The sequence below is a fragment of the Oncorhynchus clarkii genome, chromosome 19, assembly GCF_045791955.1.
Source record: "Oncorhynchus clarkii lewisi isolate Uvic-CL-2024 chromosome 19, UVic_Ocla_1.0, whole genome shotgun sequence".
Lineage (NCBI taxonomy): Eukaryota > Metazoa > Chordata > Actinopteri > Salmoniformes > Salmonidae > Oncorhynchus > Oncorhynchus clarkii.
Window position 1 is genome coordinate 18,879,685 of NC_092165.1, and position 70,949 is coordinate 18,950,633.

Genomic DNA, 70,949 nt, shown 5'->3' on the forward strand with positions numbered 1-70,949 from the left:
TCAAAGCACTTCATGATGACAGACGTGAGTGCTAAGGGGCGATAGTAATTTAGTTCAATTACCTTTGATGGACATCTTGAAGAAAGTGGGGACAGCAGACTGGGATAGAGAAAGATTGAATATGTCTGTTAACACTCCAGCCAGCTGGTCTGTGCATGCTCTGAGGACACGGCTAGAGACGCCGTCTGGGCCAGCAGCCTTGGGAGGGTTAACATGCTTAAATATCTTACTCATGTCAGCCACTGAGAACGAAAGCCCACAGTCCTTGGTAGTGGGCCGCATCGGTGGCACTGTATTATTTTCAAAGCGGGCAAAGAAGGTGTTTAGCTTGTCCGGGAGCAAGATGTCGGTGTCCACGGTGATTGAATTTTTCACCAGAGCGAGTACTACAGTCAATGTGTTGATAGAACTTTGGCAGTGTTTTCCTCAAATTTGCTTTGTTAAAATCCCCAGCTACAATAAATGCAGCCTCAGGATATGTGTTTTCCAGTTTGCATAAATTCCAGCGTAGTTCCTTGAGGGCAGTCTTGGCATCGGCTTGAGGGAGAATATACACGGCTGTGACCATAACCGAAGAGAATTCTCTAGGGAGGTAATACGGTCGGCATTTGATTGTGAGGCATTCTAGGTTGTGTGAACAAAAGGACTTGAGTGTCTGTATGTATCACAGTCACATCATGAGTAGGTAATCATGAAACATACATCCCACCCTTCTTCTTCCCGCAGAGTTCTTTATTTCTGTCTGTACGATGAACTGAGAACCCAGCTGGCTGTATGGATGGGGACAGTATATCCCGAGAGAGTATGTTATAGTCCCTGATGTCTCTCTGGAAGGAGATCCTCGCCCTGACCTCATCTACTTTATTATCCAGAGACTGAACATTAGCAAGTAATATACTCAGAAGCAGTGGATGGTGTGCACGCCTCCTGAGTCAGACTAGAAGTCCACTCCGAATACCTCTTCTCTGCCGGCGGCGTCTTGGAGCAGCCTCTGGGATAAGTTCAATTGCACCGGGGGGTGCAAACAAAGGATCTAATTTGGGAAAGTTGTAATCCTGGTCATAATGCTGGTGAGTGGCTTAATACCCTACAAATACGACTTGACTTACTGCGCTAATAGTAAAAACAAAGGTTATGTGGTTTGGTAAGAAGAATGCCCCTCTTCTCACCGGTGTGATTACTGAGGGTTTAGAGGTTGAGGTAGTCACCTCATACAAGTACTTGGGAGTATGGCTAGACGGTACACTGTCCTCTCACAGCACATATCAAAGCTGCAGGCTGAAGTTAAATCTTGACTTGGTTTCCTCTATCGTAATCGCTTCTCTTTCACCCCAGCTGCCAAATTAACCCTGATTCAGATGACCATCCTACCCATACTAGATTACGGAGACATAATTTATAGATCAGCAGGTAAGGGTGCTCTCGAGCGGCTAGATGTTCTTCACCATTTGGCCATCAGATTTGCCAACAATCATCATTATGGTACACATACATCACTGCACTCTATACTTTTCTGTAAACTGGTCATCTCTGTATACCCATCGCAAGACCCACTGGTTGTTGGTTATTTATAAAACCCTCTTAGGCGTCACTCCCCCCTATCTGAGATATCTACTGCAGCCCTCATCCTCCACATACAACACCCGTTCTGCCAGTCACATTCTGGTAAAGGTCCCCAAAGCACACACATCCCTGAGTCGCTCCTCTTTTCAGTTTGCTGCAGCTGGCGACTGGAACGATCTGCAACAAACACTCAAACTGGACAGTTTTATCTCAATCTCTTCATTCAAAGACTCAATCATGGACACTCTTACTGACAGTTGTGGCAGTTTTGCATGATGTATTACTGTCTCTACCTTCTTGCCCTTTGTGCTGTTGTCTGTGCCCAACAATGTTTGGACCCTTTTTTGTGCTGCTACCATGTTGTACTGCTGCCATGTTGTGTTGCTACCATGTTGTTGTCATGTGTTTCTGCCATGTTGTGTTGCTACCATGTTGTTGTCATGTTGCTACCATGCTGTGTTAGCATGGAAGCAACACATGGCATGTTGTCGTCATAGGTTTCTCTTTATGTAGTGTTGTCTCTCTTGTCGTGATGTGTGTGTTGTCCTATATTTTTATTTAATACATTTTTAATCCCAGCCCACAAAAGGCCTTTGGTAGGCCGTCATTGTAAATAAAATTGTGTTCTTCATTGACTTGCCTAGTTAAATAAAGGATACGTTTAAAAAAAATAGCTTCAAACAAAACCCTCCTCGAACAGCGCTTTCCGGGTTTCTCTGGGATATGTTGTCCGTATTTGTTGCATCTAGCGTTGCAATGCAGAAAAAATTTTAACATATAAAACTAACTAACATATAAAAATAACCACTTCGTAGCACATGTGCTAGGAAGTAAAAACACGACTGCTGTTATGTTCTGTGTCGTCTATCGAGTATTTGCGCTGCGGAAGTTATCAAAGTCTGAGAGAAGCGCCAATAATATGACTTTTATAGCTTATAATATTTTATAAATGTACGAGAGATGAGAGAGAAAAAACACGACATAGAAACTAACTACAATCAAATGCAGAACTGTGTATCAGCATATCAGAAATGTAGACTAATTTTGAGTAAGTTGTTGTATGCTTTACATCATTAGCCTTATTATTCATTTTCACAGTTTAATGGAAATAAAACAGTTTGCAATATTTCATATAATTGAACATAATAAGTAAGTCGTAATTACATGTAACAATACTAAGTAGCCTGCATGTGAGTGCGTGGGTGGGTTTGTGTGTCTATCTGCTAAAGCTGGGTCAATGTGTTTGCATTGCGTGTCTTTCGAAGCTAGCACAGAGGCTGGATATACCTATTAGTCAAAGGGTGTATTCAGTGAGGAGAAATGTTCAGAATATTACAGGAAAGAAATGTTGTTTTGTCCTATTCTACATGAAAGACAATCATGCCGGTTCTACACATTTCCATCTGAAACTTCTGCAGCCTAACTTTACATCCTCCCGATCCGACCCATAGAATTACAAGGTTGCACTGAACTCCCTTTCCCCAGATGAGGGCACGCATAGGTGGCACACAGTCAGACAGACAAACAAACGTTTTACATACTTGAACATCTTCAGATTCGTGGTAACCATGACTACCTGAAAAAGAAAAGGAGAGCCTCAAACTCTAGGAGCTCAGATGCAACCAATGTTTCCACAGAGAAGCTGTCTTCATCAGGTTATAACGACAAACACTGCAGGTTACTAATTTATATAATTTGGAAAGACACACAGGTGTCTGTAATCATGGCTGGGTGTGGCTTGATGTCACTGGTTGATTTAGATATAAATAGAACATATAAAAAGCATGAATGGATAACATAAGTACAATTTGGCTAGATAGGCCTACAAACATTTATAATGAATAGCAAAATCACAATAATCATAAGAATGGCTTCAGATCCAAGTCCACGCTGAGACCATAGGGAGCAAGGGTGTTTAAATTAAAGTTCCAGGCAGCCTATCCTTTTAACAATAAATTGTTAAGGTCTCCCCCTCTCCCAGGGCGGGTGATGTGTTTGATGCCGTTATAGCTAAGGGACGAAATAAAGTGGTTCGCTTCCAAAAAGTGGGCCGCAACTGGGTACGTCAGGTTTTTGCACCTTATGGTGCTACGATGCTCCAAGATTTTAATTTTAATTTTCCGCATCATTTTCACCACATATAAGATATGTGGAGCATGTGAATTTTGAGAGAGCATACTTGAATTCACACAGGACACCGGATAAAACAGGAGAAATACTCCAGATATAACAGACTGACCCTAGCCCCCCGACACATAAACTACTGCAACTACTGGAGGCTGAGACAGGAGGAGTCAGGAGACACTGTGGCCCCATCCGATGATACCCCCGGACAGGGCCAAACAGGCAGGATATAACCCCACCCACTTTGCCAAAGCACAGCCCCCACACCACTAGAGGGATATCTTCACCCACCAACTTACCATCCTGAGACAAGGCAGAGTATAGCCCACAAAGATCTCCGCCACGGCACAACCCAAGGGGGGCGCCAACCCAGACAGGACAATCACGTCAGTGACTCAACCCACTCAAGTGACGCACCCCTCCTAGGGACGGCATGGAAGAGCACCAGTAAGCCAGTGACTCAGCCCCTGTAATAGGGTTTGAGGCAGAGAATCCCAGTGGAGAGAGGGGAACCGGCCAGGCAGAGACAACAAGCGTGGTTCGTTGCTGCAGCGCTTTTCCGTTCACCTTCACACCCCTGGGCCAGACTACACTCAATCATAGGACCTACTGAAGAGATGAGTGTTCAATAAAGACTTAAAGGTTGAGACCAAGTCTGCGTCTCTCACATGGATAGGCAGACCATTCCATAAAAATGGAGCTCTATAGGAGAAAGCCCTGCCTCCAGCTGCTTGCTTAGAAATTCTAGAGACAATTAGGAGGTCTGCGTCTTGTGACCATAGCGTAAGTGTAGGTATGTACGGCAGGACCAAATTGGAAAGATAGGTAGGAGCAAGCCCATGTAATGCTTTGTAGGTTAGCAGTAAAACCTTGAAATCAGCCTTTGCCTTAACAGCAAGCCTGTGTAGGGAGGCTAGCACTGGAGTAATATGATAAAAAAATATGATAAAAAAGTTTATTTTGTGCTTTATCCGGGTAGCCGGAAAGTAGAGCATTGCAGTAGTCTAACCTAGAAGTAACAAAAGCATGGAATAATTTTTCTGCATCATTTTTGGACAGAAAATTTCAGATTTTTGCGAAAGAACAGTCCTTGAAACAGTCTTGATATGTTCGTCAAAAGAGAGATCAGGGTCCAGAGTAACGCCGAGGTCCTTCACGCTTTTATTTGAGACGGCTGTACAACCATCAAGATTAATTGTCAGATTCAACAGAAGATCTCTTTGTTTCTTGGGACCTAGAAAAAGCATCTCTGTTTTGTCTGAGTTTAATAGTAGAACGTTTGCAGCCAACCACTTCTTCATGTCTGAAACACAGGCTTCCAGCGAGGGAAATTTTGGGGCTTCAACATGTTTCATTGAAATGTACAGCTCTGTGTCATCCGCATAGCAGTGAAAGTTGACATTATGTTTTTGAATGACACCCCCAAGAGGTAAAATATATAGTGAAAACAATAGTGGTCCTAAAACAGAACCTTGAGGAACACCAAACTTTACAGCTGATTTGTCAGAGGACAAACCATTCACAGAGACAAACTGATATCTTTCTGACAGATAAGATCTAAACCAGGCCAGAACTTGTCCGCGTAGACCAATTTGGGTTTCCAATCTCTCCAAAAGAATGTGGTGATCGATGGTATCAAAAGCAGCACTAAGGTCTAGGAGCACGAGGACAGATGCAGAGCCTCGGTCTGACGCCATTAAAAGGTCCTTTACAACCTTCACAAGTGCAGTCTCAGTGTTATGATGGGGTCTAAACCCAGACTGAAGCATTTTGTAAACATTGTTTGTCTTCAGGAAGGCAGTGAGTTGCTGCGCAACAGCTTTTTCCAAAAACGTTGATAGGAATGGGAGATTCGATATAAGCCGATAGTTTTTTAAATATTTTCTGGGTCAAGGTTTGGCTTTTTCAAGAGAGGCTTTATTACTGCCACTTTTAGTGAGTTTGGTACACATCCTGTAGATAGAGAGCTGTCTATTATGTTCAACATAGGAGGGCCAAGCACAGGAAGCAGCTCTTTCAGTAGTTTAGTTGGAATAGGGTCCAGTATGCAGCTTGAAGGTTTAGAGGCATGATTATTTTCATCATTGTGTCAAGAGATATAGTACTAAAACACTTTAATTGCTGTATTAGTCTGACCATTTTTGTAGACCCTCTCCTTGAATTTTATTTGCATCTCAAACATATTTCTGTCAAAATCTGATTGTTTTTTGCTAACTATTTTAATTAGACAGAATTGGCTGTATGACAAACTGTTTTTTAAGGCAAGCGGGTGACAGCTATCAGCCCTCAACAAACTGTTATGATCAGTAGGTTTCATGTAAAGATCCGTGTGTAGAACATTATCCTCACACAAAATCCAAAGTTCAATAAAGCTGGTTTGATGGGATGGCAAATCTCAAGTGCTCAGAACAGGAGTTAAGAAAAGCATGGAACGCCCGGAGCTGTTTTGCATCACCCCTCCATAAAACAAAAATATAATCAGCGTACGTTTCCACATAATAATGTTAGGCAAAAAAAATACTACCCCTTAGGGTTAAAGCACAGTAGCCATGACTACCTAAGATTGCAAGTGAAGTTGGACAGGTGTTATAATTTGAAGGTAGCCTACACAATGAGACAATTTTGAAGACATGCATTGTTTGTCTACATTCTTGTTAACATGGCATCCCAAAGTGTCAATGTAGGCTATGATTTGAATCCTGTTTTAAAAACAATGAAGCAATAAAACCATTTTTTTTTTTGCGTTATGATAGAGAAAGACAGTTGTGCTAAGTTCACAAGGTATTTAGAAGTTATCATCTTTAAAAATCTAAGGGTAAACGTAAAGAAATGACCATTGAACACATTCCCAGACTGTGCCTTTAAGGCAGATAAATTCAATTTGAAATGAAATCCAAACATAATACCCTTGTACAAGATCTAGGCCCATTATATCATATTAAGAAATCAATTAAAATCCAGTTGCTCTGACTATATCAGAGCAGGTCAGTCTGATCCAAACCTTAGCCACAACATTTTTTAACTTAGCATGGATTTTGCACAGAGGGTTCACTTCCTCACTCAAATTAGCTGTTTTTCAGAACATTTGCAAACTAGTCGGCTGTGGTTGATATCCTCAATAAATCAATTCTGGACAAATTATTTTGTCCACAGTTGAGGCAACAGGGCTCCCTTTCATGCCTCCTATACTTCAGATGAAGAAATCCCTGAATCTCACACATTGGAGAAAAGGATCACCCCCTTTTCCTTAAACCGCTGATCATTTGGGGGCTGCCCCAAAGTGTACGCCTATGTGTACTGCAGTTTATCTTTAAAACCGTTACTCATTGAACCACTCGGAACCAGTTCCACTAGTGATAGCTCCTAGCGATAGTAGTCTTGAGGAAGTAGAGGGGGCAGATGTGTCAATTGGACAAGCTGGAAGAGAGTATAGGTGACTGCGGTTTCATAAGGGGCCAGCCTTAGTCAAATCACAGCAATACAATAAAAACAAAAGATGAAGTGAACCAAATAATTCAAATAACAGAGTGCAAGAATGGTGATGCTAGAAGGTAAGGCTGTCAGGCTGGCATTCTTCAGATGAGGCCTGACTCTGTCATTAGCCATCAGCCATTCTTAGGCACTTCTTACAAGACTAGGGCTGTCCTGGCTCAACCTCGCCCCCTTATACAACCATTCCCACCTATAATCACCTCCAGCTAGCTTCCAATTAACGGACCAGACCCCTCTACTTCACCTAGACACGAGGAGCTGCCACCATAGTGCATGTGTATAATTTGTCTAATTTTTTCTCTTATAGGGGAGAGTGGGGTGAGTTGATCCACCCTTGTTTCTTGGAAACCACACACAAAATGATTAATTTGACCAAATTATTTAGGAAGAGGTCATCATTTCATGGAGTCTTTGAAGGAAAAAAACGCGTGGACAACGTGGTAAGCAAGTTAGGTCCAAAAAAAACGGATTTTCACCAAGTCAAATGAATTGATTGTGTCCGAGGTTTCATGACGCTTGTATCTAAACCTAAGTAGAACATGTTAATATTGTTCTATACGTCAGCTGGGGGTCTCTATAAGCTTCTCTATAAGAGTCCCAAGATGCTTGTGGGCGTCCTAGAGCAAATCGGAGAACAAACAGCGCTCTGGCTCTGTCACCTTTCACTGCAGATGTTGAAGTGCGACAACGACGGGTGCGGTGGATTGAGCTTACATTGACAGATTTCTCTCGCAGGCTTTAAACCTGTGTATAAAAAGATGCGTAAAATGACTAATAGACAAAAAAAGCGATTGTAATTGTGTTGAATTGTGTTTGGGAAATAAAGATAGACATGGCTTTAAAAAGGTAGTGGCAACATTTCATTCATTACAGAAACGTGTAGGCGGCTTCATGGGCAGATTGGCCACCTGGCAATTCTTGGGTGGGCTGGTAAAGAAAATATATATATATAAATAATGGACACTGCCAGCGACCCTTGGGCCTCTTTTTTTAATGACTTTTGTGCTATTTTACTTTGTCCTAATCATCTATATTTAGCATTTACCATACCAGTGGGCAACGGCCGGGCCCTCTCCCAAGATGGACCAGTTCTGACTCTGTCAGTCCCGGAAAGGTGACGGCAAAAAAGTTTTTTTTAGCGACTTAATGGCTAAAAGTTTTGGTTCTGCTGGTCCGAGTGCTGTATGCATGTCTGTAAGAAATGACAAATCAGCTGCTGTGCAGTCAAGGTAGGAAGAAAACAGAAAAAGACACATTCACGCACACTGACGCAGCTCATGTGGCCTACTACTATGCTGCCAGTTAGGCCTAATATTTTGGCTGTATATTGTATGAAATGACAGCCGCAAATCCAACTTCCTGTCGCTCAGGACCTGAAGCAAGGATGTGCATATTCTTGATACCATTTGAAAGGAAACACTTTGAAGTTTGTGGAGGAAGGGGAGGAGGAGAAAGTTGTTGAGTGTCATCCTCATAGCAATCATAGGAGAGACCATGTGAGGATATGATAGAGCTGAGTGACTTGGTGTATAGCGAGAAGAGGTGAGGGCCTAGAACCAAGTAGTGAGAGTACGTGGTGCAGGCACAGATCCTCTCCATGTCACCTGGTAGGAGCGGCCTGGCAGGTAGGATGCAATCCAAGAGTGTGCGGAGCCTGAGACACCCAGCCCTGAGAGGGGTGGAGAGGAGGATCTGATGGTTCACAGTGTCGAAGGCAGTGGATAGATCTAGGAAGAGGAGAACAGAGGAGAGAGAGTCAGCTTTGGCAGTGAGGAGAGCCTCCATGAGCAGTCTCGGGTTGAGTGACCCATCTTGAAGCCTGATTGGTTAGGGTGAAGAAGATCATGCTGAGAGCGATAACTGGAGAGTTGGTCAGAGACGGCTCGCTCAAGTGTTTTGGAAAGAAAAGAAAGAAAGGATACAGGTCTATCGTTTGTGACGACAGTTGAGTCGAGTGTATTACAATACAGGTACATTCGGGGACTGTCTGTGTATTTTAATTGTTTTATCAATGTTTATTGGCTTCTGAATATCAGTCTCTTTAGCCCAGCGAGTGGGTTTATGAGCTTTAGTGACAAGTGACTCGGATGACATTACATAGCCACAGCACTGAAGGCTGGAAAGTCCCACCTATCTCACTCTTATTTAATTTGCTGAAATGCGCCCCATTGTCAAATGAAGCACAGTTCTGGAAATCTATCCGGATCTACATAAACTAGTCCTGGCACCGTTCTTTGGCAAACACACAAGGTTGTGTTTGAGAGCAAGAGAGTGAGAGAGAGTGCCAGTTCCTTAAATGTAACCCAAACATTAAGGAACTGTCAGTCTCTCGCTCTACTTCTCTCTCACTGTTTTCTTCTATTGAATTATATATAGCCTAATATTTAACCACTTAGCTACGTGGACAGGGGGAACACTTGACATTAATTAATTTGAAATATGTAGTTGGGCTGTTATAGATGACCATTGACTTATATAATACATTATAAGGCATGTATTCAGTCATTCTCTTATTTGTTTAATATATATGGTGTTCATTCATTCACAACTAGGATGAGTAACACTTTATTTTAAGGATCCTTAAAAAAAGATTTTATAAGACATTTATAAATGATTAATCATTACTCCCACTTGTGTTTGCAGTCACCAGTGTACTTTCTCACAAAAAGATGGGCATGCCATTCGTAGGGCATGCCATTGGTAGGGCATGCCATTGGTAGGGCATGCCATTGGTAGACAAAAGGCTGGTGTGATTGATATGCCAGGGCTGAATTGTTGTCCCAGTCCGCCCGGAGTAACTTACACTGTACTGCTGCGGCTCAATTTACCCCAAGAGACCACTTTTTTTTGAACAAGCTATGTTTTCAAAGCTGCAATGTTTACATGAATTCTGATTATTTCCAGGGATACACAACATCCCGAAATATATGTAGATATATATTTTTTGAAAGAATACTATATTTCCCTTGGAGTGATGCTGAATGTAAAAAAAAAATGGCATAACTCTCCCTTACAATTCTTAACCTGGCCAAGAGGCCAAAAGACTGCAATAGCACAAATGAAAAATAACATAGGAAGTACAGGAATCACTGGTTGATTTTGGGCCCATATCATGTCCATATGTGCCTCAGACCTGGGTGAAAGTCGTTTTTGCTTTCTTCTAAATACATTTTGTCGACTTTATCTTAGATCGCCTGGTGTAATGCAACAAACTGAGTAGTCCAAAAAATAGCAAAGCCCGCCCACCCAGCACGTCGGGCCAGCCAAAACAAGCACAACAAATGTGTTGAAAGAAAACAAATCATATTCGACCCACAACTGAAGTGCACCTCCTCCCTTGTGTCTGGTACACATTCCTGCAGTACCTGGTAAAATGCCTGTGTGGCTTAAATTCCAGGGCTGCATTTTTGTCTGAGTCCGCCCGGGGCGGTTTAATTTACCCTGTGGTTACAATGTCTATCTCTGATCCTCTAATTAAGTATCTCTGGCTGAAATGACATTCCTCAGAGCAGGAGAAAATTACAAGTGAAGCAGTTCACCTCAGTCCCCTCGGTAAACGCACACTTTTACACACACTGGTCCGTTAACTTTTACACACACACACACACACACACACACACACACACACACACACACACACACACACACACACACACACACACACACACACACACACACACACACACTCTCTCTCTCTCTCTCTCTCTCTCTCTCTCTCTCTCTCTCTCTCTTAGCGCACATGCAAACGAACGAACGCACGCACGAACACACTTATTATGACTGCTGTCGGTCGTATAATTTACAAAATTAGGTTAACATTTATTATAGGTCTAATTGAGTCTTTGCTTTTCTGAGCGTGATTTTGATACCGTCGTGTGTCACACCTTCGCATAGCCTACCTTTTCCATGTGTTCAGTACTTGGAAGGCGTTTTAATAAATCCTCCGCTTTTCCCCACATTATGTGACATTTTCCACGGTGTTTACCCTTTAGGTGATTAATGTTCAATGTGCGCGTCCCAAATGGCACTTCAACAGGGGAGCCGACAGGGGGCCTTCAAAAGCGGAGTTAATTGGGTTTCCATCGTATTTACAACTCTACTAATGCTTTTCTCACAAAAAATGTTGTTATTCAGCAAGTGTGCCCACTCCGGTATTGGCACTTGCGCTCTAGCCAACAGCGTGCAGATAGAGTGCCATTGGCTAGAGCGCATAAATGCCACTGCATTTTTCATCGTTCCCTTCAAATTAGGGACCGATTTAGACGAGGGACACCAGGTGTGTGCAATTAATTATCAGGTAGAACAGAAAACAAGCAAACTCCGGAACTAGTGTAAGAGTTGAGTAGTCCTACCCCTGGTCTACATGATGAGATTATTATGGACTAAAGAGCGAGATTATTTTTATTTGTCAAATGGCAGCCAAGCATCGATGATCATGTGACCCTCAATATTTATTAGAAAGGAGCTTCAAGCTCATCACCTTGCATTTTCAACGCCCTGTGAAGTTCATCATAATGTATTTAATCTGAAGCCTAATAAACTGCATGCTTTCCTGACAAGTTATAGTGTGAGGACCACACAACATGTCATCACATGACTCCAAATGTACTTCGATATGATGGTTATTATATCAATATTTGCAAATGAAAGTGTTTCCAACGACATTTCACAACACAAAAAGATCCCACCTTGTCTAGCATATTTCGTTTTGTTGACATTTGAAAAGTTTACCGACAAATGTTCTGTTTCCATCAGGCCTGTCATGACAGTTTTTATCCGACATGTACTTAACTTGCCTAAAAAGGTTGGATGGAAACCTGGTTGATGAAATAGATTATGCAACAATTGAAGTGGAAATACATTTACAGTATCACGTATACATAATAACTACCATGTCGAAGTAGGCTAAACCTGAAGTCACCCGATAATATTTTAAGTTTTTCTACCACCAAGACTTGAAAAAGCATGCAGAGTTTACGGGCAGATAAATAAGTTATGATTAACTTTTTTTGGGACATAAAAGACTGTAAAAACACCAGAAAATCAGACTGACTGGGTGAATCCAGGTGAAAGCTATGATCCCTTATTGAAGTCACTTGTTGAATCCACTTCAATCAGTGTAGATGAAGGGTAGGAGACACGTTAAATAAGGATTGTTTAACTGGAATGGCACACTGTGGTATTTCACCCAATAGAATCCGTCTCCCTGGCAGACGGTATTTAACACTTTACATGTGTGTGGGTGGGCTGTCTCAACAATAATAAATGGGTGGCCAATTAATCTTGCAGATTTAATTGTGATTAGCTATCAAGTCCTCTGCCAAGGGGTGGAGACTATCTTTGAATTTTTATGAAATTGCATTTGAATAATTCAGAATCTTTCTAAGGAGCAAGAGAGAAAAACTGAGCTGGACTTCCAACCTCCTGGCATATTAAGACATATTTCCCTCATTACACAGACCCACAAAGAATTCGAAAAAACAAATCAAATGTTGATCAACTCTCATATATATTGGGTGAAATACCACAGTGTGCCATCGCAGCAGCAATATTTGTGACCCGTTGCCTCAAGAAAAGGCCAACCATTGAAGAACAAACACCATTGTAAATACAAGCCATATTTATGTTTATTTATTTTTCCTTTTTTTTGCATTGATTGCCTTTCAGTCCACCACACTACCGCAACTGTGGTGCAATGTGACAGAGCTTGAACTTGTTCTGTTTTCTCACAAAATCGCCTGTAGCCTCAGAACTATTCTGACCTACCAAGCAAAAAGGCAGTAACTACTCATAGCGTGGAACTGAGAAGAATGGCTACAACTTTTTTTAATTGTCCAGCCAAATGAATTCAAGGGAAATTGTTGGAGATGTAGTGATCTGTTGTCTTACTATGAGTTAATGTTTTATTCATGTTGACCCTGACCTCTGATATGACCTTTGACCCTTAAACGGCTGTTACTGCCTTCTTTCTTGGCATGATATGTTACAAATTGCAGGGTAATACCAAAGAAAGAGCAGAATCTGACATTATCATTTGGTAGTTTATTATACTTCTCACTTATGCTATTAATAGAAGAGCAGAGTAATTACTGACAGTGTAACAGAGTTGAAACTGCATCCTTTGTGTGTCTTCCACTAAGATACCAGTTGCATTTTCATAGAGATGTAGGTTCTACGTCATTCACATTACATACTGTGTTTTACAAGTAGACCATGTCTTGTTATAAGAATAGATGTAAAAAGCAGCACTGCTATTGTTTGAATGACATTAAATGATTACATATCTTGAAGTATGACGTAGGGTAAAACAAATTATAAAATGCAAATTAAATGATTTGTATATATTTTTTATGACACTTACATAGACAATTTTGAATAAATAACAGCTTTTAGAATACATTTTAAACATATTTACATTTTGATATTCATAAGAGGACACAAATGACATTTAGCTACAATTGATAAATGCTGAAAAGTATCATATTCATTTCATTTTTAAGTAAAACTTCAGTGCTCTTCCATATCAATCCACATTCCTCAGCAATGCTGTTCACAGCCAAGGCATTCCGGAACTGCCTTCGATTTGCAGGCATCAGAGGACACAGCTTGAGGACAAAGGGAAGCACAGCCGAGAGCTGCCCAGTGACACGAGCCTACCAGACGCGCTAAACTACTTCTATGTTCGCTTCGAGGCAAATGACACTGAAACATGCATGAGAGCACCAGCTGTTCTGGATGACTGTGTGATCACGCTCTCCGCAGCCGATGTGAGTAAGACCTTTAGGACAACAAGGACAACAACCTCTCCCTCAACGGGATCAAGACAAAGGAGATTATAGGTGGACTACAGGAAAAGGAGGACCGAGCACGTCCCCATTCTCATCGACGGGGCTGTAGTGGAACAGATTGAGCGCTTCAAGTTTCTTGGTATCCACATCACCAACATACTAATATGGTCCAAGCACGCCAAGACAGTCATGAAGAGGGCACGACAAAATCTATTCCCCCTTAGGAGACTTAAAAGATTTGGCATGGGTCCTCAGATCCTCAAAAGTTTCTACAGCATCCTGACGGGTTGCATCACTGCCTGGTATGGCAACTACAGTACTGGGGTCAAGCTTCCTGCCATCCAGGACCTCTATACCAGGCGGTGCCAGAGGAAGGCCCTAAAAATTGTCAAAGACTCCAGCCACCTTAGTCATAGACTTTTCCCCTGGAGTGCCAAGTCTAGGTCCGAAAGACCTCTAAACAGCTTCTACTCCCAAGCCATGAGACTTCTGAACATCTAATCAAATGGCTACCCAGACTATTTGCATTGACCCCCCCACCCCCCACCCCCCACCCCAGCCACCCACCCATCCACTCCTTTAAGCCACTGCTACTCTCTGTTAATATCTATGCATAGCATAATAACTCTACCAACATCGACATATTACCTCAATTACCTCGACTAACCGGTGCTCCTGCATATTGACTCTGTACCGGTACCCCCTGTGTATAGTCTCGCTTTTCTTATTTTACTGCTGCTCTTTCATTACTCGTTCCTTTTATTTCTTATTCTTATTCATTATTTTTTTAACTGCATGGTTGGTTAGGGGCTCAAAAGCATTTCACTGTAAGGTGAAAGGTTGTAAGGTTGTTGTAACCGGCACATGTGACTATTAATTTATTTGATGTTCAGCTTCTTGGACTCTTATAGCCCTATTGCTTATTTAGATTGCATGGGTGGACATTGACAGGAATAAAACATAGTATTGACGTGGTTGTACAGTCCTAATGCACCCTCACTTGGCAACTTTGATCTCCAAAAATACTATAATTATCTACGACACATGGATTGGTGGAAGTCATTTTGGCAAAACATATTCTTCCCACATTCATGTAATGATGGAACCAAAGATGACACATTGAGCACACATTTGGCATGCCAAAGCTTGTTGTGCTAATTACATACGCCACCAACAAAGGTTATGGATACAATTTGGGATTTTAACTTTCCTGACCGGGACAGTCACTCAATACTGGAATATAAAAGAAAACAAGATGCCCTGGACATGTGAGTAGATATATTATAAATGAGGTAGCAATGCTGTGTGTGCTCAACCCGGAAAACGAGGGTGTGGGGCCTTTGGCAATTCAGTATGGGGTGCACGATGTAGATTTATCTCAGTTCAATCATGTCAACAGTGGAAATGAGCAGAATGGTACATATAATTTCCCACCAGCATCACTAGTCTTTCAGATAGCTTGTTGAAGCATATTATTAATATCCTTCACACACTCTTGCGTTGCAGGAAGCAAACGACACGTTGTTCCACACACTGCTTGTGATGCTCCAAAACAGTTTTTGATGAGAGTCTGAGTGAACAAAGGAAAAGATAAGGACAACAGAGGACGAGAGGAAGCGAAGGATGATGAAAGAAGACAAGTGTATGACTCACCAGTAGAACCTGTTCAAATGATCGTGAACCAACTGCCATTTTTGGCCAAAGTCCAAGGAGGCGTACAACTGCGAAGAAGAACATAAAAAAAGAGAAAGGATAATGGATAATACTAGGGAAGAGCGTACCCGGGGCAATGAAGCATGACACTCTAGATAGGCTGACATAGCTTTAAACCGACATCATCATTATAGCTCAGACCATTCAGTATAGGCTCCTAAATTACATATAGGCCCTATCCTGTTTCCGGTAACACTTTACTTGACATCCATGGTCATAACCATGTCATGACATATTAATAATGGCGCCGGAGGGAATGGCTACCGTTTTGCTTGCTCCTGTCCAACTTTGCTATTTAGTTTGTTTTTGCACATTTTTTATAACTAATTCTGTGCACAATGTTGCTGCTACCGTCTCTTATGACCGAAAATAACTTCTGGATATCAGGACTGTGATTACTCACCTCGAACTAGATTAATATTTTTTACTTTAATGAGTCTGACACAAAGGATATACTTCTTCCCAGAGATCAGGCCCTCATCCCTATCATTCGCGTGAAGAAAAGCCGGAAATACATGGGGCGGAGGTCTGGATGCCTTGTGAGAATTTGTCGGCGAGAGAGTAAACCACCACTACCCTCTGTATTATTGGCCAATGTGCAATCATTGGAAAACAAATTGGACAATTTACGATTAAGAATATCTTACCATTAAAAACTGTAATATATTATGTTTCACCGAGACTGAATGAGACTGAATGACGACACAAATTATATAGAGCTGGCAGGACAGAGCAGCTACATCTGGTAAGACGAGGCGCGAGGGTGTTTGTCCTTTTGTCAATAACTGCTGAGGCGCAATGTCTAATATTAAAGAAGTCTCAAGGTATTGCTCGCCTGAGATAGAATACCTCATGATAAGCTGTAGACCACACTATCTACCAAGAGAGTTCACATCTATATTATTCATAGCCGTCTATTTACCACCATAAACCGATGCTGGCACTAAGACCGCACTCAATGTGCTGTAAAAGGCCATAAGCAAACAAGAAAATGCTCATCCAGAAGCGACTCTCTTATTGGCTAGCAATGGTGTAAAGTACTTAAGTAAAAATACTTGAAAGTACTACTTAAGTCATTTTTGGGGGTATCTGTCCTTTACTTTACTATTTTTGCCAACTTTTTCTTCACAACATTCTGAAAGAAAATAATATACTTTTTAGTCCATACGTTTTCCCTGACACCCAAAAGTACTCATTACATTTTGACAGGAAAATGGTCCAATTCACACACTTATAAAGAGAACATCCCTACTGCCTCTGATCTGGCGGACTCACGAAACACAAATGCTTATTTTGTAAATTATGTCTGAGTGTTTGAGTGTGCCCTGGGTATCTGTCAGAAAATGGTGGCGTCTGGTTTGCTTAATATAAGGAATTTGTAATGGTTTATATGTTTACTTTTAATACTTAAGTACATTGTAGCAATTGTGTTTACTTTTGATAGGTAAGTATATTTAAAACCAAATACTTTTAGACTTTTACTCAAGTAGTATTTTAATGGTTGACTTTCACTTTTACTTGAGTCATTTTCTATTAAGGTATCTTTACTTTTACTCAAGTATGACAATTAAGTACTTTTTCCACCATGGGTACCGGGGACTTTAATGCAGGCAAACTTAAATCTGTTTTACCTAATTTCTACCAGCATTTCACATGTGCAACCAGAGGTAAAAAAAAAATCTAGACCACCTTTACTCCACACACAGACACGCATACAAAGCTGTCCCTTGCCCTCTATTTGGCAAATCTGACCATAATTATATCCTCTTGATTCCTGCTTACAAGCAAAAACTAAATCAGGAAGTACCAGTGACTCACTCAGTACAAAAGTGGTCAGATGACGTGGATGCTACACTTCAGACTGTTTTGCTAGCACAGACTGGAATATGTTCCGGGATTCATCCAATGGCATTGAGGAGTATACGACCTCAGTCACCGGCTTCCTCAATAAGTGTATCGACGATGTTGTCCCCACAGTGACCGTACGTACATTTCCCAACCAGAAGCCATGGATTACAGGCAACATCCACACCGAGGTAAAGGCTAGAGCTTCTGCATTCAAGGAGTGGGACACTAATCTGGATGTTTATAACAAATCCCACTATGCCCTCAGATGAACCATCAAAAAGGCAAAGTGCAATACAGAACTAAGATTGAATCCTACTACACCGGCTCTGATGCTCGTCGAAAGTGGCCGGGTTTGAAAACTATTACGAACAACAAAGGGAAACTCAGCTGCGAGCTTCCCAGTGACGCGAGCCTATCAGACTAACTAAATGCCTTTTATGCTCGCTTTGAGGCAAGAAACACTGAAGCATGCATGAGAGCACAAGCTGACCTGGATGACTGTGTGATCACACTCTCCATAGCTGATATGAGCAAGACCTTGAAACAGGTCAACATTCACAAAGCCACGGGACCAGACGGATTACCAGGACGGGTACTAAGAGCATGCACAGACCAACTGACAAGTGTCTTCACTGACATTTTCAAACTCTCCTTGGCCGAGTCTGTAATACCTACATGTTTCAAACAGACCACCATCGTGCCTGTGCCAAAGATAGCGAAGGTAACCTGCCTAAATGATTACTGCCCCGTAGCACTCATGTCGGTAGCCATGAACTGATTTGAAAGGCTGGTCATGGCTCACATCACACCATCATGCCAGAAACCCAACAAAGACCCAACAAATCCACAGATGACACAATCTCAATCACAGTCCACACTGCCCTTTCCCCACCTGGACAAAGGAACACCTATGTGAGAATGCTGTTCATTGATTACAGCTTTCAACACCATAGTGCCCATGAAGCTACCCCCATCACTATGCTAAGGACCCTGGGACTAAACACCTCCCTCTGGAACTGGATCCTGTACTTCCTGATGGGCCGCCCCCAGGTGGTAATGGTAGGCAACAACACATCTGCCACACTGATCTTCAACACTGGTGCCCCTCAGGGTTGCGTGCTTAGTCCCCTCCTGTACTCCATGTTCAACTAAGACTGCCTGGCCAAGCACGACTCCAACTTGTGGAGGTCTACAATTTTTTTTCTGATGTCTTGGTTGATTTCTTTTGATTTCCCAATGATGTCAAGGTAAGAGGCACTGAGTTTGAAGGTAGGCCTTAAAATACATCCACAGGTACACCTCCAATTGACTCAAATTATGTCAATTAGCCTTTCAGAAGCTTCTAAAGTCATGACATAATTTTCTGGAATTTTCCAAGCTCTTTACAGGCACAGTCAACTTAGTGTATGTACACTTCTGACCCATTGGAATTGTGATACAGTGAATTATAAGTGAAATAATCTGTCTGTAAACAATTGTTTGAAAAACTTGTGTCATGCACACAGTAGATGTCCTAACCTGTATTTACAGTTGAAGTCGGATGTTTACATACACTTAGGTTGGAGTCATTAAAACTTGTTTTTCAACCACTCCACAAATATCTTGTTAACAAACTCTAGTTTTGGCAAGTCGGTTAGGATATCTACTTTGTGCATGACACAAGTAATTTTTCAAACAATTGTTTATGAATGTAGGCTATATCATAGGCTATATCATTTTGGCAATTTACTTCAAAGGACTTTCCTGAAAGCTACCCCTATCCTTATGGACACTGCCCCTATGCATTTTAATGTGGCATAAACACAACTAGTCACAATGTTTTCATCTGATTGTCAATTACTTACAAAGGCGCGCACATTCGTCCACTCACAAAAAAGAATTGCACTGTGAACACGCAATTTGATGAATGGAAAGAGACATCTATTACAAAACACCAATGTGTATTGTAATGGCATTCTGAAATTGTCATTAGGCTAAAATTGTAGCCGGTGTTGTGCCGTAAAGCTCCCCCCTACCAGATCCCCCTCCCACCCTTCGCGTGAACGCGCACTCAATTCTTCATTGTTGCGACTTGCTTGCTAGTTGGGATTTCTGATCACGTTAGGCAGCGTTTCATTTTATTTCTCATGTAGGTTTGATCGTGGGGGAGGCACTAGTAATGTCTGCAATTTTCGGTTTGGCTATTTGTTTCAAGTGTATTACACCTCTTTGCCAAAATACGTCATCTCTCCCACGTCTTATTCGACAAGTACTCCCTCCTCAGCCTCAGTTTTAGCTTGCCGAACCCCCCCCCCCCTTCTAACTTCCTTAATTTTGTCACTAGAGTCAAACACTTTCTGTGGCACACATCAGAGTCAAATACTTTCTATAGAACAAACTTCACGTCAGCATAGGCAACAAAATGAATAATGAATGTATGTGTGTTATATTAAAACAGAGGAGGGAGTAAAATGTAGGCAAGCAATAAACATTTCAGAACAACTACTAGTCGAATAAGACGTGGGAGAGATTACGTATTTTGGCAAAGAGATGTATATGTAGACTAATACACTTGAAACAAATAGCCAAACCGAAAACTGCAGACATTACAAGGTCCTCCCCCACGATCAAATACTTGCCTGCTGAAATTCTCCCCTCCTTCTATCTTGGGACTGCAAGGCCTGACACACTTCAGAATCATTTTTGGTTACCTATCATGCCCTCTGATGTGTGCCACAGGAATTATTAGACTCTAGTCACAAAAGGAAGTGGTTATTTCAGCAATAATAGTTTTCAGAGCCCTCTACTGTTCTCTCTACCCATCCCTCAATCCCCCATCCCATCATGCTTTTCCCTCATTTTTTTACACTTTTTCTGTTTTAGTTTTTAAGAATGTAGGTACAGTAGTAATAATAAAATAATAATAACAGTAATAAAACTAAAATGTGTACTCTGGGCGAAAAAATAAGAAAGTTCAAATATATAGGTCAACATGAGTTCATATCCATAATCACAGTAAACTGTTAAAATAATATAATATTTTTTTAATAATAATATAATAAACACAACTATGACTGAATGTGTCTCCATGAAGAGTCCCCTCCCCAATAGGCCCCTTCTCCCTCAATAGGACACCCCCAGCACCTCCACCATCCCCATCAACCTCCCCCCCCACCCCTTAACCACAAAACACAATAATGATAATAGAAATGTCAAAAATATATATATACCAATATATATATATATACATACATACACATGTTCACATATTCACAGGACACTCAGCGTATCTCTTATCCTACATCAGATATGCAGGTGACATTGCCACCTGGATAACGGCACATAATCAGCAAGATGGAGATGCTCTTCATCCAAAGGGAATGCCTGCCCAGTCTCAGATGTTAGATAATACGAGATGATCACATGTCATTTACATTCCAACCCTTGTCAACTCCAGATTTGACTACTTGCTGGAATCCCTGCATTCTCAGATTCCCCTCTGTTATTTATCTCTAAATTGTAATTAATAAAGTGTTTCAAAATGCTGTACTTATATTACCATATATGTTAAGATCATCTCTGAGAGAGAAGGCGTGTAATATCTCCAGATGGACGTGTGGTACCCTTCCTCATCCATGCCAACAAGATGTTTCTTCTTGAGGGGTCTTTGCCTTGAAAGTAAGTATAAGAGTATAAGTAATGTACAATTGACCTACTGAAAGTGTACTGACTAAAAGGCAAAACAGAACTGTACAATTATATTATAGCCGTGACGTTGTATACTTGCAAATTGGAATCTTAAGTGTAACATAATTTGGTTGGGGAAAACTGAAATACTGGTATATTCAATTTCTAATTTCATAAATTGTAGATAAAAAAAAACATTTATATGGATCTTTCAAGGTTATCTTTGATCCAACTTCTGACTAGATGGCTACTAAAACACATGTATTTAAATAATTATGTTATAAGAAACCTATACTATTCCCTTGTTCCCTGTTTGCGCAGAAAAATACGTGTAAAGATGTATAGACTACTTAAAATGATGTTTTGCTAGATGACCTGAGCCAACTGTGTCACTTCTGTGGGGACGTGGACAATAATGAGGAAGACACTAATTGGGTAATTAATTGCTTGTTCCCTTCTAAAGGCACATTTTTAGGAGTACGAATTTGTATAAGCAGTAGTATTTCTAGAGGTAGCATCATCCGCTTTGTCTGATAATGAAAAAAAAATGTAATTCAATAAAATGGATTTAATGTTTTAAATATATGACAATTTTTCATCATACATTTCAGATTGGTTGTGACTGCTGCCCACGATGGTTCCACCAGTCCTGTATGAAAGCCATCTCATCATTGGAGGATTATGTCTGCGCTGCCTGTCAGGACGAGGTTAGGCTTGAGGTCCAGGCGACCGTATCACCTGGAAAACCTTCCATAAAAAGTGGACTAAATGTTCAGTCGAGCTGTTGCAGCTTTCCAATATTTCGGATTTCGTCAGGCAAGAAAATAGCCTTGCCCGAAATACTTTCTATAGAACAAACTTCACGTCAGCATAGGCAACCGAAATGAATAATGAATGTATGTGTGTTATATTAAACATAGAGGAGGGAGTCAAATGTAAGCAAGCAATAAACATTTCAGAACAACTGCTAGGTGAATGGGAGAGATGACGAATTTTGGCAGATTTATTTATAGACTAATACACTTGAAACAAATAGCCAAACCGAAAACTGCAGACATTATCAGCGCCTCCCCGCTATCAAACAGACTTAAATAATATCATGAAACGCAGCCGAACATGATCAGAAATCTCAACTAGCAAGTAAGTCGCAACAATGAAGAATTTAGTGCGTGCGCGTTCACGCGAAAAGGAGGGGGGAGATTCTGGCATGGGGCAGCTTTTCGGCACAACACCTATTCCAGTTGTGTGGGAAAGAGAGATTTAGAGCGAGACAGTACACCTGGTCCATGCAATGTGTGTGTATGCGTCTCATGTGGTACACGTTCACGCACTTCTCAAGCTGCTTCAGCGTGTGCATGCATGTGTTGGTGTGATGTAAGTGTTAATGGCTCAGTGACAGACTAAGGTTTGAGTCAAATGGCTGGCCTTTTCATGAGCAGATAGTTGTATCAGACAATTCCCTTAATGTACCAGTTCAGTTCGCTACCTCAGTTCATCTCAGTTCAGTTATAAATCACATATTTCAGTTAGTTATTTCAGACACCAGTTATATCAGATATCAGTTTGATGTATCAGATATTTAAGTTAGTTATTTCAGACACCAGTTATATCAGATACCACAGTTCTTTATATCAGATACCAGTTTGATATATCAGATATTTAGTTATATCTGATTCCCCGTTAGTTGTACCATATATCTCAGTTCTAACAAATACTTCCGTTTGTTATATCAGATACCTCAGTTAGTTATTTCAGACATCTAAGTAAGCTATATCACATATCTCAATGATATAACAGCCTTGGACCAGATACCTTTTATTCAATACATCAAAGTGAAACTATAAGCAAATGTAATTCGATCTCAGGCTAAAACATAGACAAATCAAAGTGTCAAAAATATTCACAATCAAAACAGAAGATTCCACTCAGTGCAATATCCTATCATGCTTGAATCTGTGTCACACTTCCAAGGACAAGTTTTGACCGGGAAAACGTAAAGAGCTGGTCGAAACATTGCTATAAAGAAAACACACACACACGCATGGGAAATATCTGGCAGTGTGCCTCATGTTCTATTTTGATTGTGTGTGCGTGTGCGTGTGCGTGTGTGTGTGTGTGTGTGTGTGTGTGTGTGTGTGCTCTCATAAATATGAATAAAACTTGATGGAATACACTTTTACTTGCAAGTTTGGGAATTAAAGAACAAACTGTCCCTGAATTTCCATAATCAGATCCAACATTTGATGGTGCAAGAGGGATCCCCTCTTGCCTTGCCGTTTCAAAATACGTGTGCAAACAAACATCGTATAATGAATGAGCTGATTATCTCAGTCTTAAATGCATGGGTATCTCTCTTTCTCTCTCAAAGTCAGTCTTTCTCCCTGTTATTTATATTAGATACCAGTTTCATGTCTGTCTGTCTTACTCTCGTCATCCTTTTCATGTGTGCCATTGAGATTTAATTAACGAAAGATGCAAAGGGTCCCTGCACCAAGGGGTAGCGCCATAAATTACCGTGCTACAAATAAGATACAGTAACCCTCAAATCAACAGCTATATACAACAATGACTTTCACATAACACTGCTGTACCTCATTGATCATTGAAAAATTAAACATTTAAGCATTCATACTTCGATTTCTCTCTCTCCCTTCTGCCCCCCCCCCCCCCCCCCCCCCCCACACACACACACACACACTGCGCGCGCATACACGCATGGGTTTAAAAGTGCTGCCAACACACCGTGCGCATCACATCTTCTCAAGTATCTGCGCAGAGAAAACAATGTCCCCCTCTCCTCACGCCGCCACTGATACGCGAGAGGGAGACTGATGATTGGACGTCCGGTGCTTATCTTTATAACCCTCCCCAGCAGACATGCGAGTTGCGTGTCTGTGGCTGTCCCTCACCTATTTGGCCACCAGCCTCGACGGGTTGGGGGCACGGGAATACAACAACTCAACCATTTTCGGCGGGGGTCTATTTGTGGATGCAGAAGGGCTGCTGAACCTGTCAGCTCCGTATACGCCCAACCGGACAAATGTCTTCTCGCTTGACCTGGACGACGGCACGCTCGCAGACTGGCGCTCCATGGCAGTTAAGAATTGCTATGGTGGAGAGTCCCATAACCGGACCGTGAAATCCCTACTGGTCCTGGCTTACTCGTTCATCATTGTCATCTCGCTGTTCGGAAACACGCTGGTGTGCCATGTGGTGATCAAGAACAAGCGGATGCACTCCGCCACGAGTCTGTTCATCATTAACCTCGCAGTGGCAGACATTCTTATAACGCTGCTCAACATGCCCTTTACTTTGGTGCGAATCGGACCGGGGACATGACAACCTCGCTACTGTCTATGGGCACAGGCACAACAAATATCACTGTACCCAAATGACTACACACACACACACACACACACACACACACACACACACACACACACACACACACACACACACACACACACACACACACACACACACACACACACACACACACACACACACACAAGAGCGTCTTTGAAATCTTGCGGTATAAAAATGATATCCATTATTTTTCATCATGGTAGATCAGTGATTATCTCCGGAAAGTGGAAGAACGCGTGGGTTTTTAAATACATTTGAACCAATTTTCCACAGGTGGTTTGGATGATGAGAGTGCTTGCAGTGAGGGGGATATGTTCGTGTTAAATCGTTATATTTAGCACGTATGGATAGGAAGGCTCCAGCTTTTCATCACTCAATCATGCCAGTATAAAACAGCCTTGTCAACATACCTGTGTGGTCTCCCTCAGGTCCGTTTTGTGAATAGCAGCTGGTGGTTCGGGAAGGGAATGTGCCACATCAGCCGGTTCGTCCAGTATTGCTCCCTGCACGTATCCACACTCACGCTCACGGCAATCGCGCTGGACAGACGCCAGGTAGGCTAACTGTCATGCATACAATCGGTGAATATCGTGAATGTCGTGTGTGTACTTCATCTAATTAAAGGATTGCAGTTTGCTTAACCTAGTAAAATAAAAGCTGTAAAGGAAAGCTGTACGGAAAGCGTCAGCACTCGAAAAAGCTTTGGGGAGCTGTCCACGCGGTAGTGCTGAAAGTGCCTTAGCTCAAGAGGTTTCTCAAATTGACTCGCTAATTGTCAGCTTGTAACCAGTGGATCACCAATCACCAGGCCTGACAGTTTGATACAGGCAACAAAAGCCAACTATTCTTCTGTTTTGTCCTCTTAGAAATATATATTTTGGGGGTATAGGTCTTTTTCAATGGAGCGTGACATTAAATTATTGGTTTATTGCCACAGTTTGTGGGACAAGGCAGCTTCCAAGCTATAGGGACAAGTATGTTATTTTCTGCCATCTGCTGTAGTCTATTTTTTCAATTGAAAGAATATTTGACGGTATTCATATTCAGTTGTTTTTCATAGAGTTGTCTTGGATATGAGTGGATATGAGTCTCCTATGTATTTATGAGCTACAGAGCTCAAGCTGAGGTTGAGTCCAATTTTTATCTCAAACTAAAAGTGTGGTTTGTAAGGGAGGAGTGTGGAACAGAGAACAGCAGCAGGTGTGTGTAATGGAGTGTGTGGCATGGAGAATGTGTGCGGCCTGGTGTGTATAATGCGGCCTGATAAAAACACTGTGTGTGTGTGCGCGTGCACAGGTCATTCTCCACCCTCTGAGGCCCCGCATGTCCCCGGCTCGCGGTGTTGTGTGTGTGATTCTTATCTGGGTCATGGCCAGCTGCTTCTCCTTGCCTCATGCCATCTACCAGGAGCTCCTAACCTTCGTGTACAGGTACACACACACACACACACACACACACACACACACACACACACACACACACACACACACACACACACACACACACACACACACACAGACACACAGACACACACACACACACACACACACCTTCGTGTACAGATAACCACACACACTAAATTGATAGAACAAACACTTCACCTTTGTGTACACAATAACCACCAGGTATTCTTTTCTCACAGTTCTCTCTTCCCTCCAGCCTCTCTCACTCTCCCTACATTTATCATTCAATGTTTTGTTTAGGGGTTTCCAATGTTGTTGCTGTTTCTCTTGTTGACTTTTCATGACTGTATTCTTCTCTGTGCTATACTCATAGCTGGTTATGTGCTCTCTCTCTCTCTATCGTCCTCCAATCTCCTTCTCACTCTCCCCTATCTTCCCCTTCTTCTCACTCTCCCCTATCTTCCCCTCCTTCTCACTCTCCCCTATCTTCCCCTCCTTCTCACTCCCCCCTATATTCCCCTCCTTCTCACTCTCCCCTATCTTCCCCTCCTTCTCACTCTCCCCTATCTTCCCCTCCTTCTCACTCTCCCCTATCTTCCCCTCCTTCTCACTCTCCCCTATCTTCCCCTCCTTCTCACTCTCCCCTATCTTCACCTCCATCTCACTCTCCCCTATCTTCCCCTCCTTCTCACTCCCCCCTATCTTCCCCTCCTTCTCACTCCCCCCTATCTTCCCCTCCTTCTCACTCTCCCCTATCTTCCCCTCCTTCTCACTCTCCCCTATCTTCCCCTCCTTCTCACTCCCTCTCCAATTTTCTCTCAGTAAGGAGAAGGTGCGCAGCCTTTGTGTCCCCGACTTCCCCGAGCCCTCTGACGTCTATTGGCAGTGCATTGACCTCCTCACCTTCATCCTCCTCTACGTCCTACCCCTCCTCATCATCACGGCCGCCTACTCAACCGTGGCTCGCCGCCTGTGGCGCCGTAATGCTATCGGGGACACCACCACTGCACAGTTCGCTGTGCAGCGGCGGAAGCGGCGGCGCACCCTGGCTATGTTGTTGGTGGTTGTTGGGGTGTTCGCGGTATGCTGGTTCCCTCTGAACTGCTACGTGGTGCTTCTCTCCAGCCAGGCCATTCAGTCATCCAATGCCTTGTATTTCTGTTTTCATTGGCTGGCGATGAGCTCGACATGTTACAATCCCTTCATCTACTGTTGTCTGAACCCCGCCTTCCGCCAGGAGCTAAGGCTGCTATTGGGCATGTGCCGGAGGAGGGGGCGTGGAGGGGTGGGGCCGGTGCTGGTGGCTCCACCCTCCTGCGCACTCTGCCACAGAGCCGCCTGGCCGGAGAGCCGCACCTGTTCTCGGCCGAGTCACGCCTCTTCACACCCGAGCCGCGCCTCCTCTCGGCCAAGCCACTCCTCGTCCTCTCACCAGCTTCCTAAAGACAGGCATGTCCTTTTCTCTGCTAGACATGCCAATAAAACAGACATCCTATCAGTGGAGCCTATAGTAGCTGTCAGTTAACTACAACTACCAGAATGCACTTGGGTTGGGATTGCATGAGTGATTGAGTTTATTTGACAATTAAATACATGTAAAGTTGCTGCATTTGGTGGTGAGTCCTGTTGAAGGACTACGTTATTAGCTAAAGACAGTTGGGGCTCTAGAACAGGAAATGTATTATCTTTTAACTTTCATGACAGCTCCACCTTCGGGAAGAAAGGTTTCACATTGATGGGAACAGGGTGTGGTGAGGTCTGGCAACAAATGCAACACCCAAATGAACAACTACTCTGTTAGCACATATAGTGTACACTGAGTGTACAAAACATTAAGGACACTTTCCTAATATTGAGTTGCACCCCCCCCCCCCCCTTTTGCCCTCAGAACAGCCTCAATTTGTCAGGGCATGGACTCTACAAGGTGTTGAAAGCATTCCACAGGGATACTGGCCCCTGTTGACTCCAATGCTTCCCACAGTTGTGTCAAGTTGGCTGTCAAGTTGGCTGTATATCCTTTCGGTGGTGGAACATTCTTGATACAGGTGGGAACTGTTGAGCATGAAAACCCCAGCATCATTGCAGTTCTTGATTCAAACCTGAGCGCCTGCCACCTGCCACCTATTACCGTACCCCGTTCAAAGGCACTTGTCTTTTGTCTTGCCCATATACCCTCTGAATGGCACACATACACAATCTATGTCTCAATTGTTCCTCTTTCACCAAGACCTGATGGTGATTTGAACATGTCTGTGTTAATGTTTTGTTCTTAATTCATTTGAATGGTGAGCAGACCAGGTGAAGAGTGTGAGCGTCTGTGACAGGATGCTCACGTGTACAGACGACAATGATGGTGGTTTAAACCTGACATTTGAACATGCTTGTGTTGATGTTTGGTTTCATTAAAGTTGTTCTTGTTTTGCATGTTGATGCCAGGGTATGATGTTAGATGGTAGTAACAGCAGGCATGAGCATCTGTAATATTATGGTTTTGTGATGTAAATGTGATGTGGGATCTTAATTGTGAATTCTCCCTCTCTCTATCTGTGCTTTCTGAGATCCATTGCCTTAACTCATAGTGCACATAAACTCAGCAAAAAAAGAAACGTACTCTCACTGTCAACTGCGTTTATTTTCAGCAAACTTAACATGTGTAAATATGTGTATGAACATAACAAGATTCAACAACTGAGACATAAACTGAACAAGTTCCACAGACATGTGACTAACAGAAATTGAATAATGCATCCCTGAACAAAGGGGGGGGGGGGGGGGGGTCAGTATCTGGTGTGGCCACCAGCTGCATTAAGTACTGCAGGGCATCTCCGGACATTTCTGGGGGGAATGGCCCTAGCCCTCACCCTCTGATCCAAAAGGTCACAAACGTGCTCAATGGGATTGAAAGCCAGGCTCTTCGCTGGCCATGGCAGAACACTGACATTCCTGTCTTGCAGGAAATTACGCACAGAACGAGCAGTATGGCTGGTGGCGTTGTCATGCTGGAGGGTCATGTCAGGATGAGCCTGCAGGGAGGGTACCACATGAGGGAGGAGGATGTCTTCCCTATAATGTACAGCATTGAGATTGCCTGCAATGACAACAAGCTTAGTCCGACGATGCTGTGACACACCGCCCCAGACCATGACGGACCCTCCACCTCCAAATCGATCCCGCTCCAGATTACAAGCCTCGGTGTTACGCTCATTCCTTTGACATTAAACGCGAATCCGACCATCACCCATGGAGAGACAAAACCGCGACTCGTCAGTGAAGAGCACTTTTTGCCAGTCCTGTCTGGTCCAGCAACAGTGGGTTTGTGCCCATTGTCAATGTTGATGCTGGTGATGTCTGGTGAGGACCTTCCTTACAACAGGCCTATAAGCCCTCAGTCCAGGTTCTCTCAGCCTATTGCGGATAGTCAGCACTGATGGAGGGATTGTGCGTCCCTGATGTAACTCGGGCAGTTGTTGCCATCCTGTACCTGTCCTGCAGGTGTGATGTCCGGATGTACCGATCGTGTGCAGGTGTTGTTACACATGGTCTGCCACTGCGAGGACGATCAACTGTCCATCCTGTCTCCCTGTAGCGCTGTCTTAAGCGTCTCACTGCACGGACATTGCAATTTATTGCCCTGGCCAAATCTGCAGTCCTCATGCCTCCTTACAGCATGCCTAAGGCACGTTCACGCAAATGAATAGGGACCCTGGGCATCTTTCTTTTGGTGTTTTTCAGAGTCAGTAGAAAGGCCTCTTTAGTGTCCTAAGTTTTCATAACTGTGATCTTAATTGCCTACCGTCTTTAAGCTGTTAGTGTCTTAACGACCGTTCCACAGGTGCATGTTCATTAATTGTTTATGGTTCAATGGGAAAGCATGGTAAACCGTGTTTAAACCCTTTACAATGAAGATCTGGGATTTTTACAAATTAGCTTAGAAAGACAGGGTCCTGAGAAAGAGACGTTTCTTTTTGTTGTGTACATGCCTTTCTCATAACACTAAACTTTCCTTTTGAGATATTGATCAATTTGTTAACGAATTATGATTATCCACCAATGATTGTGTTATAGATGTGTCTGTGTTTGTAATATTACATCTAAGTGACTCAGAGTGTATAATGTATATTTTTTGCTTTACATGGTCAGCCCTGCACCAGCCAGATTGTGTGTGTGTGTGTGTGTGTGTGTGTGTGTGTGTGTGTGTGTGTGTGTGTGTGTGTGTGTGTGTGTGTGTGCTGATGCTTGCATGTGTGGGTCGGTATTGCCAAAGGGCTTGAATAAAGTTTCTGTTCTGGTCTAGCTCTTTAGTAGTGGATTATGAGGCCGAGCAATTGGTCAATATGTTCATTATCCAACCCCCTTGTTGGTTTGAACTTTTTCTCTTTACAAAAGCCATTAAAGTATGCCATGTGACAACGATGGGTTGGTGTGATTCATAGATAACGGTATGGTTTTGTGCACTATCATTTCTGAACTCCCTTTCTTCTTCCAGTAGGTAGGTGTGTGTGTGTGTGTGTGTGTGTGTGTGTGTGTGTGTGTGTGTGTGTGTGTGTGTGTGTGTGTGTGTGTGTGTGTGTGTGTGTGTGTGCGTGCGTGCGTAGGCAATCTTTCTGATCTCCCACTCTGCTACTATTCATAAGAGTGGGAGTCATTCTGTCGAGGGAACGTGAGGTCCAAGGTCAGTTACATAAATGAGTGCAGGACATTTCATGTACGGCACATGAAACCCCTGAAAGATGGAGAAGTGGCGTCAAAGAAGCACAAATCTGTCTGATGACCTCAAAAGCAAGTCACAAAGTACTGTTGATTAACCTTCTCTGCTCCTTTGTAATCAAAGTACACTTTTAAGATACAGAGGTATTTACGAAAAATTCAATTTCAGTCCTGCCACGACGAACAGGTGTGTTGACATTTACAATGCCTGCTAGGCTGCTATGCACATTCTATTCCAATTTTGGATTCACACATTGTGGTTGTGGGAGTCAATTTCAGTTTCTGTTTCATGTGTATTCTGAACAAGTCCTCATAAAAATGCAATTACAGTGCTCCTCAGTGGAGCAGCGGTCTAAGGCACTACATCTCAGTGCTCGAGGCATCACTACAGACCCTGGTTTGATTCCAGGCTGTATCACAACCGGCTGTGATCGGGAGTCCCATAGGGTGACGCACAATTGTCCCAGCGTCTTCCGGGTTAGGGTTTGACTGGAGTAGGCAGTCATTGTAAATAAGAATTTGATCTTAACTGACTTGCCTGGATTTAAAAAAAAATCAAACAGTGCCTACCCAGTGAACGCACAACGTTCTGAGAACTATATGTTTCTTAGACCTTGGTAAGAGTGTGGTTGTCCAATGGTTATTTTGGATACAACCTTCCCATAACCTTTCCTACAGTTAAGAAACAATGTTCTTCTCAGGGAATTTCGGTACTTCTGCATAATATTTTTTTTCCAGTTTCCCCATGGTTCTATTTAAAGTCATGTTCTCATAACGTTAAGAAAACGTTCCATTAAAACCACAAGAAAACATTAGTAACGTTCAAAGAACATTCTAAGAATATTATTTAAAAACATGTATATTCCGTTCTTGGCATCAACAGAACTCTCTCTGGCCTCTTATCTTGTTAAGTGTGTTGAGGTGTGATGGCCATGCCCACTAACTGCCCACATTAATTTAATTAAAAAAAATATATACAGTGGGGAGAACAAGTATTTGATACACTGCCAATTTTGCAGGTTTTCTCTACTTACAAAGCATGTAGAGGTCTGTCATTTTTATCATAGGTACACTTCAACTGTGAGAGACGGAATCTTTTTAAGTAATTTTATAAATTACTGTTACAAACAAAACAGTTGATTGCAATGAAACAAACCTGTTGATTGCAATGAAACCAAACATGACTGGAAAAGTCACATTTTGTGTGGGTATTTACCCTCGAATGTGTTGTCGAAAAAGGAATGAGACGGAATTCACGACACAAGCGGTTCACAAAATGTTCCGTGTTAGGCTATAAAAACGGATTTTTTCAAACATAAGATCATTCATTGTGTAACAGTGAGCATTGGGATTGCAAACAGACGAAGATCGTCAAAGGTAAACGATTTATTTTAATGCAGTTTGTGATTTTGTTAGCCTGTGCTGGTTGAAATAGTTTTTTTTATGGGGCTCTATCCTGAGATAATCACATCTATTATTTCACTGTAAATCCTTTTTTAAATCTGACAACACAGTTGGATTAGCAAGATTCTAGGTTTTCGATACATGTGTGACACTTGTATTTTCATGAATGTTTAATATGACTATTTATGTAGCGATCACCGTATGTTGTGGAATTTCAGACCGCTACCGGGTTCCGTGCGCAGAGAGGTTAAGAATCCCTCCTGTTCTCCACTCATTACCTGTATTAACTGCACCTGTTTGAACTCATTACCTGTATAAAAGACACCTGTCCACACACTCAATCAAACAGACTCCAACCTCTCCACAATGGCCAAGACTAGAGAGCTGTGTAAGGACATCAGGGATAAAATTGTAGACCTGCACAAGGCTGGGATGGGCTACAGGACAATAGGCAAGCAGCTTGGTGAGAAGGCAACAACTGTTGGCGCAATTATTAGAAAATGGAAGAAGTTTAAGATGACGGTCAATCACACTCGGTCTGGGGCTCCATGCAAGATCTCACCTCGTGGGGCATCAATGATCATGAGGAAGGTGAGGGATCAGCCCAGAACTACACGGCAGGACCTGGACAATGACCTGAAGAGAGCTGGGACCACAGTCTCAAAGAAAACCATTAGTAACACACTACGCCGTCATGGATTAAATTCCTGCAGCGCACGCAAGGTCCCCCTGCTCAAGCCAGCGCATGTCTAGGCCGTCTGAAGTTTGCCAATGACCATCTGGATGATCCAGAGGAGGAATGGGAGAAGGTCATGTGGTCTGATGAGACAAAAATAGAGCTTTTTGGTCTAAACTCCACTTGTCGTGTTTGGAGGAAGAAGAAGGATGAGTACAACCCCAAGAACACCATCCCAACCGTGAAGCATGGAGGTGGAAACATCATTCTTTGGGGATGCTTTTCTGCAAAGGGGACAGGACGACTGCACCGTATTGAGGGGAGGATGGATGGGGCCATGTATCGCAAGATCTTGGCCAACAACCTCCTTCCCTCAGTAAGAGCATTGAAGATAGGTCGTGGCTGGGTCTTCCAGCATGACAACGACCCGAAACACACAGCCAGGGCAACTAAGGAGTGGCTCCGTAAGAAGCATCTCAAGGTCCTGGAGTGGCCTAGCCTGTCTCCAGACCTGAACCTAATAGAAAATCTTTGGAGGGAGCTGAAAGTCCGTAATGCCCAGCGACAGCCCCAAAACCTGAAGGATCTGGAGAAGGTCTGTGTGGAGGAGTGGGCCAAAATCCCTGCTGCAGTGTGTGCAAACCTGGTCAAGAATGATCTCTGTAATTGCAGACAAAGGTTTCTGTACCAAATATTAAGTTCTGCTTTTCTGATGTATCAAATACTTACAGTATGTCATGCAATAAAATGCAAATTAATTACTTAAAAATCATACAATGTGATTTTCTGGATTTCACAGTTGAAGTGTACCTATAATAAAAATTATAGACCTCTACATGCTTTGTAAGTAGGAAAACCTGCAAAATCGGCAGTGTATCAAATACTTGTTCTCCCCACTGTATATTTATTTCATCTTAATTTAACCAGGTAGGCCAGTTGAAAACAAGTGATGTGATCTTAATGAGTGCTTGTTTGCTTTTAGATAGGGTCAGTTTGAATAGACTAAAATTAACAGCTTGTATGAGTTACAAAAACATTGCATGGTAGCTCCATCCTGGTGACGCAGTCGACTAATTCTATGGATAGAGACCAGACAGTCATTGGTTTGAATCTCACTGACAACATGCCACAATTAAAATACATGTTTTTTCATGATTAATGTCCATGTATCCTATGTGTGCTTGGAGTTCAAAACAGTGTACCCAAACTAAGCTAGAAGTATTTATGAATGTTATTTAATTACCTTAAAATAACCTAGAATTTCCATTCTCAGAACGTTAATAAAACCTCCCAGGAAAACTTTCAGGGGAACCATAGAGAAACATTCTCAGAACTTCCATGCAATCTAAAAATGTACGTTACCAGAACAGGTGAAATTTTCACTATCGTTCTCAGAACGTTTAGAAAACATTCTGTTTTAACGGTCAAGTAATGTATAGGAAACCAAAAACATACGTTCCCACAACGTCCAAGGAACCAAATGTACTAGCTGGGAAGTGAAAGTCTTCAAATTGTTGCCTTAAAATAAAGTAAAACAAAATCTAAAAGGGATTACATTGCTTTTTTTTTTTTACACAACCTACTCCACATATTTAAAGTGAAATAAATAACGAAGATGTGTTGATTGCATGTCTTCACACCCCAGAGTGTGGAAGCACATTTGGTTGCCATTGCAGCTGTGAATCATTTTGAATAATATTCTACCAACATTGCACAATTCGTAGGGCAACATATGTCAATTTTTTGGGACAAAATTGTTCAAGCTCAGTAAATTTGCTTGGGAAGCATTCAGAAGACTGGTTAACGAAGGAATTTTAAGCCTAGAGACAATTGAGACATGGATTGTGGATGTGTGCCATTCAGAGGGTGAACGGGCAAGACAACATATGTACTGTAAGTTCCTTTGAACGGTGTATGGTACTAGTAGGTGCCAAGCACACTGGTTTGTGTCAAGAATTACAACACTGCTGAGTTTTTCACACTCAACAGTTTCTTGTGTGTGTCAATAATGGTCCCCTGCCTCCCGAGTGGCGCAGTGGTCTATGGCACTGCATCACAGTGCTTTCTGTACCACTAGAGATTCTGGGTTCGAGTCCAGGCTCTGTCGCAGCCGGCCACGACCGCAAGACCCATGGGGCGGTGCACAATTGGCCCAAAGTCGTCCGGGTTAGGGGCGGGTTTGGCTGGCAGGGATGTCCTTGTCCCATCGTGCACTAGCGACTCCTGTGGCGGGCTGGGAGCAGTGCACGCTGACACGGTCGCCAGATTCCTTGCAATTCCAATCCTGGAGTTCAAATGTACACTATATTGCGTACAAAAGGGTGTAATCCGTTGTGTAATGGGACAAGAGGTAACAGGTCCAGAGGAACAAGAGGTTCCTGTGTGCGATTGATCAGAGGTCATTCAAATGTACCAACAGGACTTTTAAGTATCTGAGCTGTCAATAACTGTGCCCCCCATTGCCATGGCAACACTTATATTTTTGTTCAGTACAGTGAAACATGCAACAACACAACAGTAAAACTTTATCAACAGATGAAATTAATTTATTAATTGGGACATTTTAACAGATTTCAGGACACAGCGTTGTACAGTTTCTTCAGTTTCTTGTCAATTTCTCGCATGGAATAGCCTTCATTTCTCAGAACAAGAATAGACTGACGAGTTTCAGAAGAAAGCATTTGTTTCTGGCCATTTTGAGCCGGTAGGCAAGTTCTCATTTGCAACTGCGACCTGGCCAAGATAAAGCATAGCAATTCGACACATACAACAACACAGAGTTACACATGGAATAAACAAAACATTGTCAATAATACAGTAGAACAAAAGAAAACAAAAAGTCTATATACAGTGAGTGTAAATGAGGTAAGATAAGGGAGTTATGGCAATAAATAGGCCATGGTGGCGAAATAATTACAATATAGCAATTAAAACACTGGAATGGTAGATGTGCAGAAGATGAATGTGCAAGTAGAGATACTGGGGTGCAAAGGAGCAAGATAAATAAATAAATACAGTATGGGGATGAGGTAGGTAGATAGATGGGCTATGTACAGGTGCAGTGATATGTGAGCTGCTCTGTCAGCTGGTGCTTAAATCTAGTGAGGGAGATATGAGTCTCCAGCTTCAGACATTTTTGCAGTTCGTTCCAGTCATTGGCAGCAGAGAACTGGAAGGAAAGACGACCAAAGGAAGAATTGGCTTTGGAGGTGACCAGTGAGATATACCTGCTGAAGCGCGTGCTACGAGTGGGTGCAGCTATGGTGACCAGTGAGCTGAGATAAGGTGGGTCTTTACCTAGCAGAGACTTGTAGATAACCTGTAACCAGTAGGTTTGGCGACGAGTATGAAGCGAGGGCCAACCAATGAGAGCGTACAGGGCGCAATGGTGGGTAGTGTATGGGTCTTTGGTGACAAAACGGATGGCACTGTGATAGACTACATCCAATTTGTTGAATAGAGTGTTGGAGGTAATTTTATAGATGACATCACCGAAGTGGAGGATTGGTAGGATGGTCAGTTTTACAAGGGTATGTTTGGCAGCAGGAGTGAAGGATGCTTTGTTGTGATATAGGAAGCCAATTCTAGATTTCATTTTGGATTGGAGATGCTTAATGTGAGTCTGGAAGGAGAGTTTACAGTCTAACCAGACACCTAGGTATTTGTAGTCGTCAACGTATTCTAAGTCGGAGCCGTCCAAAGTAGTGATGCTGGACGGGCGAGCAGGATCGGTTGAATAGCATGCATTGAGTTTTACTTGCGTTTAAGAGCAGTTGGAGGTGACGGAAGGAGAGTTGTATGGCATTGAAGCTCGTCTGGAGGTTAGTTTACACAGTGTCCAAAGAGGGGCCAGAAGTATACAGAATGGTGTCGTCTGCGTAGAGGTGTATCAGAGAATCCCCAGCAGCAAGAGCAACATCATTGATGTATACAGAGAAGAGAGTCGGCTCGAGGATTGAACCCTGTGGCACCCCCATAGAGACTGCCAGAGGTCCAGACAACAGGCCCTACAATTTGACACACTCAACTCTATCAGAGATGTAGTTGGTAAACCAGCTGAGGCAATCATTTGAGAAACCAAGGCTGTCGAGTCTGCCAATAAGAATGTGGTGATTGACAGAGTCGAAAGCCTTGGCCAGGTCGATGAATACGGCTGCACAGTAAGGTCTCTTATCGATGGCGGTTATGATGTCATTTAGGACCTTGAGGGTGGCTGAGGTGCACCCATGACCAGCTCTGAAACCAGATTGCATAGCGGATAAGGTACGGTGGGATTCGAAATGGTCGGTAATCTGTTTGTTAACTTGGCTTTCAAAGACCTTAGAAAGACAGGGTAGGATAGATAGGTCTGTAGCAGTTTGGGTTTAGAGTGTCTCCCCCTTTGAAGAGGGGGATGACTGCGGCAGCTTTCCAATCTTTGGGAATCTCAGATGATACGAAAGAGAGGTTGAACAGGCTGATAATAGGGGTTGCAACAATTTTTGCAGATCATTTTAGAAAGAGAGGGTCCAGATTGTCTAGCCCGGCTGATTTGTAGGGGTCCAGATTTTGCAGCTCTTTCTGAACATCAGCTATCTGGATTTGGGTAAAGGGGAAATGGTGGGGGTTGCTGTGGAGGGTGCCGGGCAGTTCACCGGGGTAGGTGTAGCCAGGTGGAAAGCATGGCCAGTCGTAGAGAAATGCTTATTGAAATTCTCAATTATAGTGGATTTATCAGTGGTGACAGTGTTTCCTAGCCTCAGAGCAGTGGGTAGCTGGGAGGTGGTGCTCTTATTCTCCATGGACTTTACAGTGTCCCAGAACCTTTTTGAGTTAGTACTACAGGATGCAAATTTCTGTTTGAAAAAGCTAGCGTTAGCTTTCCTAACTGCCTGTGTATATTTGTTGCTAACTTCCCTGAAAAGTTGCATATCAGGGGGGCTGTTCGATGCTAATGCAGAACGCCACAGGATGTTTTTGTGCTGGTCAAGGGCAGACAGGTCTGGAGTGAACCAAGGACTATATCTATTCCTAGTTCTACATTTTTTTAATGGGGCATGCTTATTTAAGATGGTGAGGAAGGCACTTTTAAAGAATAACCAGGCATCATCTACTGACGGGATGAGGTCAATGTCATTCCAGGATACCCCGGCCAGGTCGATTAGAAAGGCCTGCACGCAGAAGTGTTTTAGGGAGCGTTTGACAGTGATGAGGGGTGGTCGTTTGGTCGCAGACCCATTGCGGATGCAGGCAGTGATCGGTGAGATCTTGATTGAAAACAGCAGAGGTGTATTTGGAGGGCAAGTTAGTTAGGATGACATCTATGAGGGTGCCTGTGTTTATGGATTTGGAGTTGTACCTGGTAGGTTCATTGATCATTTGTGTGAGATTGAGGGCATCAAGCTTGGATTGTAGGATGGCCGGGGTGTTAAGTATGAAGTATGAATGAAGTAAAGGTTGTGCAATATATAAGGCTAGTGACTGGATGTTCTGAAAGTAGTTTGAGGGTTGTAGGTCACATGACCAAGGAGCTATTGAAATTAGAAACATTGAAAAACATTGAAAATGTCTGTAAAAACGTGTGAGATGAAAATGGTCAAACGAAAGTTTGTGCTACTCAGTGGATATTCTGAAAGTTGTTTGAGGGTTGTCGGTCATAAGACTAAGGAGCTATTGAAATTTGAATCATTAAAAAATTATCATAAAATCTCATGAGATGCAAATGGACAAACAAAAGGGTGTGCAATGTGTAGGCCCACTGAGTGTACATTATGAACCTTGTTTGAGGTGTGTGGGTCACATGACCAAGGCGCTATTGAATTTCCCAAATTTAAATAAATAATTAAAATAGTGTGAGACATAAACCGACAAAAGAAAAGTTTGTGCAATGTGTGTCTATACCATCAGGCTAGCTAGAACCAGTTTTGAAAGTTTTAGGAGTAACGGTTAAAGAGCTATTGAAATTCAGAAAATTTGATTTGTCCCTATGTTGACGGTCCCTAACTGCTGTTGGTGGACGAAAGGAAAACTACAGGCAAATATCCGTTGAATATCCAACCTGAATCTGTCTTTACCTAGGTCGAGAACTGGGGGAATAGAAGAAGCAGAACTTTTTTCAATTAAGAGGTAACTGATAACCTTTCATTTCAATTTGAACTAATCTTTTACTGGAGAAGAGATAGAATTTTTATTTTATTTTTTACCTGAGTGCATGGTGTCTCTCATTCAATTTCCAACGGTCGTAAACATCAAATGTATTCTCACTTTAGGGATCCTTCGATGATCCTATAGAATAGATTCATGACCCTCTAACATACATCACTTCCATTTCAGTTCTACCGTAAGGTGAGAATGCAAATAGAATAGTTAGTCAGCACGAAAGTCATTTTTCTTGGCCACTCCCTCCCTATATATTTCATTGTGCTTTCACTTTCTCGTTTCTTGCAGCTACATGGGTTACTGTTTGGCAAAAGGTGACTTTCCAGGTCGACACTACACATCTCAGAAGATTGCGATATATCACATTGATGTGATTCTGGAGATTTTAAACACTTATCCATGCTTTGTGAGATCTGATCATATGTGCAGCGTGACCATTAAAAGATGACCTGGAAAGCCATCAACTCTGTAATGTTCCAACCAGTGGCGGTTCTAGCTTGTATGGCTCCCTGGGAGAAACCCCCCTTCAGCTTGGAGACTGCATCAGCTTGCTCACATGTTGGATCTGGCTCAAGATGTCATACCACACCACTGTACAGATACTGAATCGGTATGATCCCATCTCCTCTGACAAGGACTGGGCCTCAATCTTTATCACAGGATCTTTGGTTTGATCCCTCACCTCAATCAGTGCCTCTCTCACCACTGCTGCCCGATACCGCAGTGGCTCGACACTTAAATTTACTCTGCCACCTTGTCTCAGTCCACACATGACACAAATAGAGCTCTTGGATTAATTTCCAGGAGTCTGGCTTGGACACCTTTGTTTTTGCCTCTCATGTTGGCCCCATTATCATAAGACTTTCCTCTGCAGTCCTCAAAAGGAATTTTTAGCTCCTCTAATCTTTTGAGAATCAGGAATGCCAAATGTTGGCCCGTGGACTTCTCTGCCTCCAAAAACCACATAAAATGTTCCTTTATGTGGGGCTCCTCCTTCAGTGACACAATACTAATCACAACTGACTGTTCAGTGTGGCTGACATCTGAGGTGCAATCTAGAATGATAGAGAAGAATATTGCCAGCTTGATGTCACTCACCATTATTGAAATGACCTGGCTGCTCAACAAATCAATGAGTTCATTCTGTATTTGGTGGCCGAGGTAGCTGGTGGTGTGACTCGAGGTCCCTTTTTGGACACGTTTAAGGTTCTCTTTCATGACTGGATCAAATCGTGCCATCAGTTCAACCTCTGAGAACATTTCCATTTGACGGAGAATACAGGGTTTCTGTTTGTCCCCTTAGTGCCAGATTTCTAATTGCCAGAGACTGCACAATAGCAGTCAGACGTGTCAACACCTCTTTCCATCTCATCCTCTCAGCCTCTATAAGTGCTATCTCATGCTCATCAATTGTTTCCCCTTTTTTGATCCTCATTGCCAGTTCTTTCCATAATTCTATGCAGTTTTGGTGTTCTGGACTGCTGTTGTGTGAAGTCAGCAAAAAACTTTCATGTTTCCAGTCTGTCAGTCCTGAGTTTGCTAAATTAATTTTCTTCTTAGAAAAGAGTTTGCAGCAGAAGCAGCTGTTGTTTCTTTCAGAATACACCAACTAACTTTGGATTTTTTTCAGCACTTACCAAGGTCTTCCTGAAATACTGATGGTGGCAACTTCTTCCATCACTCTCATTCCTTGGGAAAACAAAGTTAGGTGGTACCTCACTTGGTCCTCTGCAAACTAGTGTCCGAATTCATGTAGTTAGATTACATCAGTCAGAACTAAAGGCCAGTCAGCAGGGTCTGTAGACAGTGGTTCTTGCTCAGCAGCAGGATTTGGTGGAGGATGCTGCAATAGGTATTTCTAATGAGCATGTGGGCATTAGTTGACGTTATTCACAGCATTTCTAGTTGTGGAACATCCCACACACATACCCAGTAATAATAAAATCATCATTGTTATCTACAGAATGGAAACTTAAAACTTTGCAAAAGGGAAATTATGTATTTTGTTTATGTTACACAAGGATGCACACACACACACACGCACGCACGTAGATGGCTCCTCATCCTGGCCAGTGCCAGAGGGTGCTCCAAAATATTTCAAAAGTGCCCCTGAATTTGCATTTAAATACAGTCTGACACCCTAAATACATTTGTTGCACAACTAAATACACATCATTATGCACAATTTATCAAACTTTCAGAATAGGAACCAAATGAACCATACAACCTCCTTGGCTACTTCTAGGCAAAAGACAGCTCAAAAGACTCAATATATCACAAAATATCAGCATAATATAGACATCTTTTAAGTTAGCCTACAGCATTGGAAATTCCCCTTACTGAGCTCAGGACCTAGTCAATACAATCACAGAAAACCTTTATGATGTCAGCTCAATGAAAGTTAACCAAATCAATAATGTGCTAGTTAGGTTGTAATCGTTTTGCTGCAGGCTACACACATGATCATGATAAAACTGTGTGAAATTATATCCAATGTTATGGAAGCTAGTTGGACAGAAAACGGAATATTGTCGCCCTATGTGTAATAGCATAGCAAGCAACATAGCAACATAGGCTAACAAACATAAGTGTTATACTAGCCTATTTCATTACATGCATAATATTATACTCATAAAGAGATGACATAGCTGCATAGCTTTTATCTTTTGCACGTTTCTCCTCTTCTTCTTTCCTCTTTTTCCTAAACTGGGCACCTGATGGCTTAGACCTTTTCTTATCCATTTGTGTTGATTTGGCACTCAAGCATCAATACATTACCCATCCCCCAACACTGTCAACCAAGAGTCAAGACTAAACCAATTCCCCTTGGTGGATTGACTGGTTTTATTTTATTCTTAACGATTTCACACAAACCAGAAAAAAATGCAACAATATGTCTGTGAAACTATATATTCACAGTATTATGAATGAATTGTGTTTTATTTGGTAGCATTTCTTTGTGTGACTGATTTTTCTAATTTCATTAGTACTGTACAAAGTTAGAGGTACGCTATTTGATAGATTCCCCCGCTCTCCCTACCTCGGGCTTCCAGTGGGGAGACCTGAGGTCAACCTACCCCCGCACCCTCCCCATCTCGTACTTCTGAGTGGGAGACCTTCCCAGGCAGTAGCCTGCCAAGCTCACAAACTAGAATCAGGACGCCCACTCTGACAATGTTAATTGACCCACAGTCCAACACGGTGACATTATATCCTTGACGTGATGTGCAAATGATCGATAGAAAACCAATCGCGCAAATGTCACCATTCCAAAAAAAATTGTGCGGGCGCCCCGTGCTGCCCCTGTTAAGATGCCGCCCTGGGCGGCTGCCCATGTCGCCCATACCTAAATCCGCCACTGGTTCCAACCAAAAATACAACTTTGCCACTGTTCATTGTTCTCTTCTATCTCTTGTCCAAGGTTAATGATGCAGTGTGTCCACTTCCAAGTCAACCATGTAGCAAATCAGCTTGTGTGGCCTTGGACAGTGACAGCCTGAAAACACTATAATTTTTTAAAAACTAAACTGACAGATCTCGTATCACTCTCTCAGATCACTCTCGCACGCACACGGACACATAGTTAGATTACATTTATTTGGCAAACCTGGGGAAGAAGGGCCTTGATGTGGCATAATATAAAAAACATTTGGTTTATTGTGTGATTGATGTTTCGGTTCAGGCAGTAACCTTAGATGACCTACATGTTGACATGATGATCGACATGTCCACACTTCATGTAACCACAGGGAAAATAAATCAGTGAGGTGTGCCCCATCAAATAATGTTTTTTTTTCTCCTTACATTCAAACTCTGAATACCAAAGAGATTATAAAAAAATACACACCAGTGCAGAACCCTCAAATAAATAGAAGGGAAGGCTCTGATAAATAGACAGTTCCGCTCACCTGCCATTGATTTGTTTTTAGCCAATGACAACGCATCACTTTATGAATATTCAGGCTACGCTGCATCAATAACCACGCCCCTTTTCAGCAGGAGAAAGGAAGCTGCTTTATCGACCTGGCTGAAAATCTTCCCCTAGAAAGGTATATTTCGAAAGCATTCCCTTGACTGTTGTTTTCTATTACATGTTTTTAATGGCTACTGAGATACTTAAACCCATGGAACGCAAATGCATTATGTAACTACTTGCTGCAATCTAACGTTATAGCTATTCACCTAGCTAGATAACGTTAGCTAGCAAGCCTGTTTCACACCGAATGCAAACCAGTCAGCAAACAGCTAGCGTTCTTGCTAAGTAGAGATTAACTAGCTATGAAATGCGCAGTGATCACCGAAGTCGTTGCAATTACAAGTTAGGTCACCCGCTAACTAGCTTTGTTTATGTTAATTGGACTTTGTCTGAAGCGAGATGTCATCTCGTCGACCTTTGGTTCGGTAACTAGTTAGCGAACTACAACGTTAGCTTAGCTACCTAGCCAACGTTAGTACAGTCGCTTAACGATAGGCTACGACCCGATAAGGTACTGACGTAATGTGCAAAGTTGCCCGCTAAGCCGATGTGGAGAACAGGCACGGTTGTGACACATGTTTGAAACCAGCTGGGCTTGTTCGATTACTAGCTAGCTAGGTAACCTAAGGTCTGGGTCGTTAAGCCATATATTTGCAAACGTCAGTGATCCACTGACAACATCATGACAGCCTGGTCCAAATCTGTACGAGTTAAACAACACCTCAAATCATTGTCATGCCAAACCCAATTGGCCATACAGAGCATTCAACATGACTTGCATAGCACACAATGTATTCTGGACCAGGCTAGACTGACCGTGTTGTTGATGAATGTCATACATGATGAACATAACACCATTACTTTCTCTTCCTAGCTCTCAGGGGCCCAGCCCACCAGTAAAGCTGTATAAGCACAGGGTCGACGGGACGGACGGAAGCGGTGCGCCGTCGTACGGGGAGGTCCGTAGTGACAGCGCGATGAGCTACAAACCCATAGCCCCTGCTCCGTCCGGCTCCAACCACACCCCGCCAGGTTTCTGCCAACTGTCAATTGGTTCTTTAGTATCCACTATTATTGCTATCAAGGATGTATAGAAATTGAATTTCTATTTCTATAGATGCACCCTCTACACTACCCATTGTTGGTTTGGTTTTCACCCATCTTACTGAACTCAACCCTACCACAGTGCAGTGGATTCCATTCAATAGATAAGACTAGCGGCCCTATTCCTGTGACCTGCCCAGGGACCTGCCCAGGGAACACACCACACATCAGCAACCAACCTGAGTGTCATATACTACCAACCATAATGTAACAATCCCTCTCACCTGAGAATTATTTAATTTAATTGTACCTTTATTTAACTAGGCAAGTCAGTTAAGAACAAAATCTTACTTTCAATGGCGGCCTAGGAACAGTGGGTTAACTGCCTTGTTCAGGGGCAGAACGACAGATTTTTACCTTGTCAGCTCGGGGATTCAATCTTGCAACCTTTTGGTTACAAGTCCAACGCTCTAACCACTAGGCTACCTGCCTCCCCAGAATGAATGCGCCACCGATGCCACGCAGCATTTATGCCCCTGCCTTCCATTTTAAAGATGATAACTAGTCATAGGGCGCTTCAGTGCGTCTGAATTCTGTCTTTCCTCTGCCTAGGCTCCAGTGTGCCCTCCCCCTCACTCCCCTCTAACTTCAGACCAGCGTTCAGTGATTTCGGCCCGCCGTCGATGGGCTTCGTTCAGGTAGGACAGAACAGCCTGACCCTCATCTCTAACTGCTTTAACTAATGCCTATGATGCTTTAACGTCATGTTAAATATGTTATTCAGGGTATTTTATCAAATTTTATTGGTCACATAAACATGGTTAGCAGATGCTAATGCGAGTGTAGCGAAATGCTTGTGCTTCTAGTTCTGACAATGCAGTAATATCTAACAAGTAATCTAACAAATTCACAACAACAACCTTATACACACAAATGTAAGGGATGAATAAGGATATGTTCATATAACTATATGGATGAGTGATGGCCGTGCGGCATAGGAAAGATGCAGTAGATGGTATAGAGCAGTATATACATATGAGATGAGTAATATATGATATGAAAACATTAAAGTGGTGTTATTTAAAGTGACTAGTGATACCTTTTGAGTCCATTTACTAAAGTGGCTAGAGAGAGGCTGCTGACAACATACAGACTCATATGTTAGTGATGGCTGTTTAAGTCTGATGGCCTTGAGATAGCTGTTTTTGTCTCTCAGTCCCAGCTTTGATGCACCTGTACTGACATTGCGTTCTGGATGATAGCAGTGTGAACAGGCAGTAGCTCAGGTGGTAGTTGTCGATGATCTTTTTGGCCTTCCTGTGACATCGGATGCTGTAGGTGTCCTGGAGGGCAGGTTGCGTTGTGCAGACCTCACTATCCTCTAGAGAGCCTTGCGGTTGAGGGCAGTGCAATTGCCGTACCAGGCGGTGATACAGCCCGACAGAATGCTCTCGATTGTGCATCTGTAAAAGTTTGAGGGTTTTAGGTGACAAGCCAAATTTCTTCAGCCTCCTGAGGATGAAGAGGTGCTGTTGCGCCTTCACCACGCTGTCTGTGTGTGTTTCCTACCTTCACCACCTGGGGGCGGCCCGTCGGAAAGTCCAGGACCCAGTTGCACAGGGCGGGGTCGAGACCCAGGGTCTCGAGCTTAATGACGAGTTTGGAGGGTACTATGGTATTAAATGCTGAGCTGTAGTCAATGAACAGCATTCTTCCATAGATATTCCTCTTGTCCAGGTGGGATAGGGCAGTGTGCCGCGTAATGGCGATTGCATCGTCAGTGGATCTATTGGGGCCGTAAGCAAATTGGAGTGGGTCTAGGGTGTCTGGTAGGGTGGAGGTGATGTGCTCCTTGACTAGTCTCTCAAAGCACTTCATGATGACAGAAGTGAGTGCAATGGGGCGATTGTCGTTTAGTTACCTTAGCTTTCTTGGGAACAGCAACAATGGTGGCCATCTTGAAGCATGTGGTCACAGCAGACTGGGACAGGGATTGATTGAATATGTCCGTAAAAAACAGCTGGTCTGCGCATGCTCTGAGGACGCGGCTAGGGATGCCGTCTGGGCCGGCAGCCTTGCGAGGGTTAACCCGTTTAAATGTTTTACTCACGTTGGCCACGGAGGAGGAGAACCAACAGGCTTTGGTAGCGGGCCGTGTCAGAGGCACTGTATTGTTCTCAAAGCGAGCAAAGAAGTTGTTTAATTTGTCTGGGAGCAAGATGTTGATGTCCCCGACGGGGCTGGTTTTCTTTTTGTAATCCGTGACCCTGCCACATACGTCTCGTGTTTGAGCCGTTGAATTGCGACTACTTTGTCTCTATACTGATGCTTTGCTCGTTTGATTGCCTTGCGGAGGGAATAGCTGCACTGTTTGTGTTCGGTCATGTTTCCAGTCGCCTTGCCATGATTAAACGCGGTGGTTAATGCTTTCAGTTTTGCGCAGATGCTGCCATCAATCCACAGTTTCTGGTGAGGAAATGTTTTAAGTCACAGTGGGTACGACATCTCAAATGCACTTGCTAATAAACTCGCTCACAGAGTCGGCGTACACATTAGTGTTGTTGTCTGAGGCTATCCGGAACGTATTCCAGTCCACGTGATCGAAGCAATCCTGAAGCGCCGAGTCCGATTGGTCAGACACGTGTTGTATTGACCTGAACACGGGTGTTTCCTGTTTTAGTTTATGTGTATAGGCTGGGAGCAACAAAATGGAGTCATGGACAGATTTGCCGAAGGCAGGGCGGGGGGGCTTTGTATGCATTGCGTAAAGTTAGTAGCAATGATCCAGAATGCTAGCAGCCCGTGTCGCGCATTCGATATGCTGATAGAATTTAGAAAGTCTCGTTCTCAGGTTAGCTTTGTTAAAATCCCCAGCTACAATAAATGCAGCCTCAAGATGTATGGTTTCCAGTTTACATAGAGTCCAGTGAAGTTCTTTCAAGGCCGACAAGGTATCTGCTTTGGGGGATATACACAGCTGTGACTAATCAATAGGGTCCAGGTATCACTAACAACAAATACAAAGCAGATCATTACTGGTCGATTTAATTAAAATAGATTAGTTGGCGAGTGTTTATTTGCATTACTGTCACTTCGTCATGGCAATTATCCCCCTGTATCTCTACTCTTCTGTACGATATAAAGGGACTATCTTGCTCAGGATCAATTGGGATTTCTAGTTGTTTTTGCTGTTCCAGCATATGACCTTTGTCTCGTATCCCCCCTCTCTCACACACACACGCAGCCAGTGAAAGTGTCTCAGGGCTCAACCTACAGCGAGCTGCTGTCAGTTATCGAGGAGATGAGTCGCGAGATCCGCCCCACCTACGCCGGGAGCAAGAGCGCCATGGAGAGGCTAAAGAGAGGTACTGCAGCCCGATCAGCTAAACGCCTAGGCCACAAATATCCACAAAGCTTGGCGCAAAGGTTGTGGTTGTATTGACAGGGTGTTTATCAGTACTCCATAGAGCTTACTTTCCTTTTCCCGAACCACGCTGCACATACCCAGCAAGCAGACAGTAAGCACTTGAATATTATATGCATAAACACAGCAACAAGAAATTAACATAAGGCAGTGGATGAAAGCAATGATCAACATTGCATGGCAGCAGCAAAAATAGATCATAATAAAAGCCAAACTGTATATGTTAAGGCTTTCGGGCATTCAATAAAACCATCACCGAGCTCAGTCATCCAGTCAATCAAGCATCAAAAAGTTTAAATCTACCAAGTTCAATTAGCAAAATAGCCAGTCCAATCAGACATTGTCCTTTTAAATCCAAAGATGCCTAAATTAGGCTCAGTTCAAATAATATTATGCTATGCACAAAATGAGAAATGGGCAATTTGATGACTCAGATTTCACTTTAAAAAAGATACCAAAATTGTTAAACTTTGAAATCAGTGGTCTTTGTTTGGCAAACATTTTTAAAGTAAAAATCTGAGTCTCGTCATAATTACATTACTGTGGAATTGCCCAAATGCAGGACGCACAAAACTAGTACTTGGTGATTAAATATAGTCCTAGTTCTTCAGTATGTGAGACGGTCAGTCCCGAAACCCCTATTCCAAGGCTAGTAATCCCAAGGAAAATGTTTCTCTCATGAATAATTACTGCCGTAAATACTTTTCAATGAGCCAAACAAACATTTCACCCATGCTTCTCACACCACGGCCATTTGGCTCTCGACTCACATGGTTATCTGGGATCCTTGGGATGTCCCTACCCTAACCTTAACACATTTCAACTTCAATGGGGGGACAGAGTTCGAGTCCCAAGGATCCCATCCCATAGGCCTACTTACTCCATATGAGTTTACTTGGAAATACATGGATTTCAATTCACATTAAGGTTCAATGAGGAGACGGTATTTTTCTCCACACATAAAGTAAAAGTTCTAAATCCCAACTTGTGATGTTGTTCATCTGTCTTCTAGGTATCATTCACGCGAGGGCGCTGGTCAGGGAGTGTCTGGCGGAGACAGAGAGGAGCGCTCGCACATAACCCTTTGCAGAATCCCTCCATCCCCCCCTCCCTTGTCTTTGTATAGGCCTCATCTATGTGTCCCGTCTTTGTTATCCTGACTTTTTGTCTCTTGCTCCACTGAACCTGTAATCTTTTTTCCCATATAGTTTCTCACACCGCCTATGGGGTGTGTTCAGAATGTGTAACACATTTTGCAGTTGTAGGACAGTTTGCTCTCAGAACATTCTGTAGCTTATTTCAGTTTCATAGGCATCACGAGGGGCTGGTAAATATTTTCTCATTTTGGTTGTCCTGTTCAGTGGGGGTGAGGTGATAGTGCTGTAAAATATTTGATAGATTTTTGAAAACTATGCCACAATGAAATGAGGTTGATACTCTGACTTTCTCTCTTAGCTGCTATACTGACACCACTCTACATCCAAAGGTTTAATTCCACATTGTTTTACAGTAAGCAACACTTAAGCCTTGTTCGCACTGCAGGCCTTAATGCTCAAATCAGCTTTGTTTTTCAAATCCGTTTTGGGTTACTTCACTGTCCAAACGGCAAGTGACCAAATTTGGATTTGTGTGTGTTCAGACGGCAGTCATTTGTTGACACGGCTATGCTACTTGTCATAGTAATGACGCATGTGTGTGTTCCTTCTTCCTATCACTCAGAAGTTATGTGGCAAGCTAAGGTGACAATGCCTGCAATGGATGTTCCCCAGTTTGCTTTGAATGTTAAAAATCATAGTGAAAAAAATCACACTTTTAAAGCCGCCAAAGGATAAGGCAATCCAACTTTCAAAACAAGTATTGTTTGGCTAGCCACAGCAGTCAACTAACGAGGTAGCTGTTTATCCTTCTAGCACATTCACTAATTTGTTTGTAAACAACAAGCTAGTTAGTTACCACATATTCTTGCCAAACTGTCACAGCAGCTAGGAAGCAACAAGATATGCCAAATAAGTTTAAAAAAAACATGAGAGCAAATCAGATTTGACCGTTCAGGCACAAGTCGCATAGCCAGGAATCAGATTTGTATCTGATTTCAAACCACCTACGAAGGGGGTTTGAAGTCATCATATTCCATGTGTTTTTTGGCTGTTCAGACTGCAGGAAAAATAACATTTTGAATCAGATGTGCAAAAAAAATGTATTTGATGTGAACAAGGCTTAACAGCATCTTGAAAATACCCCGTTCTCTGTACCACATGCTTCCACCCTACACACATTTTCTGCTGTCATGGCACCCTCTATCTGCCACATACAGTCAAGCTTTCCTTGCCCTTCATCCTCCACCCAATTAACTATTACCTCCTCTCTACACACCTGAAATCAGTTTTATTAGTATGGCAATTTTGTAAACCCAATTTTTGCAGTTCTGTACTTGAATTGAATGAAATTAAAAAAGCGAGTGTTTTTCATTTGTATCTAGTGCACAGGAGGTTGGTGGCACCTTAATCGTAATGTCTGGGATGGTATCAAACATGATTTCCATGTGTTTGATTTATTTTGTTTTTTCTGTTCCAGCCATTTATCAGCTGTCCTCCCCTCAGTAGCCTTCTGTGATGTAGTGCCTATAGAAAGTCTACACACCCTTGAACTTTTTACATTTGGTTGTCAGTGCCTCAGTTTTTCATTTAAATAAGGATTTTCTTCCACTTATCTACACAACATACTCCACATTTAAGGAACATTTTTGTGAAGAAAAATAAGTCTCCACCCGAGTCTCCACTTGAAGCATATTTGGCAGAAGTTAAAGCTGTGAGTCTGTTGGTATAGGTCTCTACGAACTTTGCATACCTAGGTTTGACCATTAACTGTTCAAGTTCATGGGCAGAAATCTTCAAGCTATGCCACAAATTTTAGATTGGATTTAGGTCGGGGCTCTGACTGGGCCAGTTGAGGACTTTACCTTATTCCTTAGCCACTCCACAGTAGCTTTGGCTATGGGCTTCAGGTTGTTGTCATGCTGAAAGGTGAACTTTCGTCCCAGTTTCAGCTGGTTTTCCTCAAGCACTTTTCTGTACATAGTTTCCCTTCATTTTCTATTCTATCCTGATAAGTCCCTGGCGATGAGAAAAATCCCCATAACATGATGCTGCGCAAAATGTGGCATTTCGGCCAAAAAGTTAAATTTTTGTTTAATCAGACCACAAAACCTTTTGCTACAGAATCTCGAGTGTTTTTTTGCATACTTAAACCGATTCATGGTGGGCTTCCTTGCCACCCTACATCACATATTTGTGGAAGGCTTGAGTAAATCACAAGCACACTGACCAGTCTTGGCCATAAGTCTGCTGCTCTTTCAACGTTGCCATCAGACTCTTGGTAGCCTCTGCTCAGTCATCCAGATTGGAGGGCAGGCTAGGTGGTGCTATACACCTTTCACTTTGTCTTGACCGTGCTCCAAGGGATATTCAAGGCCTTTGAAATCTTTTTATACTCATCCTCTGATCTGTCCCGGGGTTCTTTTGAAAGGTCATGGTTGAGCGTTTGCTTTGCAATTCACTACCCAGCAGAGGGAACCTACAGGAACTGCTAAATGTATCCTGAAATCACTACAATTTAACACAGGTGGAGACTAATTAACTTGGTGTTTCTTAAGGTGATTGGTTACACTGGAGCTAATTCAGGATTGTTATCCAACCAAGCTATTTCAGTTTAGATAAAAAAAACATACTTTTCTTTTGGAAGTTGTGGGGTAGAATGCAAAGACCAATAATTGTTTTTAATGCATTTATATTCCAGGCCATAAGGCAACAAAAGGTGATAATTTTAAAAGGGAGTGTGGACTTTCTATAAGCACTGTGTGGAGAACACTTTGCACAATGAGGCCTAAGTAAGTGTGGGTGAGTGTGCTCATAAGCAAACATTGGGTATCATTACAAAAACACACCAGTAAGAGTTACACCTTTATTTGGCTTCTCAGTCATAACATGGCAGCAAAAAGCATTCGCTGTCCCGTCGTAGACATTTTATAGAAAGCATAATAGGTAGCCTGGTTAAACCAGGTTGAACACTGCTTACCAATGAAATCAATGTTGAGTGTAGTGTTTACTCTGCTTTTTAACCAGGCCAGAGAACACCCATTTCATACAACTGACACTTGAGTCAAGTCATGGTGACCCTTTAGATAAAATTCACAAAATACAAGGGACAAATTAGCTAAATGCTGGTATGATGATGTCAGTCATTTGATGTGCAAACCTATGAAAATGAACTCTACAAAAAAAAAGGCTATCTTGACCTTTTACTTGATGCTAGCCAGTGAGTCATCGCCCCAGTTCCATTACCATCTCCAGCCCTTCAGTGACTACTCCTTCCAGGCCTCCAATAGACTAAAGTGGAGCCTTCACCATATTGCCTTCCCCTATCCAGTCCTTTCAGTTTGTTGAACACAGACCGGGAAGGAGCTAGGGGCCAAAATGATGGTCACTATCCTAAACTACACTCACTGACGCCAATGACTTGGCAAATCATTAGCTCTGTTCGACTGACCAAAAGGCAAGTGGGGTGGTGTTTGAGTTGAGGGCAAGAGTGTCCATTACAAATGTTCTAGCTTAAAATATACAGGACCACAAAGACAAATTAGCAAATGAAATGTAATACAGTAATAATAACAACATAGATACAAGTGAAGATAAGAGTAATTAACTTGAATAGTCATATTGAACATAATAGGGTTAAATAAGGGGTGAACAAAAGGGAAATGGTGGAGACTGCTCTAGTGTCCATAAATATATATCTGGTGATTGTCTCCGAAGTTGATGTCCCAGTCATACTGCCAGAAGTGGAGGATCTCCTGCGTATTCCTGTACTTTTGCAGCATGTGTGTGTGATGTAACTGGCTGTTTGCGTAGCGTTTGCGGTAGGGGAAAGCTGAACTTTGAAGGTCTGTTGAGGGTAGATGTGTGTGGGTGTGTAATGTCGTTCTATAAAAGATAAAAGTGAATCTAGAAAGAGAATGTGCACCGTGAAAGTGATGTTTCATGGGGAAAGTGAATATGGCTTTGGTGTGTGGATAAAACTAAACGTGTCAATGTGTCCACAACTGTTCTTCCTCTTCTTTATAACAAGAATAATGGTCTTAATTCAGCCCTAAAAGGAGTGCATAACAGTTTTAGACATTCAAAAAGAACATTACCTAATTAGTCATTCAACACTAAGGGGTAATACTGCCAATTTAAAAAGACAATTAGTGTAAAGACACATGATCATTCATTTCACTAGTAAAATAAAGTAAACATTTTCTTCACACCAGGTAATTTTGATCCTAGATTTGGGGAAAACACTCATAGCATTCATGTATGAGTGCTGAGATAGATTAATTTGGCCTTATTTTAAAGTGGGGAGGACCTGATCCTAGATAAGCACTGCTACTCTAAGATGCTGTTTTAATATGGGCCCAGATTTGAAGAAACTTCTAGAAGGTACTCGGCTACTCACCGTGGTAGCGGTGGCCAGGGCGTTGCCGTCGTAGCTGAACAGACTCTTGTAGCGGCCCTTCTCCTCCTTCTCCTTGGAGCGGATCCTCTCCTCCATGGCCCTCAGCTCCTTAGCCACCGAGAGCCCCAGCGACGGGTCCAGCTCCACCACCTTGGCAAAATCCGCCCGCGCCTCCGTCTCGTTCCACACTGCCGCGTGGGCCTTGGCCCGCTTGAAGTAAGCCTTCATGTTGTCTGCGGGGGTGAGAGGTAAGAGTGTGTCAATGGGAAAGAGGCTGGTGTGAGCAGCTGGTAGTAAGCAATACAAATTCAAAAGGACTTGTCATTCACTTGCAACTGGCCTGCTGTAGACAAAACAGAACAACAAGTGTTTATTTTTTAAAGGGATTGTCTTAAGTAATGACAAATTACTGCTTTCAGAGCATAGCCTATTGTTATGTGAATTCAGCATATTCACTTGATCCTAGGGCAGGGCTACACCTGAATGTATTCAGAAGTTTGTGAATCACCCTCGTATTTGGAGATGATGGAGGAGCAGTGGTCCAGCACCTCGTAGTACTGACCCTGGACCAGCTGACACTGGCAGTAGTTCAGCATCAGGGGCGTGATCATGAGGTCCAGCTTGATCCAGCCCTCATCGCCCGGACGCTCCTGATTGGAGGAGGGGCCAAGGATGGGGAGGAGTTAGAAGACTAGCCACTTATTTAGTAGGGTTAAGACGTTCTATAGACAGGGAATGCATAGATCTCATTTGACGCGCAGAATGGCTAGTTAACTAAATGAAAAGTATTTGTCTGCAGTGCTCTAATCGTTACCCTATTAAATGCCAAAAAAAGCAAGTCCCCAGGACTAGGTTTGAAGTCATAAATCTTTACCTTCATCTGCAGATTCTTTAGACAGGCGATGGCATTGTGGTACTTCTCGGCCGCCTCCTTCACGTCGCCCTTCTTGTACAGGGCGTTACCTTCCACGTGGATCTGAGGCACCACCTCCAGCTTCTCCTTGTCCGTCATCGCCCAGATGTCCAGTCTGAACGAGCCGGGCGTCAAAACCTGGGAGAGGCGTCAATCATATTATTCAATCAAAATGTATTTACGCAGTGAAATGACAGTGGCATGAGTGCTGCTTGGGTGATAACAGGGTTAGAAAAAGACATACACTTTGAAAGGAAGGGTGCCATCCTCCTCTTGATGTCGTGGTAAAAGTTCAGAGTTCATATAACCATCTAGGCGAGACAGATGTCGATTTTAAAGCACCATGAGTGCTTGGGGCGCTAAGAAATAAGCAGTAGCAAGAAGAATTCCCTGGATGGAAAAACTTGAGGAGCCAGACTCCGCACAGGGTGCTTGAACCCCTAATGGAGAATAAATAAGCCCCCCCTCACCTCCATGAGCTCCAGGGTGAAGACCAGGGGCTGAGGGTTGGCCTGGAGCTGGTCCAGGTCACAGTGGCCCAGTGAGTGGTGTGAGTGGATTTGCGCGATGCCACAGCAGTGTCTCTGGCCCTCCAGGGGGTCCTTCCCTGCACTGATGTTCCTCAGGGACTGGGACACCAGCGGGTACAGGGCTGTGTGCTGTAGGGAGAGAGGGAGAAGGAAAGAGGATGGTTACATTATTCACTGGGACAAATTGAGGGACTGGTGGATTTTAAAGTACAATTAATACAATTCTCTGAAGGGAAACAACTAACAAAACGTACTGACAAACCCTGTCAAATTCCATAACAATCTATTTTTTTGCCACCAATTGTATGTCTGTGTGCACAAAAGTAACGGTCTCTAATCCATCCACATCAACCATGTTAAGTTGGGCGACCCACCTTGACGTCACATGTGAAATCTGCCACTTCTCCCTCCCTCATGGTGGCAATGACTCGCTCCCAAACGGCCAGCTTGAACTTCTTTCCCAAGATGAGTTCCATGGGCTTGCTCCGGCCCCCCATGGTCCTGGAGTCATCCAGCACAGTGCCATCACACAGGCTGGAGCGGTAGTGGAATATCACCTGTTGGAAAATTGGGGGGGGGGGGGGGGGGGTAGAATGGAGAACTGGTATTACACAAGTGAATAAATCATGTAATACACTGAACAAAAATATAAACGCAACATGTAAAGTGTTGGTCCCATGTTTCATGAGCTGAAATAAAAAGATCACAGAAATGTTCCATACGCACAAGGTCTTGACCGGACTGCAAGTTAGGCTTCGTAACAGACTTCAGTGGGAAAATGCTCACCTTAGATGGCCACTGGTACACTTGAGAAGTGTACTCTTCACGGATGAATCCCGGTTTCAACAGTACTGGGCAGATGGCAGAAAACATGTCTTATGTTGTGTGGGTGAGCGTTTTGCTGATGCCAACGTTGTGAACAGAGTGGGCCATGGCAGTGGTTATGGTATGGGGCAGGCAAAAGCTATGGACATCAAATACAATTGCATTTTATCGATGGCAATTTGAACACACAGAGATACTGTGACAAGATACAGATGCCCATTGTTGTGCCATTCATCTGCCGCCATCACCTCATGTTTCAGCATGATAATGCCCCATGTCGCAAGGATCTGCAAACTATTCACAGAAGCTGAAAATGTCCCAGTTCTTCCATGGCCTGCATACTCAGACATTTCACTCATTGAGCATGTTTGGGATGCTCTGGATCGACGTGTATGCGAAGGTGGCGTGTCGCACTGCATGAGGCAAATGGTGATCACACCAGATACGGAATGCTTTTCTGATCTACAACCCTACTTTTTTTAAAAGGCATCTGTGACCAACATATGGATATCTGTATTCCCAGTCATTTGAGATTCATACATTTGTCCCAAATGTATTTATTTAAATTGACTGGATTTCATTATATGAACTGAAACTCAGTCAAATCTTTAAAATTTGTGTATGTTGCGTTTATATTTTTGTTCAGTGTACATGACATACATTGTATTGATGAAACAGAGTTTGTTCTATTTAGTAACAGTAAAAGGTGTAGTTTCTACATAATCACTTCCCAGCAGGCTGAACATTATTATATACAAAAGTTGGACAATAAATGCTGATAGCGTGAGCTTGTAAAAGGTTTAAAATGCATGTCTTTCACATATTAAAATACCCCATATCAAACGAAATTCGAGATTTTTCTATCAACAGGCAGAGGCACAAATTCACACTGATTATCCAACAATACGGTCGGTCGATCTTGCCGACTATCCAATTAAAACGTAGTAGTAATGTTTACAAGTTGACGGACATCCCCACCGACCAATAAGAGAGACGAAAATCAATGACGACTTGTCAATCCTGTAAAAGCACCGACCTCTTACAGTACCACCAAAAAAACTCGTTTTTACTCCAATAATTACTTGTTGGCTGATAATTGTTATTTACAGAAATTCTGGTAGACCGAGTTATAGTTTAACTAAAATAAGGTAACGTATATATCACCTCAGAACATGTCAAACCTCGATAATTTCGCTCCATGCTAACGTTAGCAGCTAGCTAGCGAATAATGCTAATCCGTTTAGCCAGCACTACACATACAAAACTACCCTTTGAACGTGGATTAAATTCGCTGTTTTATAACTCACCTTGGTCCCATCAGGAAACGTTGAAAGCTCTCCTTTGCCTGGACTGACCACTTTCTTCTGAATGCCTTCTGCGAGTAGCTTGGTAGCCAGTTCCTCCATCCTTGTTTCCCTGGAGTGTCAAGCCGACTGCCTATCTTCGGGAGAGCTCGCGAGAAATCGACACATCGATTGACGTCACTGCTGACGCCTTGGGACCCTCTACCAGTTGAATCAAATCAAATTGTATAGGTCACATACAAGGTTTGCAAGCAGATGTTATTGCGAGTATAGCGAAATGCTTGTGCCTCTAGTTCCGACAGTGCAGCAATATCTAACAATTCCACAACAAATATCTAACTGAGGAATGGAATAAGAATATATAAATATACATATGAGCAATGTCAGAGCGGCACAGGCTAAGATGCAATAGATAGTATAGAATACAGTATATACATGAGACGAGTAATGCACGCCATGTAAACATTATTAAAGAGGCATTATTAAAGTGACCAGTGTTCCATTTATTAAAGTGGCCAGTGATTACAAGTCTCTATGGAGGCAGCAGCCTCACTGCGCTAGTGATGGCTGTTTAACAGTCTGATGGCCTTGAGATAGAAGCTGTTTTGTCTCTCGATCTCAGCTTTGATGCACCTGTACTGATCTCGCCTTCTGGATGGTAGCGGGGTGAACAGGCTGTGGCTCGGGTGGTTGTTGTCCTTGATATTTTTGTCCTTCCTGTAACATCAGATGCTATAGGTGTCCTAGAGGGCAGGTAGTTTACCCTCAGTGATGCGTTGTGCAGACCACACCACCCTGTGGTTGTGGGCAGTGCAGTTGCCATACCTGGCGGTGATACAGCCCGACAGGATGCTCTCATTTGTGCATCTAAAAGTTAAGGGTTTTAGGTGACAAGCTGTTGCGCCTTCTTCACCACACTGTCTGTGTGGATGGACCATTTCAATTTGTCAGTGATATGTACACAGAGGAAATAAAAACTTTCCACCTTCTCCATTGCTGTCCCATCGATGTGGATGGGGGGGGGGGGGGGGGGTGCTCCCTCTGCTGTTTCCTGAGGTCCACAATCATGAAAATGTGATTGTCCGTTGATAATTTTTCTCCACTCTTCATGTAGTTAAGTTTTCCCTACACACCAACATTATGCTTTTCAAATGCTTATTGTTCCAAAAGTAGCCAAAACACTACATATAGGACACTCTTGCACTCAGATGTGATGATCTATACACAAGCGAAAATACTCATCATGCCAGTCATTAACATCTTGGGGATGTGGCCCCACCAAACACATCTGAGAGAAATAGCTAATACTTTCGGCACCAACCGCATCACAGCTGTCCTAAAATTCCCATGCGGTTTGCATTATTCCAACACCAGCGCTACTAGCAAACACTGACTCATGAAGACCTTTTAAAAGTAATATACAAAAAACAGGTTTATTGTAGTTTCACAGTCACTATATACTCACGAGACACGACAAACACCGGCAGGGCAAATCAGACTCCTTCTCTTCCATACAGGATGTGCAAGAAGCTTATCGAGGCACGAAGTGGTTGAGTTTGTAGTAGTGGTCAGTATAAAGACAGGGTAAAAAGGTTTTACATAATAAGAAAAAACATCTTTGTTACATAATTGAAAAAAGTACATTCTCAAAATTGGACAAAAAAAAAAAGGTGTAGTGCAATGGGTCATTTTTCAAAATAGGGCAAGTAGAAGAACTTGAAGCCTCGTCTTCCCCGAACCGCACAACTGATGTAAATCACATGGTACACTGAGGGAAAAGGAGAGAAAACAATTACCACACTGTTTTAATCATTTAGGTAGTAAACATATGAAGCCATAGTAATGCACATGTAAACTGTGAAGCTTTTATAATGCCTGTGTGTAATTTAATCTGCAGATTACTTGTATAAGTTCACATTCCCACCCACATGCACTGTCCAGACGTTATGATTAAAAAGACAGGAGAAAAGGCTGAAAGACGTGTGAAACATGAAATACATTGACAATACAACCAAGTCAAGCTAAAGAGCACTATATACCCCCAGGAATGAAGAGAAGAAATCCAGGGACGAAGAAAATGGCACTTGAGACACCTGTGGGAAACATCAAAGATACCATGTCAAAGCCCACAGTAAAAGACTACCAACAACCAAGAATACAGACATCTTCACTGACATGTGACAACACACCCCACATTCACTGAATCTCTTTCTTACCTGCATCCGGATTCAATTGTATTACGACACCAGTGAAAATGAGAGCTGAGAGAAAGAAAACATGGACATTTAATGAAAAGGCAATATCTCAAGATAACTAACAATAGATATGAGAACACAAGAGGAATTATTCCGAGACAAAGTTCAGTGCCATGAATACATTACAATGGCTGACAATGGGTGGTAAAAAACAAGACATTTCTATAAAATATAAACCACCGTACACAAACTAAATGTTAGACTGGAGTGTTTCCCAACCCATTCCTGGGCTGTGTGCACATTTTTTTCCCCTAGCCTAGTAATAACACACAGAATTCAATGTATCAGCAAGCCTTCGGTTAGTTGAATCAAGTGTGTTAGTGCCGGACTGGTACAAAAATTGTTACCACTTGCGCGTTCCCCCAGGAATGGATTGGTGAAAAACACTGTTGGAGGAGAATCACGGGAGATGTTTTTTTCTTTCAGCAGAGATGGTGTGACTTACCAACTCCCGTGACGAGGAGAAGGAATGAGGAGAGGACCACTCTTCGGTTCTTCTTCACCAGAGGGTGAGACGTCCACCTGAGGAAAACATCAGGGTTTTCGTCAGTCATTGTGGGTGTTTGGGAGTGTGTGTGAGTACATCCTTGATCTTATGTAATATTGTGGGCATGGTTCAGTGTAATGCATTCTTATGAATGACTATTTGTGTGTGTGTTTGTGTGCGTGGTCAATTACCCGCAGCAGTGTGCAGAGAGCTGGGTGACAGAACTCAAAGTGCTGAACGACCACTGGGAGCTGCAGTAAGACAGAGTCGCAGGATCACTGAGGGGGAAAAAATTGAAAGTTGAACATCTTTATTGATATCATAAAAAAAAAAAAGGAACACACATTTACATTTGAGGGTGCCATTCTCATCTAGGTAATGCCAGATGCAATCACAACACGCCAATGAAGACCAACCTGATTTTGAAGAAGTTATTGAAAGAGGAATTGCCACTGCTGCCCAAGACTTCTTCATTTTCCAGATTCTGTGCGAGCAGAGAGATCGAGAAAAATGTTAGGTCACCACCACACAACATCACTCCCTGATATCACTTCTATGTGTGTGTGTATGATGGGGCATCACCTGGTACTTCAGACTGCTGCTGTGGTCGGGGGAGCCAGCCACAGCGGAGGGCGAGTGAGTCTGGGGTTTGGCAAAGGAGAGGGTACCGAACGTCATCTCTCCCCCCTCTCTGTCTTTCTCTCTGCCCTTCCATCCTTCCTTCTCTCCATCAGACACCCCTTCATCCTCTCCCTCCAGCACAAACGCGTCATCGATGCTGAACTTCGTTTCCATAGCTGGTGTTTTCCAATACTCTCACACCTTGCCGCTGCTTTGGTTGATATACACTGTGGGTTGAGGGGGAAATTTAGCAAACAATGGAAATAAAATCAAATGTACAAAAGCAGATTTTCTATCCAAGGGCCATATATGTGGATGTCAACATAGGGCTCTGAACTAGGCTAAACTAATAGCTATAGTTAAGTGGGCTATAGTTAAGCTAATAGTTAAGTGGACTCGTCTTGTGTTAGCAGTTCGACATGTGTGAAATCGACATCATACAGCCAGCCTTTGGGTTAATGATTAACCACATTGAAGCTTAGGCTGCATGTCGTTTTCCAACAAAGAAAATTCGGCAAAGATATGTATTTGATTTTTTTTCCTTTCGTAGTTGTAACATTCATCTGAATGAAACAAATCTTGCAAAAATCTTTGATAAACCAAATTGTTTACAACTCCATCTCCACTGTACCCTCTCACCCTGCGACTTGCAAACACGTCTTTCGTAGATAAGGACATTAAGCTGCATAACGTTACTTGTAACGTTATCCGGTTGAAACACGTTAGCTAAGTGGTAGAAACAACATAAACAAAGAACGTTGCTAACTAATAAACACAAATGCGTTTACGTCGTTAACGTACATTATTATCCGAAGCTCTTTATGAGATAATTATTGGAAACATTTAAAAGCAACTTTTAAATAGCCCCTTTAGCTGTTATGTCTACATGGTTTGGTTGCACAGCTCCGCTAACGGCTAGTAAATTATATAAGGAATAAACTTACTCTCTTTTTCAGGCGATTTGAGTTCAATTTCACGTTTCCATGTGCATGTTCACATAATTACATTATTTGCTGTAAGCCTTTGTTTGTAATATGTCATACTAATCAATACTGACTGCAAAAGCTTCCCAAAACTTTAGACTTTCCTTTTGCATCCGGTTTCCGATTGGACATGACTGAGTGAAACGTATTCGGATTCTAATACGCCCAAATGAAAAGGCTCTACTAATCGATCGCTGCCTTGCAATCTCGATTTATCATGTACTAAATAAGGCAAAACATTTTCATTCGTTCATGCTATGTTTATAGCATAACAACAAGGGGCACACAGAAATATTATATTGATGCATATTTGTAAAAAGTTGACCGTATCAATGTTAATCAAGATGAATACACATGACTATAAAAAAAATACAAAGATAAACTATACTGAACAGAAATATAAATGCAACATGCAATAATTTCAAAGATTTACAGTTACAGTTCACATAAGGAAATCAGTCAATTTAAATAAATTCATTTTGCCCTGAGATCGAATTGTACTACACCGGCTCTGACGCTCGTCTGACGCTCGTCGGATGTGGCAGGGCATGCACACTATTACAGACTACAAAGGGAAGAACTGCCGAGAGCTGCCCAGTGACACGAGCCTACCAGACAAGCTAAATTACTTCTATGCTCGCTTCGAGGCAAGTAACACTGAAACGTGCATGAGAGCATCAGCTGTTCCGGACGACTGTGTGATCACGCTCTCCGCAGCCAATGTGAGTAAGACCTTTAAACAGGTCAACATTCACAAGGCCCCTGGGCCAGACAGATTACCAGGACGTTTACTCCAAGCATGCGCTGACCAACTGGCACGTGTCTTCACTGGCATTTTCAACTTCTCCCTGTCCGAGTCTGTAATACCAACGTGTTTCAAGCAGACCACCATAGTCCCTATGCCCAAGAACACTAAGGTAAGCTGGCTAAATGGCTACCGACCCGAAGCACTCACATCTGTAGCCGTGAATGCTTTGAAAGGCTGGTCATGGCTCACATCAACACCATTATCCCAGAAACCCTAGACTCACTCCAATTTGCATACTGCACCAACACATGATGATGCAATCTCTAGATGATGCAATCTCTATTGCAGTCCACATTGCCCTTTCCCACCTGGACAAAAGGAACATCTATGTGAGAACGCTATTCATTGACTACAGCTCAGCGTTCAACACCATAGTGCCCTCAAAGCTCATCACTAAGTTAAGGACCCTGGGACTAAACACCTCCGTCTGCAAATGGATCCTGGACTTCCTGACGGGCCGCCTCTAGGTGGTAAAAGTAGGTAACAACACACCCGCCACGCATTATTAAACACTGGGCCCCCTCAGGGGTGCGTGCTCAGTCCCCTCCTGTACTCCCTGTTCACTCATGACTGCACGGCCAGGGATGACTCTAACACCATCATTAAGTTTGCTGATGACACAACAGTGGTAGGCCTGATCACCGACAACGATGAGACAGCCTATAGGGAGGAGGTCAGAGACTTGACTGTGTGGTACAAGGACAACAACCTCTCCCTCAACGTGATCAAGACAAAGGAGATGATTGTGGACTACAGGAAAAGGAGGACCGAGCACGCCCCCATTCTCATCGACGGGGCTGTAGTGGAGCAGGTTGACAGCTTCAAGTTCCTTGGCGTCCACATCACCAACAAACTAACATGGTTCAAGCACACCAAGACAGTCCAAGAGGGAAAGTCCAAGAGGGCAAGACAAAACCTATTCCCCCTCAGGTGACTGAAAAGATTTGGCATGGGTCCTCAGATCCTCAAACGGTTCTACAGCTGCACCATCGAGAACACCCTGATGGGTTGCATCACTGTCTGGTATGGCAACTGCTCGTCCTCCTACCGCAAGGCACTACAGAGGGTAGTGCGTACGGCCCAGTACATCACCGGGGTCAAGCTTCCTGCTCTGACCTCTATACCAGGCGGTGTCAGAGGAAGGCCCTAAAAATTGTCAAAGACTCCAGCCACCCCAGACTATTCCCTCTGCTACTGCAAGGCAAGTGGTAACAGAGCGCCAAGTCCATTAAGCTTCTTAACAGCTTCTACCCCCAAGCCATAAGACTATTAATCAGTTAATCAAATGGCTAACCAGACTTTTGCACTTATGCCTGCTCATACCATAACCCCACCAACACCATGGGGCACTATGTTCACAACGTTGACATCAGCAAACCGCTCGCCCACACAACACCATACACGTGGTCTGCGGATGTGAGGCCGGTTGGATGTACTGCCAAATTCTCTAAATTGACATTGAAGGTGGCTTATGGTAGAGAAATGAAAATAAAATTCCCTAACAGCTCTGGTGGACATTCCTGCAGTCAGAATGCCAGTTGCACACTCCCTCAAAACTTGAGACATCTTTGGCATTGTGTTGTGTGACAAAACTGCACATTCTAGAGTATCCATTTATTGTTCCCAGCACAAGGTGCACCTGCGCAATGATTATGCTGTTTAGTCAGCTTCTAGATATGCCACACCTGTCAGGTAGATGGATTATCTTGGCAAAGGAGAAATGCTCTCTAACAGGGATGTAAACAAATTTGTGCACAACATTTGAGACAAATAAGCCTCTGAGTATTGAACATTTCATTTTATATTATTTCAGCTCGTGTAACATGGGACCAACACTTTACATGTTGCGTTTCTATTTTTGTTCAGTGTATTATGGGAGCTTTTGCCAAATAACCATGTGATTTTCAGTAAATCAGCCCGTTCAAAGTGCAAACACACAAGACCACTAATCAAACAATAAACAGATAAGTCATTATTTTTGGTGAGAGTAGGGAAGGGAAGGACACACACATACTGAACGCACGCAGTAGGACGTGAACCCTTTTTTTTTCCAGTTGAGAAAATATATCATCATCTTACTCAGACTATTTCTGATGCTGTAATATTTGCAAGTGACCTGCAGTGTGAGTAAACTTTTTCGATGCCTTTCTAAAGACCTACCAATTACTCAATCATGATAGGTCTACTGTCATATGGATATCGTGGTTAGTTACTCTAGATATAATATTGCTGATATTGTTTGCCTATGTTGTTATAACGGCAAATGCCATGTCTAATATTTTGCTTGTTCCACTGAGATATAGAGCATGAGTGAATTGACCAATTGGATTAGGAAAGAGCCACGAATATGTGCCAAACTAGTCTTGTTTTTTTGTTCTATTGATTTTTTCATTCCCACTGCCCCTTTGCCCGCTGTGTCCCGCCATCCCTTCCTACCTCTTCTCTCCCCCTCTTATCTTTCTTCATCTTCCCTAGATGGGGATTTCAGTCCTATCGTGTGTCTCCCTCCTGCTTGTCTTTGAGGTAAACACAAAGGGCCAGTTTCCTGGAGAAAGATTAAGAACACTCCTGGACTGAAAAGCATGCTAAACGGAGAATCTCTGTTGAAAATGCTTTTTAGTCCCGGGTCCGTTGCCTGCATTTACAAAGAGTAGAATTGCTGTTCGGCATTAGCTTTTAGATCATAATGAATATGATAATATGGACAGGGCAGACCTGACGCTAGATCAGCACTCCTACTCTAAGACACTTTTTGAATAAGGGCCCAGGAGTGTAGGCGTACATCTGGTTCTGGGAAACGGGCCCATTTTGTTTTGTAATATCAAACCCTGGTTTTTAGGACAAATGCTAATGTGGCACAGAGACACCTCATGTACCTTACTGCCTCCACCTTCTTGTTTGGTTGTCCATCTCTGTCTCTCTATCCAGCTTTTCTCTTCTTCCGTTGGGGTCCTGCAAAGTGTACCTGGCTCCACCCTGGTCTTCCCATGTCTCCCTGGCCAAAACCCAAAAAGCTTTGCTGGGGCTAAGATCACCTGGAAATACAACGACTATCTGGTTCCCGACTACCCAGAATCCTCAAAGGAACTCAAGGCCTCCAAGGATGGCTTCTATCTGGAAATCTCTCCCGTCAGTGTAGCCAACGAGGGGGCATATGAATGTGTGATCAAGCAGAATGATATGGAGTGGCAAAAAGTGCACATAGTCCAGGTTGATGGTGAGGACACATACTGTCACCTCCTATTTTCATCACAACTGCCTGTGACGTGATGTACGCCTTTCTTGAAATAGACACTCCACCTTGTTTAAAAATATATATATTTTTAAATCATGTTACAAGTTAAAACTCAATCACTGGTTCTCTTTTCATTATTTGTACAGTGTGCCTACATTTTTACACTTAGTAATTCATCTTCAAGTTTATGTTGAGAAGAGAAATAGAACGACAACTTTAGCAGAATGTCGTGTCTTGGCTATCATTAATGTTACGACGATTGTTTTATCAAATCGATGAATTAATTATTACAATGATTAAATTAATCCTGTAACAATTTACTCGTTACCAATCTTGGGGCACCACGGAATAAGTTTATTTAACGAGTTATCGTTTTCCGAATTAACTCTCAAAGATATAAAGATCTCTTACATTTCAGTCATCAATCAGTCATTAATTGTTACCTTCTACCAGGTCTCATTCTGAATGTCGCAAAATCCTTGGATATCTGCACGAACCCTAGCATAAATGATGAATCAGAGCTAAATACAAATTGTCTTAATTATTTATTTACTAACTAATCACACAGAAAAACATAAACAAAAACAGAATAGCTTACACATTGATTACTACATAAAGCAATGAAAGGTCCCTAGTGGACTAAACCGATATGACGGCTTGCTACACAAAATGAAAAGGGAGGGACATGCAAGAAAGAGCGAGAGAAAAGACAAAGGACTTCACTATCATACGTACAGCTGATAACTACGCTCATGGAAATGCTAATACTTTGCACATGAACGGCCCGTTCATTCGAAAATAATTGCAATGTACATATGTACAATTGTATGCCTTTGTTGTCTCTCTGTTGAAATTGCCGGTCCATTTTCTGGAGAGTCAGTCGACAGAAAGTCTCTGGTTGTCCACCAGAGGTCACCATGTCCTTTGCAGTCGTAGCTTGTCCAGCGGCTCGGTTCCTTAGAACAGGGTGGTGAGAGGAAATTGTTCTTTGTCTCTTGTCTTCGGTCGAGTTTCCTAGACTGTTTTTACATATACAGCTGTAGACTGTGAATGTGTAGTCTTTAGTTTTGTAGATTTCTGAACCATTTGTAATGTATTCAGCTGGCGCTGCACATAGCTGGTCTATAGAGTCTAACCATTTGTGTGGTTCTCGTGATGTCTGGACTTGTAGAGATTTTCTTCTTCTCTGATGAAGGTTTCAGAGTTTCTAGCCATTCCGTACCTTTCAGCTCATGCTGTCGGTCTCGCTGGCCTAATGTACATTTTGTCACGAGTCCTATTTAAGCACTCTGGGAAAAAGGGGCGTTCCCTCATTTTGTCGTAATGTCTGTGCTCACGTGAATGAATAAGGCATTCAGTCGATTTAAACATACAGCCCCAGAACTTCAGTGTATTCATAGATTGTAATTCTTAAAAACTGGTGAAATATGGGGCAATTCTTTTGTTGCAATTTAGCAAACTCTACAGGTCAGCAAACATTGCATGCATTTTGAGGTTGGCTCCAGAAATGATTTCTACTGTTGTCCTGTCTTTCTGTCTTCCATCTTGCTCTCTCCCTCCAGTGTCCAGCAGCTACATTCTCAAAGTAATTGAAGGGTCCACTGTGAATTTACCTTGTGATCGCCCACCATCCAGCAAAGACCCGGTCCATTGGTACAGATATGATAAAGGAATGACGAACGGCACACGGAAGCAGTTGAATCCTGCAGAGACTGGAGAAATGGTGGAGGGTGACAGACTAGAATGGCTTTATGGCCCCCTTGAAAAAGATATGACAATCACACTTAATGAGGTCAAAATGGAGGATGCCGGTATGTACTATTGTGAGACAGCTGAGCAGGGCAGAGACAGCAGCAACTTTAATACAATTGAGCTAATTGTGGAAGGTACGTTTAGCTAACCTTCTTCTTCCATTAAACTCTCAAACCTTTGCATATATACACACATTTGTTAATAAATTAGTGTAATTCGCAAATGTAACATCAATTGGTTCCAAATAGCCATAATGCCCAAATGTTAGACTCTCACTTGCAATGTTCAAGACACTGTCACGCTCTTGATTTGTTGAAATTCGAATCTTCGTTTGCCATTTCTTTTAGCTGCGCCCACCGTTCTTCCTTACTCCTGCGCTGGGTTCATGACCCCCTGGGAATCGTGCCAGGACGAGACCAGCAGGTCGTGGGAGGCCATGCTAGGAGAATCCCTCAATGAGTTCTCCATGAAGCTTTATGCCCACCTCAGCCAATCACAGCCCATGAAAAACTTGCTCTTCTCTCCAATCAGCATCAGCGGGGTGTTAACCCACCTGTTACTAGGTAAGAAAGAGAGGGTGGGGTTTCTTTAAAATGGAACATGGGGAGAGGTTGTCTAACTGCACTTATACTCTAGACCTCAGTTCTTTTGAAAATAAAGCAACACTTGATATCAACTCTCACTGAATGATTGATGCATGGAAGGCCAAATAAAATACATACTGTTTCATCCTCTCTCTCTCTCTCTCTCTCTCTCTCTCTCTCTCTCTCTCTCTCTCTCTCTCTCTCATTAGGGGCTCGTGGCAAGACAAGGAGAGACATGGAGACGGCTCTCTGTCTGTCTCACGACTTCTTCTGTGTTCATTCCGAGATGAAGAAACTGAAGCTGAAACTTCAGGACACACTGAAGATGGCCTCCCAGATCTATTACAACCCCAGTACTACCAGAGCACAATTAGTACTCATGATAATTATAGCTTGTTCTCCACATATAATTTTGAATTCTCGTCGTATATTGTCAATTTAATCATGAGTCGCCATCCCCCCTTAACTTAACTCACTGAACCTGTCTGTCTGACCATCCGTCCATCCGTCTGTCTGTCCACATCTCTGACATTCCCTCTCTCTCCCCCCTCAGATATGAAGTTGAGTGAGTCCTTTACCAACCAATCCATGCAGTTCTACGATGCGGATCCAGTCAAATTGACCAATACCAGTGAGGTAAACGTGGAAATGATCAACAGTTGGGTTGCAAAGCAGACAAATAATAAAATCAAAGAGCTGGTCGACTCTGTTCCCGCCCACACCGAACTGCTACTCCTCAATGCTGTGTATTTCAATGGTCAGTATCCTGTTTGTGTGTTTGTGCATGTGTGTGATCCAAGTAAGCTCTTGGTAAGCACCGATGCTCAATCTATCTGATAGGATATAGTCTATTTTAGCGGATATGGAGTATGTGGATTATAATAATATCTGTTTCAGGTCAATGGAAGATGAAATTTGATGCAAAATCCAAAACGTTTCCATTTGTGAAACTGAATGGTGATACTGTGAAGGTGCCTGTCCTCTACAGTGCCAAATACAAATTGGCTGTGCAATACGTTCCAGCACTGATGGCACAGGTAACCATTTTGATTACACACACCCACACTTACATGCACAGATACACTGTAAGCAATCACACACAACCTACGTAACATTCTAACCTTGTAAATCACCCATAGGTGGCGATGTTCCCTCTCTCTGGTGCAAGTAGCTTGTTCATCTTGCTCCCGCCCACTACCAAGCTCACAGACCTGCAATTGGTGGAGGGGAAGATGACGGACAGGGCAGTGAGCCAGATGGTGGAGCAGATGAATCAGGTGTCTCCCCAGGCCACCGAGGTCACTCTGCCCAAAATCAAACTGGACATCCGGACCGAGATGAACACCCTGCTCAGGAAGATAGGTCTGTCTGTATGCGTGTCTATATGTCTGTCTTATAGCTTACCTGCTGCCTGACTGTTCGAATGATAAGACTGTGCATTTTGTTGTAGCCACCTGATTCAACTAACCACCAAGCCCTTGATTAGTTGAACCAGATGTTTTTGCTTGGCTACAACAAAAATGTCTTCATCCAGGAGCAGCAATGGATTTCACCGGGTCGTTCTAAGTCAACCTAAACCAACAACTCTGGCGTTTCTTGATTTGCCTCTCTCACTTCTCTCCCTCCCTTTCTTCTACCTCCCTCTACCTTCTGCTCTTCTCCGCTCTCCTTCTCCATATCTCCCTCCTCTTACTCCCACACCTCTTTCTTCCCTTAGGTTTGTCAGAGCTGTTCGACAGCGCCAACCTGTGTGGCTTCTACCCCGACAACGAGTTGCTCCTGACGGAAGCCCGCCACCGGGCCTTCCTCTCCCTGACGGAGGAAGGTGTGGAGGCTGGGGCGGCCACTTCCCTCTCTTTCTCCCGCTCCTTCTCTTCCTTCTCAGCCCTCAGGCCCTTCCTGATGATACTGTGGAGCGACCAGGCCAAGGTCCCACTGTTCGTGGGCCGAGTGACCGAGCCGTGAGAGAAGGAGGAAGAGAGAGGGAGAGAGGGTAGCATGCATATAGAAAAAAGCCATGTTTGCAAAAGAAAAGGACAACTTCCTTCTATGAAGTTACATGTTCATTGTAACTTCGTAGAAGGACTGTCAAAGTGTTTTAAAATAAATACTCGGGAGGGCTTGCTATAGGTTGTCACAAAATGCATGACTTATCAAATAATAAAAGTTGACATCTCTCCACATGTGGTATGGACATCTTTTTGGACGAATGTGCTATTTAAATCACTCTTCTGTCCAACAACGTACACAGTAGGTCACTGAAACGGGTTCAGTTTATTTTAAAAAAAGTAGTTCCACAAACTCACCACAGGATGTCAACCACACCGTATGTTCCACATAGAGATAGCCATTACGTCAGTGAGTACACAGGGATGCTGTAACAATAGTCCTCCCGCTCCGCCCTGTCTCCCCATTCCCCGACGCTAAAGGTTTTAAAGCAACTGCGGACCGAGTAAAGCGTCAAATTGAGCATCTTACCCTGAATTATCCCTTCTTTTTTTTCTTACAAACAAAAATTACAAACCAACGAGTACACATCAGCGATGATAGCTCAAACAGATTTGATTGATGATACCATGTCAATGATGTCAACCCTAAAGAAATTGCCATTGATCAATGTTAGTCACAATGTTAGTTACATGTGCATATATATGACAATCGTTACACATGCAATTCTTTATTAGAATGTTATGATGCATATGGTTTGTTTATGTCACATGATGAACAAAGTCGAGTTGGCTTTGACCGACAACAAGTAAAAGGCAGAGATAGAGAGAATCTGAGTGAAAATAAACCAATCAGATCACCTGGACAAGATAATAAATGTATCCAAGTCCAAGCCTGGCTTCACATGATAAGGAATATCCCGGAGAGGGAAGTACATACATACTAAGTAACTTGTGGAATAGACACCGGCTGGGATGCGGTTTTAACCAATCAGCATTCAGGATTAGACCCACCCGTTGTATACATACTCAGTATTGCGTACAAAAAAAAAACATGAATGCATCTTTGACAACATATCACGGAGTGACATCGGAGATGCTTATCAATTGATTATCAACTTCACTGTTGTTGCTGCGCGTGGAGAGGATTTCTGTGTCGTCATTGGTGTGCATAGAGAAGAACAGATTCCGCCCTCTCCACTCCACCGCCATCTTTGTCAATGTCCCTCAACGTGTGTTCTTGGTGACCGCAAAAGACCAGACGAGCTGAACTTCTCACTCGTGGTCTCAGAGTTCAGTCCCTAGCTTTGATGATCTACGATCCGTGTCACATTTGACCTCGAGCCATGTTTTGTTTTTGCTATCCGTCATGATGCCCTCATTCACACTTTTGTCCAAGTACAGAATTACGAACACAGAGATCCCAGACAACGATTAGAAAGTAAGAAAAAGTCCAGGAGACTGTTGACTGACTGAGATGTCTAATTCACACTACAAGGGCTGACCCAAACCATACTGTGCTGGCCTGGGTAATCTTCTTTTCGCATTGTCCTTTTTTCATTCCAGCAACTACAGTAGAGGAGTTACCAGGCCAGTGTGATACAGCCTGGCTTGACTTGGCTGTGTTTGGCTCAGTAGTGTGAACAGGGTAATAGTGTGCTTTAGTGGACCAACGTTGGAACTATAAGGTGTCCAAACTGTAGCCAGGGGCCACAGGATTGGGCCTCTGTCCTTAGGGTGGTTAACCCCTCGAGGTCTGTCTCTGGTAAAGGAATCCATGGTGAGAGGTCACTGTCTACGTTATGGCAGTGTTTTTGTTGCAAGGGAGGGTGGGGGAGAGGGGTGTCCATGAGTGTGTTCAGATTCAATGCATGAACACGT

General features: G+C 42.9%; 6 protein-coding genes across 7 annotated transcripts in view; 3 read left to right on the forward strand and 3 right to left on the reverse strand.

Annotated features, from left to right (window-relative positions):
- The first annotated feature begins 24,062 nt into the window (after positions 1-24,062).
- On the forward strand, positions 24,063-27,488 carry LOC139374155 (G-protein coupled receptor 83-like). The gene is made up of 4 exons (XM_071115163.1): positions 24,063-24,509; positions 24,989-25,114; positions 25,857-25,990; positions 26,786-27,488. The coding sequence occupies exons 1-4, from the start codon at positions 24,072-24,074 to the stop codon at positions 27,486-27,488; spliced, it is 1,401 nt and encodes a 466-aa protein (XP_070971264.1). The 5' UTR covers positions 24,063-24,071.
- Positions 27,489-42,869: 15,381 nt separating this feature from the next.
- On the forward strand, positions 42,870-49,815 carry LOC139374897 (cyclin dependent kinase 2 associated protein 2). Its single transcript, XM_071116114.1, has 5 exons — positions 42,870-42,937; positions 43,739-43,896; positions 44,521-44,606; positions 47,153-47,273; positions 48,345-49,815. Exons 2-5 carry the CDS (start codon positions 43,842-43,844, stop codon positions 48,410-48,412), a joined length of 330 nt encoding a protein of 109 aa, XP_070972215.1. The 5' UTR covers positions 42,870-42,937; positions 43,739-43,841; the 3' UTR covers positions 48,413-49,815.
- Positions 49,816-51,278: 1,463 nt separating this feature from the next.
- Positions 51,279-56,558, reverse strand: LOC139374895 (AH receptor-interacting protein-like). 2 transcript variants are annotated; one of them, XM_071116112.1, is made up of 7 exons: positions 56,401-56,558; positions 54,643-54,825; positions 54,209-54,397; positions 53,700-53,876; positions 53,334-53,475; positions 52,826-53,058; positions 51,279-52,477 (listed from the first exon to the last, which is right to left on the reverse strand). In XM_071116112.1, exons 1-7 carry the CDS (start codon positions 56,497-56,499, stop codon positions 52,472-52,474), a joined length of 1,029 nt encoding a protein of 342 aa, XP_070972213.1. In that variant the 5' UTR covers positions 56,500-56,558; the 3' UTR covers positions 51,279-52,471. The 2 variants fall into 2 exon arrangements, with proteins under 2 accessions (XP_070972213.1, XP_070972214.1); XM_071116113.1 differs by having other exon boundaries at positions 53,388-53,475; positions 56,401-56,548.
- A 321-nt stretch (positions 56,559-56,879) lies between these two features.
- On the reverse strand, positions 56,880-60,872 carry LOC139374898 (transmembrane protein 134-like). The gene is made up of 8 exons (XM_071116115.1): positions 60,705-60,872; positions 59,722-59,987; positions 59,556-59,623; positions 59,331-59,417; positions 59,098-59,174; positions 58,614-58,658; positions 58,437-58,490; positions 56,880-58,165 (listed from the first exon to the last, which is right to left on the reverse strand). Exons 2-8 carry the CDS (start codon positions 59,932-59,934, stop codon positions 58,083-58,085), a joined length of 627 nt encoding a protein of 208 aa, XP_070972216.1. The 5' UTR covers positions 59,935-59,987; positions 60,705-60,872; the 3' UTR covers positions 56,880-58,082.
- A 2,617-nt stretch (positions 60,873-63,489) lies between these two features.
- On the forward strand, positions 63,490-69,303 carry LOC139374899 (plasma protease C1 inhibitor-like). The gene is made up of 10 exons (XM_071116116.1): positions 63,490-63,674; positions 64,027-64,074; positions 64,480-64,768; positions 66,349-66,672; positions 66,886-67,101; positions 67,332-67,475; positions 67,676-67,879; positions 68,020-68,159; positions 68,262-68,484; positions 68,840-69,303. Exons 2-10 carry the CDS (start codon positions 64,027-64,029, stop codon positions 69,085-69,087), a joined length of 1,836 nt encoding a protein of 611 aa, XP_070972217.1. The 5' UTR covers positions 63,490-63,674; the 3' UTR covers positions 69,088-69,303.
- Positions 69,304-69,616: 313 nt separating this feature from the next.
- LOC139374900 (double C2-like domain-containing protein beta) overlaps positions 69,617-70,949 on the reverse strand; it is a 51,715-nt gene continuing 50,382 nt past the window's right edge. Inside the window, exon 11 of the mRNA XM_071116118.1 lies at positions 69,617-70,949. This exon is cut by the window's right edge and continues 3,230 nt beyond it. The gene's annotated coding sequence lies outside the window, so the exon portion shown is untranslated.

Excerpts from the sequence above, each read along its gene's own strand:
- LOC139374895 (XM_071116112.1), bottom strand. The coding sequence starts at position 56,499 with ATGGAGGAACTGGCTACCAAGCTACTCGCAGAAGGCATTCAGAAGAAA. Across the intron at positions 54,398-54,642 it reads ATTTCACATGTGACGTCAAG|CACACAGCCCTGTACCCGCT; the intron begins GTGGGTCGCCCA and ends CTCTCCCTACAG. Across the intron at positions 53,059-53,333 it reads CATCATCTCCAAATACGAGG|ACAACATGAAGGCTTACTTC; the intron begins GTGATTCACAAA and ends TCACCCCCGCAG.
- LOC139374897 (XM_071116114.1), top strand. The coding sequence starts at position 43,842 with ATGAGCTACAAACCCATAGCCCCTGCTCCGTCCGGCTCCAACCACACC. Across the intron at positions 43,897-44,520 it reads CTCCAACCACACCCCGCCAG|GCTCCAGTGTGCCCTCCCCC; the intron begins GTTTCTGCCAAC and ends TCCTCTGCCTAG. Across the intron at positions 47,274-48,344 it reads CATGGAGAGGCTAAAGAGAG|GTATCATTCACGCGAGGGCG; the intron begins GTACTGCAGCCC and ends TCTGTCTTCTAG.
- LOC139374898 (XM_071116115.1), bottom strand. The coding sequence starts at position 59,934 with ATGGAAACGAAGTTCAGCATCGATGACGCGTTTGTGCTGGAGGGAGAG. Across the intron at positions 59,418-59,555 it reads AATAACTTCTTCAAAATCAG|TGATCCTGCGACTCTGTCTT; the intron begins GTTGGTCTTCAT and ends TTTCCCCCTCAG. Across the intron at positions 58,491-58,613 it reads ACAATTGAATCCGGATGCAG|GTGTCTCAAGTGCCATTTTC; the intron begins GTAAGAAAGAGA and ends TGTTTCCCACAG.
- LOC139374155 (XM_071115163.1), top strand. The coding sequence starts at position 24,072 with ATGCGAGTTGCGTGTCTGTGGCTGTCCCTCACCTATTTGGCCACCAGC. Across the intron at positions 24,510-24,988 it reads TCAACATGCCCTTTACTTTG|GTCCGTTTTGTGAATAGCAG; the intron begins GTGCGAATCGGA and ends GGTCTCCCTCAG. Across the intron at positions 25,115-25,856 it reads TCGCGCTGGACAGACGCCAG|GTCATTCTCCACCCTCTGAG; the intron begins GTAGGCTAACTG and ends GCGCGTGCACAG.
- LOC139374899 (XM_071116116.1), top strand. The coding sequence starts at position 64,027 with ATGGGGATTTCAGTCCTATCGTGTGTCTCCCTCCTGCTTGTCTTTGAG. Across the intron at positions 67,102-67,331 it reads GTTAACCCACCTGTTACTAG|GGGCTCGTGGCAAGACAAGG; the intron begins GTAAGAAAGAGA and ends CTCTCTCATTAG. Across the intron at positions 67,476-67,675 it reads CCAGATCTATTACAACCCCA|ATATGAAGTTGAGTGAGTCC; the intron begins GTACTACCAGAG and ends CTCCCCCCTCAG.